The 71,788-nt window shown below is 52.5% G+C and overlaps 2 protein-coding genes across 2 annotated transcripts; one reads left to right on the forward strand and one right to left on the reverse strand.

The window, feature by feature from the left end:
* Window positions 1-4,952: 4,952 nt before the first annotated feature.
* Window positions 4,953-9,566, forward strand: LOC131207284 (GATA zinc finger domain-containing protein 10-like; the record flags this gene model as incomplete). Its single annotated transcript, XM_058199896.1, is given in 2 exon segments — window positions 4,953-5,540; window positions 9,531-9,566. Coding segments are annotated over 2 exon segments (624 nt in total), but the record flags the coding sequence as incomplete, so codon positions are not given.
* A 34,039-nt stretch (window positions 9,567-43,605) lies between these two features.
* On the reverse strand, window positions 43,606-55,933 carry LOC131211100 (apolipophorins). Its single transcript, XM_058204454.1, has 8 exons — window positions 55,852-55,933; window positions 54,283-54,309; window positions 50,232-54,213; window positions 50,041-50,170; window positions 44,584-49,896; window positions 44,380-44,512; window positions 43,991-44,313; window positions 43,606-43,908 (listed from the first exon to the last, which is right to left on the reverse strand). Exons 1-8 carry the CDS (start codon window positions 55,931-55,933, stop codon window positions 43,882-43,884), a joined length of 10,017 nt encoding a protein of 3,338 aa, XP_058060437.1. The 3' UTR covers window positions 43,606-43,881.
* Window positions 55,934-71,788: the final 15,855 nt, after the last annotated feature.

Genomic DNA, 71,788 nt, shown 5'->3' on the forward strand with positions numbered 1-71,788 from the left:
ACCCCGAAGGACCCTCGGTGAGTCCCCGGACCCAGCAAAAGGCGGCGGACAAAAGTGAAGTCATCTTATGATGCATGTTTCCCTCAACAGGACCCTTCTCACAGCCGGGAGAACGTGTGGCACGTTCACCCCGGGCCTGCGATAATAAGCCTCATCTACAATCGAGGGCCGCTTAATTGAAAGCTTCCATTTTGCCTCGTGTGTTCGCCTGTAACGCGCACGGGCTGCAGCGTGCACACGCCCACCGTGGCGTCGTGTTGTTGTCGGAGGGTAATAAAGTGACACTGAACCCCTAAGTGCATGACTTGTACTTTCCTGCGGTGGCATTTGACTAAACGGGCCTAACGTGTGGAAGCGGCTTTTTGTTACGTTTTCGGAGAGAGAAAGCGAGAGAAAGAAACGGAATAAAACGCTGTGTCGTGGACTTCCCCAGGACTTCCCGGGATGGCCGTTTGGTGAGTTTCCTTGTGCGACGGACCATAAACCCGGCGGTGCCAACGTTAAGTAGTGCGGTCAACCGTCGTCGTCGTCGTCGTCGAGTCCTTGATTTCCGCAGCCACAGAAGGCTCGCGCGCCAGCAACCGACGGTGCCATCCTGCAACTCCAGGCGTGAAAGTGAATCTCCTGTCGGTTGACGCCGGAGTGGACCATAAAAAATCAAATCCGAGCCACTTGTAAGTGAGTTTTTCGCATCGTGTAAGTGAAAAGCGACGTTCACGTACTCGTCCTGCACGTCCAAACTGCAGCTTACCGGCGCTTAGAACCGCTCTACGCTTCCATTCTGCTGCTCGTTCCGCACACAGCACGGCGATTGTCGTTGGGAGCCACGCGTGACATGCAGATAGCGAACTGGATGGATGGTTCGTTGCAAAAGGTGGAGACACCATACCACACCGTTCGAGGGAACGGACGTCAGGACGATGCCGTCTACAGTCAGCCGCAAGCAGGTTGTTGGTTTATTAACCCCAATCGTTCGCTCGTGTTTAACTCACTCACCGGGATTCGGGTTCCAGCAGTTTGCGGTACAGGTATTCGATTTTCTTCGAAATGTTTGGGTCGGTGGACCGTGGGAGACCGTGTCGTTCACAAGAACACGGCCCCGTTTGATCTCGGCCCCGAGACCAAGATGGTTCCGTGGTGTGAGACTTCTGGGAAACATCGGCGCCCTTAGCCACCGATGGTAGAGTAAACATCACTTGGCGCTGCTCAAACACATCGCTCTCGAAGCCATCAAATCATCGATCCAACAAGAACTCCGACCCCGAAAACGGAGGGCGGATGGAACAATGCACTCGATGGCAGACGATCGTGCTGTTTGCTGAGCAGTACACGGTGATGCTTTGGAGTCGTTTGGAACAAAACTCTCCTAGTCGAACTTTTGCAAATCAGAATTTCTTCCTTCTGGCTATGAATGTGTCCCTGTCCCGTTTTCATTTATCGTACAACTTTCACAGTACGAGAAGATTAGTTAAATTTGTTCAATTAATTTTGATTAGCATTTTACGCATTGAATGTAACTTCCATGAAACGGACCATGCGCCTCCATTGCCGATAAAGAACCGGGCGTCTCCATCGATACGGAAATGTGATGTTTTACTGTCGATAAAATGTTATCGAGCTTATAAAACGCCAAAAGCCGTTCAATGTTTCTATTTAGGCAAATGAATTCCGTGCCCCAAAAAAGAGACCACGAAGGCCGTGAACAATTCGGTCGCTCGGTGGATTTGCGTAAAGGTTTCCACTGCCATGTTCGGTCCCCGCCGGAATGTTGCCACAAACGTCATCATCGTCGTCAACGTCGTCAATCCAATTTCGATGCCCGGCACGGCTACCACGCCCGCCCGCGCGAATGTCAACATCGGGGCGAAGAAAAATATCAATTTCGCTTATCGAAATCAATTATCGACCCGCAGCCTACTGGCAAATCCAGCCCCTGCCAGAGGGGGTCTAGACAGTTTCCCGACCCGGCTGTGCCCGGCACCCGGTGGAGGGTCGGAAAATCGAAAGAGCAAAAGTTTTGTTTATCAAAGACGAAATTTGTTTGCATTGTACCATTCCACCGCCAGCCACACGACGCTGCCACGGCGGGGCCGTCGGTGGCCGTGCTTGTGCCGCGCAAAGGGATGGATTTGGAATTTGGAAAAACTCACACCGAAAAGAATAGAAGAAAAGAGTGGCACCAAGGCCCCGAAGTCCAAACGAAGGCGCCGGCTTTTCAAAGGAATTTTTCGCCCAACTGCGATTGGAAAAGTGTGATGGCGGCAAATGGGAAAATCAAACCCGGGACGGCCCGGCGAGTCGGCCGACGGACGGCCGCCTTCGTATAGAAGGAAATATATTCAATTCCAAACTGTCCGCGAAATCGGAAATCCTGAAAAAGATTTGTCATTTTTTATCCACCCCGACCAGGGCTACCACCGGTCAAACTTTCTTGACATGGGACAGTTTTCTGGGACCGTTGGCCGAACCGGAAGGTCTCTGGTTCGTGTTATTTTTTTGTGCCCTCCGCCTCGATCGTGTTGCGTGCCTCTGTTCTGGCTTCCGTTTGCCGCCATGGCGGCGATCCGATTTCGGAGTATTTTAATATTCATAACAGCTTTATTACAGAACCCCGAGAACCGATTCCCAGAAAGCGGAGGGCCTCCAGCCAGCCGTCCGGAGCGGATGTTGTCCGACGGGAGCAAAGCGCGGACGCAGGGGGAACAATCGTGACCGATAAATGTCATCGATAAAAAGACATTCGAAGAAGCAAAAACGACCGACACAACAACAACCACACGGGGACGGGTTTCCGTGGCCGGATTTCGATATTTTTTTGTTGGCATTTCGTTTTTTTTTTGGCCGCTGGGCAATCCATCACACCACGCAAGGCTCTCACACCAGCAGCAGCGCCAGCTGGTGAGGAAAAATGGGATCAACTTATGGTCTGAACTGACTCTCGTCCGCGATCGGATTTCGGCGACTGCGGCCACTGACTTTCCGCGAGTCCGTTCCGAGACCGACGGGCGAAAAATGACTAGCAAACGACTGCCCATTAGGCAAACTGGTGAGTCTGGTTGCAAATTTGCTGCGATTTGCCGCAACGGATGGTGGACTGAAATATTCATGGTTTTCCACCGACCAGACCGTCCGTGGTCGAGCTGAGCGGATGAAGTGCAACTTTGAGGCACATTTATAAATTACCAACACCATTGCCGCGATCGAAGTGCACCGGAAAGGCGGGTCTATAATAAATTCCACCAGTTCCGCACGACTATTTGCTATTACTTATTGATAGCACACGTTGTTGATTCGTTCAAAATGAATTACTTCCATGTTCCTGCGAGCAGTCTGTTCCTGTCCACAACTGGCAGGTTCTTTTAATTCGGTGTCATTTGTCCAAAATTTACCGATCAGACGACAAGCCTCTAACCAAAACTGGACTCTTTAAAATAAGTGACAGCTAAAGTTCGCGTTCGTCCTTTGGGAGAAGCTGGGGCCGTATGGCCAGAAGGCTGCATCAACTCTCATTCACTATGCAACGGATAGACCATCTCACATCGCAAAGAACATAATAAAATTCCGCCATTGGCCTGTTTCTTTCACCGATACCCTATTTTGTGTGTGCTCGCCCACTGACATAGCTGTCGGTTCTTTGTCCCAACTCAAGAGACGGATCAACGGCGCCGCTTACCTGGTTTGAAGCTTGTTTCACTTCTCACGTGCAGCCATCTGCCACCGACGAGCAGCAACAGTAGCACGGCCGTCACGAAGCTTTTCCGCAATTCCATCTTGAAGCACGTTTTTCGTGATCGTCGCCGGTCGGAACCGACCAGCCGCGGCACTAGCGGGGCTGATTGTAGCACACGAAGCACACGCAAATCAATTCGCTCACTCCTCAAATCACTTCGCGCGCACTTCCGCCGGCGGCGCTCCAGCGCGCATGGAGGCCACGGTTTTCCACTCGTCTCGGTGGTGGTTTTAACGCCGATTTCCACTTTCTTTTCACCAGCACTGAACGGTAGGAATTTTCCGCACGAAACTATTCACACCACCGGCTGGCACCACGCAGGCATATTTGCACCACAATCGCGATTGGACACCTTCACTTGCGCGCACCATCTGGCACCGGGCACCGGCGGAACGCACTATTCGTTGCAAATCACTCGTTGCTACAAAAAGAGAGGCAGACGCGCCTAATACCCCCGGAGGTTTCCGTCGTTCGTCCACGCTTTCCCGGTTCTTCAAAGGCTGTGGAAAACAAAACTTTGTGGGTGTGAAAGTGAGATCAAATCAACTGTGGCCCACACAAGAAAGAAATAGTTCCCAAACGGCACGCGCTATTGATGCTATTGATAAAAGGGCAAGTGGTTCAAACGATTTCTTCGTTCCAGTTGCTCTCCGCCGGGAACTAGTCCCCACAACCATGGGGTACCCTTCTCACAATTGGGGCAAAAAAATGGAAGCAGAATCGTCCTTCGAACGGCTTGCATAAGGTTGCTGTGTTGGTAGTGAAGCACACCAGACGTGTTTGTTGAATCACAGAGAATTTTGTACTTTGCGTCGAGTGAAAGTGGATCGTTGAACGACCTTGACCGACGCTAAGTGTGGTAAAAGCGGTGAGGCACAGACTCGAATGTAAAAACAGTGCGGGAAGAGCTCCTGTCGATTATTATCGACGTTAAACGGCCGCTTTGGCTTTGGTTTGGGCAACCGAGCCAAGCGAAGCGAGCCGGTGGCGGGTGTGCGTGTGCTGATGGATGTACGCACCCGTCTAGTGTTAGTTAGTTCTAGTACAGGAGCAAGCGATATCAAGTGATATCCAGTGAGTGTGGGTACGGCGGACCGGACTAGCGGTAGGAGTCGTGAGAGTGAGTGAGGGATTCATGGCTCCTCCGAAAGTCAGAAGAGAAGCAACGGAAGAGAGTTCGCCACCGCCGAGCAGATGGCTTCGGTCGGCGGTGAACCTCATGATGGGAACGCCGGCGAATGAACCGGCAAACGAAATAGCGAATGAACCGGCCAATGAACGCGATGACACCATTGCGGTAACTGCCGAAGAACCGGGACCCGAAACAGAAGATATGAATGGGGATGGGGACGCTGAACGGCAAACTGCCCAGCACGCCCAAACTCAAGCAAGCTGCACAGGATGCGAGCTAAACGCAAGGGAGATAGAGTCCCTGAAAGTGATGATCAGGGATCTCTTGAAGGCGCTTGCGGCAACGCAAAACGTCAATCCCCAGCAGCAGCCAAAACAACAACAACAACAGGAGCATCAGCAGCTGCAGCAGCACCAAGAACAACAGCAGCAGCAGCAGCAACATCCGCAACAACGCAAGTCGCGGAACCGGAGGGAGCGGCGGCGGCTGCACCAGCAGCAGCAGCAGCAGCAGCAGCAGCAAGTGCAACAACAGCCACAACGACAGCAACCGCACCAATCGGGGCAGCAGCAGCAGGGGCCAGTCCCCCGGCAACCGCGGCAAACGCAACAGCAGCGGCAAGAACAGGGACAAGGGCAGCAGCAGCAGCACGGGCAAGAGCAACAGCCGCAGGAGCCAGTACAGCTACCGGACATTCCCTGGAGTGTGCAGCTCTCCAGAGCGCAACTGAGGAGGTTGCGAGATGAGTGGAGAACGGCAAGGCTGGGTGCCGCACCCCAGCCGGTGCCTCCAGTTGTGTCTCCAGTGGAGCCGAAGCGCCGAGTAAACCGACGCCCGAGGATGGAGCGCGTCCGGGTGGCCCCGGCAGAAGGTCGCACACATCTAGATGTGCACAAACTTGTCCGGATAAAGCCGGGCACGGCGAGCGAAGAGGTCAGCGAGATAGCCGCTAAGGTGAACGAGTCCATCGCCAGGGCGACCCACATCAATGGCGAACTGGTATTGGACCTCCGTCGAAGCGCTGACGGGGCGGAGGTGCGTCAAAACGTCGAGAGGCTGGCCGGCGACGCTGCAGCCGCGGTGAGGCTGAGTGTGCAGAAGGCTGAACTAGTCTTCTTTGGGGTGGACATGGCTGCCACCGTGGAGGATGTCTGTGAGGGCATGGAAAAGGCTGGCGCCACGGTGCTTCAGAACGACGTGTGGATGCGGCAGCGACCGAACGGTCTCCAGCATGTCCGTGTCCGGTTGCCGATCAAACAGGCCAAGGCACTGGTCGGCCGACGAATAATCCTTGGATTCACGTCTTGCTTGGCACATCTGGCTGACCCAGTACCGCTGGCGAAGCAGAGGTGCTTCCGCTGCCTGCTGCGGGGCCATTTGGCCGGGCAGTGTAAGGGAGCGGACAGGCGGCGATGCTGCTACCGCTGCGGAGTCGAAGGACACAAGGGGGCAGGCTGTACTGCAGCGGCCAAGTGCTTGGCTTGTGGGGGCGCGCACCTCACGGGATCAAGCCAATGCGATGGACCCCGGAACCTATGATGCGAATAATGCAGCTCAACCTCAACAGGAGTCGGGCTGCGCTCGATGTGCTGCATCAGAGCGTAGCGCAGTGGTCTATGCAAGTGGCTCTCCTGTCCGAGGTCCCCTCTGCATACGCGCCGCTGAGTTCGCGAAGATGGGTGGTGGGCCGGGACAACTCCTGCGCGATCTATGCCTGCGGTGCATCTCCCGTCCAGCGGATATGGGCTGCCCACGAGGGACTGGTAGTGGCGGAAATTGGGGGCATCACGTTCGCCAGCGCCTACGCGCCACCAAGGCTTACGATGGCTGAGTTCCGCACCCTGTTGGCGGTAATAGTGACGGCGTTGCGTGGTCACAACCGTATTGTGTTGGGAGGCGATTTCAACGCGCACATGGAAGAGTGGGGTAGCGCAAGGCCTGACGCGCGTGGTCGGGAACTGATGGCGATGTCGGAGGACCTCGGCCTCGTCCTCCTTAATCAACGCGGCCAGGATGGGCAATTTGCGCACACCTTCCTGGGCAGTGGTGCAGCGGCCGCGTCATGTGTGGACGTCACGTTCGTCTCCACCAGCGTAGCGGCTGGTCAGGATTGGCAGGTCCTGGAGGAGGACTGTGAGTCGGACCACGCGGCGGTGTGCTACAGCGTGGGAGTGCCTACACCACAACGGTCGGCAAGTGAAGAAATGACTGCTTCTGGACACGGGATGCGCAGATGGAAGATCCGGTGCTTCGATCAGGATGCGTTCCTAGGAGCGCTGCACTGGAACCACTTCGCCGACGTTGACGCGAATGCGGAGGCCGTTACCAGAGTCATCACTAGATGCTGTGATGAGACGCTCCCCAGATGCAGCTTGCGCCCGGCCCCACGGCGTAAGTCCGTATACTGGTGGAATGACGATCTCACGGCATTACGTGCGGAGTGCACAAGAGCGCGCCGCCTGCTGCATCGGCCTGGTACTAGCCCTGAAGAACGAGCCGCCAGGGTCGCCGACCTCAGGCGAATCAGAGGCCTGTACCGGCAGGAACGAAAGCGCAGCAGGAGGCAGTGCGAAGCCGAACTCGTACGACAGGTTGAGGACAATCCGTTCGGAAGGCCGTATCAAATTGTGATGAAAGCCGTACACGGTCCCTGGGCCCCCCCGGAAATGGACCCAGAGGTATTGGACAGCCATGTTAACGAGCTATTCCCGCAGCACCCGCCCGCGGAGTGGCCGGACCCACCTCCGGAAGAACATGGCGACGATTCAGTTCGACCGATAACGCACGCAGAAATACAGGTTATCGCTACCCAACTGGCCCCCAAGAAGGCGCCTGGGCCGGATGGGATACCGAACGCAGCCATCGCTGCGGCGATGAAGGAATACCCGGAGGCGTTCCGCCGGCTGTACCAAAGATACCTGGATGAGAGGCGCTTCCCGGAGCAGTGGAAGGTCCAGCGGCTAGTCCTGCTGCCGAAGCCAGGCAAGCCCCCCGGCGAGGCCTCGTCCAACAGGCCACTATGCATGCTGAACACTCTCGGCAAAGTGTTCGAGCGTTTGTTGTTGAACCGGCTGAACGAACACCTGGAAGATGACCCAGTGGGATCGCACCTCTCCCCAAACCAGTATGGTTTCCGCCGCGGTAGGTCGACGGTGGATGCAATCGAGCAAGTCATAGCGGCCGGGCGCTTGGCTATGCGATATAACCGCTACAACAAGAAGCACAATCGGTGCTGCATGATGGTGGCCCTGGACGTGAGGAACGCCTTTAACTCAGTGAGTTGGACGGCGATCGGGCAGGCACTACTAGCTAAGCGTACCCCGCTGGGCCTCCGGGCGATCCTGGGGAATTACCTTAGCGACCGCACGCTGCTTTACCAAACAAGCGCGGGGCTAAGAAGTCGGTCCGTGACAGCTGGGGTGCCACAGGGGTCGATCCTTGGGCCGACACTGTGGAACGCTATGTATGACGGGGTATTCTCTGTGGATCTCGAGCCGGGAGTCCGCATCGTAGGATACGCCGATGACCTAGCGCTACTGGTCCCGGCAACTACCCCGCGACGCGCAGCCGCGAGAGCGGAGAGTGCGATAACTGCCGTCCAGACATGGTTGGGCAGACAGTCCTTAGAGCTGGCCTGCAACAAGACCGAAGCCCTAGTCTTCAGCAGCCTGAGGAGGGGCAGGCAGCTTGTGCCCTACCGTGCAGGAGACGCGAGGCTAATGGCGAAGCGCACGGTACGGTATCTTGGAGTCGAACTTCAGGACCACCTGAACTTCAAGCCGCACGTGCTTGCAACAGCGGCTCGAGCGGAAAGAGTGACGCAAGCTGTCGGTCGACTGATGCCGAAACATGGAGGACCCTCTGTAGGCAAACGGAAGCTGCTGGCCGCAGTTTCCACGTCCCTGCTGCGGTACGCGGCGCCTGTGTGGTCTGGAGCCTTGCGATTCCAGTATTGCCAGCGGAGACTGAACGCCGTACAGGCCCGTGCCGCTAAACGGGTTCTGAGGTCGTTCCGGACAGTCTCGCACAGCACAGCCTTCGTGCTGGCAGGGATGCTACCCCCCTGCCTCATGCTGGACGAAGATGTGCGTTGCCGCGACCGAGCAGCTGCCGACGGAGCCGAACGGGTAACCAGACGGCAGATCCGGGCACAAGAGCGTGAGGTTTCGCTGCGACGGTGGCAGCAACAGTGGGACCATCAAGCGGGTAGACCCAGCGCAAGTCGCTACGCGCGATGGGCGCACCGCGTTATCCCAAGGGTGGAGCCATGGGTGAATCGGAAACATGGGGACGTGAGCTTCCATTTGACGCAGGTTCTCTCCGGTCACGGCGTCTTCCGGGAGTACTTGTACGTCAAGAAGATCGCGCTTTCCCCCGATTGCACCTTCTGCCCTGGGACGGTGGAAACACCGCAGCATGCCGCCTTCGAGTGTCCGCGGTTCCACGCTGTGCGTGTTAGGCTGCTGGGGTATGGGACTGCCCACCCCATCACTGCGGATAACTTGCAGGAGCGGCTGCTCGCCAACAACCACACGTGGACGATGGTCAGCGAGGCTTTTGCTGAGATAATCGGCACTTTGGAGCGCGAGTGGCGCCACGAGCAAGAGAGGACGGCTACTAGCGCGAGGGATACGATGACCCGGGCGGAGCAGCCACCACCGAGGGAAGACGATGCGGAAGTAGCAGCGGCAGCAGAAACAGCAGCAGCAGCAGCAGCTGCAGCGGCAGTGGCACCAGTAGCAGAGTAATCTTGCGCTTGAGGCCATGAGCAGTGCGATCACAGAAAATCTGTGAACGATACCCGTTCCTCCCTCCGGATTGCCCCTTGGAGTAAATACAGGGGAGGAGCAATGTGGGCTGGGGTGGACCCTTTGTTTGTATTGTTCTAGTCAAGACATGGAATAAAACAACGTCCTAATATAAAAAAAAAAAAAAAAAACGGCTTGCATAAAGGTGTTTTTTCCCCATTTGTCAACCTCGATCGATGTCAACAGTCAATTCGAATGGACGTGGCCAAAAAATCGCGAATCCTTTCGCGGAACTAGAATAAACAGGGAAAACGGGAGTGAAAATCCACAGGCCAGGCCATCAGCCATGGAGAAACTGCCAAACGAACTGCCAAACAAAACCCCTTTCAGTGGCTGTTTTTTGTCTATGTGTTTTCGTGATTTTTCCAGAGAAAAAGAGGGGCCGGCCGGGAAGTGCCCGATTCCCGGGGCCTCTCCCGGTTTGGTAAACTGGCGCCCAATTAGTGCGTTCCCGCGGCCCCCATTGACAGACCGCTGATGGGGTCCGCGGCCACGTATCGGCAGTGTCCTTTTGAATAGCTTCACTCACGCCTCACTTTTCCGGCGAATAAAGGATGGCCGTTTTCGTGGGAAAAAAGGGGGTTCACGGTACCGGTTGCGGTTGTTCGGCGGGTTAAATTTTGGGCACGCTCGATACCGACGTAGTCGTCGTCGTCCTCGATTCGGATCACGTTGGATTATTGCTGCGCACTTAACCGGCTCCGGCCAGTATTTGTGTCCTTTTTGGGGGTTGTGTTTTTTTTTTCGTGGCGCTCCCAAAACACATTTCAACCCGTCGCTGCGTCGGTTGGAAAATCGATTCCTGACTCCATCGACACGCGTCGTTATGTAGCTGTGAACGAAACACATCGAAACGAGTCGTTAGATTCATAATTAAATGAAAGTTTTGTGGGCAGATGAAAGTGAGTCGACTGAGGTCCCGCGATGAGGTGACAGAGGGGAAAGGGCGTAGCAGTGCCGTACGTGCCGAACCGTTGAGTTATGTAACCTGCTTCCGTTTCTCGGATGGGCGTGAAGCAAACATTCGAATCACGTTCCCGATCGGTTGTAATGAATTTTGCTCTTTTCGTTTTTGCTGCCCGAACGCGATACGAGATTTATGCTGCTGAGCCGCTGCGGTCAACGTCAGGATTTACCGAACATACCGAAAGGATCATCGTTTGAGCAAGTGGAGCTCCGAGAATACCGAATGGGGCTGACAAGATTATGGCTTGCGTATCCTAGCATATTGATCCTCATCCTTCACACAGTGAAATGTTTGAAGGTAGTGATTTTTCGAAAACACAATCCCGTTTGGACCTCTGCTTTATTTGTGCAAGGACACCGCTGTGCTGCGGACACCAATGCGGGGTTCCGAGAATGTTCCGGTGGTCTTCATCGCACCCAAAGTGCGCGGGTCGTGTTCCACGGTCGGACCTGCGGCCTTCGACTAGATGAAGTAATTGAATGCAGAGAACAAGAAACGGTTTTTTCCACAAAACATGTCCTCACCCAAAGCATCGAGTTCCGAGCAATGGAGAACAAAGCACAAAAAATGTGGCAAAATTCTGCAAGATTGGTAGCGTGCATGGTACGTGGCACGGACCTCTACTTCTCGTTCCGTTCCGAGTCGCCTAAGACGCGGCTAGAGGCCCACTACGGCAAAAGGCAAATCTAATTACCAGCCAGGATACAATCTTGACCGCTCATAAATAATCATGAACGCTTTATTAAATGTACAAAATAGCGTCGTACGCGGCGGGACCACGAGAAACTGGCACTCGTGGCGAAATAAGGTGGCACCGACAATGTTGGTGGGAAAGGTGTTGCCATTTTTCTACGGAATCCTTGGGCTTTCTTTTGGGCGGTTGATGCCGCTGACAGGGGCGGCCCCGGATCGAAAATGCGAGGACGTCCTCGGCCAAAGTCAATTAAGAGCACGTCAGTGGTGGCGTGTGGTGAACGATCACGGGTCATTATTATCCGTGCTGTGGCGTACAGCACGACAACATCGTGTACTACAACTAAATGATTCTTCGGGCCGGCGTAGGTTTGGTACTTCGTGTGCTGCAGAGATGTAACCTCGGTTCCCCCGGATCTGCTTATTAGCACGAGTTGAAACATCGTTTGGTTGAAGTTGCTTTCGGGTTCCTTTCGCGTGTAGGCTTATCTTTCATACGCATTTCGATCCACACCCTGTCGTTTGGTGGGCGAAACCGTAATCAGCCTACGTGTGTTGACATTGAAAGTACTTAACTGGCCACACGTGCCACAGTTTTTCGGCGGAATGTTTGATCCAAATTTGCCACTACCGATAAGGGCTCAGGGTCACCTCGTCTCACTCGCCAAAAAGCCACCGCCACCGGGGGCCGGAAAGCCGGACGGAGCGAAATGACAAATCTCCAAGCGACCTGACCGAACCGCTAATTGACGCGCGACGGGCTTAGAGTAGTTCACGGAATTTTACGTGACCGGCATTGGCCGATGGCGACGCACTTAAGTTCAGGGTCGCCGCGTTCCGTCCCTCGGAACCTGGAGCCGGTCTTCCCGGGAAGCATAAATTAAAGCCACCCGGAGACCACGGTTCCAGCAATTTACAGGCAAATGAGCTAGTAATGGTTCCGTAGGCCTGGGTGTAGGCACGAAACGCGCGATAACGGGGCGTAGGGCGAAAAAGAAGAGCATTGCCGTGAAATATCATTATTATTATTACGCCTCGTGGAGTCGCCATTTCTCGGGGAGTGATTTCTTCCCGGAGCCCACACCCGGAGGGGTGCCCAGCGGCCGAGAAAATGGAACAGATTTTCCACTTTCAAGCCACTTTCCGATCGCGTCAGCAGTTTCCGCACACTGACACAAAGCGCGCGGGCAGCGCGAGTAAAGTTTATCCCGGGCCGGGCCTTTTTGCCGAATTCGCTGAATCCCGCCTTGCTGTACGCGGAACTAATTTGCTTAATTTATTAGATTTTTGTATAAGAAAAAAATTAGTCACAAAGAGACCGCCGGCTTGCGGCCGGTTGCGTGAACCACAAAAACCGGGATTTAAAACGTAAACTCCAAATCAGCTTTCTAGCTGCGGCCACTTGCTCCGGTCAGCAAAACAGAAGCAAAAAAAACCGGCAAATCAAATGCGTTTTATTCATATTTAATTTCTACCTTTATCTTTCATCTGCCCAATTTCTTGTCCTTTTCGCTGGACCGTCTGGTCTAGCGGTCCAAAGCGGAAACAATCGGCGAACCCGGTTCGGCTGGTTCGTCCTTCTCGCTGGCGACCGTGACACTCTCACTTTCGGTGCCTTTCGCGAACCGTGGCGAGGCGGAGAATCGCCTTGAACCTTGCCATTTTTATTCCACGCGCGCCATCTTGACCACCCCCCATTAGAGGTGTGGGCAACCTTGCTGGCCGCCGGCGTGAATGTGTTTGTTTCACGCAATGACCTGCGGCACGATTTTTGCCCACAACGCCTCCAAGGCGAGCGAAGGATTTGCGAGCGACGCCGCCCGGGAAGGAAGTGTGCAATTTTTCTTTCCCCATCTCTCCCGTCGGGCCCCCGTTGTGTTTCTTTTCCCGCTTCGACCCTGGTCCGCCGGGTGTTTCTCTGTTTTGCTTCACATTGACATTGTTCCGGTTTTAAGCTGTACCCGCGCCCACTCGCGCTCCACGTTATCTTGCGCAGCAAAGCCCAATGCCCAAACAGATGTGGCCCTTTTGGGGCGGGCTTCCGCGCCCGCCGTCGGACGGCATAAATCAGGGGAAAATTAATGATTCCAGCTACTCTTCGGGCCGGGGTCTCGTGAAGAACGAAATAAATTTTGCGTTCCCCAGATGAAAGTGCTATTTTTCAAGCTCAGCCCTCGGGACCGGAACCGGCGCACGGACCAAGTCGGGCGGCCCCTAAACCGACAACAATGTTCTCCGGCGGGCGTGGAATGAAGATGGAACAACATGTTTATTCAAATATGTTACCCACCAAACCCGGACCCGGACCCGCGCGCGGTGGCGGCAGAAGTGCTCCGTGTTTTCTTATCACAGCACCGACATCGCCCTGGAAGCAACGCTCCCAGCCCAGCCCAGCCCAGGCTGGCAAACAACAGCTCCGGAAAATGGATGAAAAGTTGGAAACGGAAAGGCAAAGCTGGCCACGCTCTTTCTCTCGAAAGGGCCACTGCGACCGTTTGCGCTTGTAAGACAGTCCGCGAATCTTCGTCGGGCCGAAACTGTGAACGAATGCCGAGCAAATCTGTTGCACTTAATAGCTTTTTATTGCCGGCCGGCCCCGGTGGCACTCTGTTGTTTGTGGGCTTTTGGCCGGCAAATCGATCCGAATTATTTGCAATAAGGCTGAACGAAATCGCTAGAGGAGTTAACAGATCGGTTAAGCTCGCATTTTATCGTTTCGAAATATATGCCAAAATATTCCAGAATTTTCCAAGGGCCATTAGAAGTCGTAAGCCTTAAATTGTTGATGTGAAACTCTTGTCAAAGCTTGTAGAACGGTTGAGTTAATAAAAAAATAATGCCCAATCCACCTCATTTCGCATGGAACATCGAAATATCACCGTTTGGATTATTATGATGGGAAGCAACACTTGCGCTCCTAATAGTTTTGCCACTTAACGATCGGTGGTTACCAATTCACGATTGATGTGCCTCAAAGTGAATCCCAGCTGGTTCGTTCAGTTGGTGGCGAAACTAAACAGCCATTAGAATGTCGTCGAATAATTCTGATTGACATCTATACGCCTTCCACGTTGAAACGTTCACATTCCAGTTCGCTTGTTTTACAACACGATCGCGCCTGGGGTGGTGTGGTTATCGGCACTTGCTCCTACCCGATGGCACTTGACGATGAAGGTGGAATTAATTCAAGTGATCCGCGCACTCCAGCGCCCGGTGGGAGTAGAAACTTCAAAAGCATTCCCGCGCGTTTTCCGGGAATGTGTAATCAGATCTTAATATTCGACCCGCGACCCACCGATGGGCGCAAGGGCGGCATCCGTTGACACGCCAACATCAAACGCGAACAACGCGGAGCTCGAGTTCGAGCCGTTGCCGGAATGAGTTGGAACGAACCGTTCCGAAGATTTCTCGAAGTGTTCCTTAGCAGAATGATCGAATCATTTCCGCAAACATAATTGGGGAGCCGCGTCGGAAGATATCCTTCATCCGCCCGGCAGCGATTTAAATTGCGTTCGTTTATGAGGCAACAATTTTTCCCGCCCAAAAGGAACTCCTTCAAATTCGACGTTAATTGGTACAACTGGAAACTGGTTCAAGATTTACGCCGGTTTTTTTCCTCAATTTTTTGAGCAAAGATTGCTCAAGCCTTTGGGTAGACAACTCTTGTAGTTGTGAAATACTGAAAACTCAGCGAAAGTCGGTTGAAGTCACGAACGTCACGAAGAAACGTCTCAGATGGCAGAATGGCAGAAGCTGTGGGCAAGGTAGTTTCAGTTCGCAGGACTCGATCTCACCGGTCTCAGAAACCACCCTTTCAGCAGCATCATTTAACGGTTATCTGCATTCCTGGCCACCAGTTAGCGATACCGAAGCGAAACAGCCCGTCCGTCTGTGGAACCGTCACTTGAAGTTCACTTTAATTGGTCACTTGCGAAGCGATAAATTAATTTTGCTCCGCCAAGCGTGGGGAGCGCCGGAAACGGTGTCAGAAAGTGGTAACAAGTCCGGAGCCTGTAAGTTAGATAACTCATGGTGCTGCAACTTTGTTCGTAACCCTCCAGCGTTGGTCGAGGTTAAAACAGTGAACCCGCTCCGCCCAGAAAACATCGCTGCATTCCTTGCTAACGGGCAGCTACTGACAGGACCGGGGTCTTTATTCAGTTAAGGAATTTTCTACCCTCCATGCGGTGGGGGCATGCGAAACCAGTCGTCAGTCCACCCAACCCGGTGTAGAACCAGAACATCGCTTCACTGTCGTCGCCGCTGCAGGAAAGCATGACAATAATTGACATGCAGGAGTTGATTGTGGCAGGAAGATAAGGAAACTTTCGATGAGAGCTCCGGTTGGCTGGCTGGCTGCTGTGGGGAAAGGGTTCCTAATCAGGGGCTTTCGGCCCTGCCCGAAAACAGGTCGAAATTAATTCAAACTACCAATTAAGATGAAAACTTTCTTCACTCAACGGTCTTATTTTTACCGTTACCGCAAGACCCTTTTGCGAAGGACCCTTTTCGGATCGGTGGGCTCGACGCGATTGCCGACGCCAGCAAGCAACTTCGAAACGGAGCGGCTGGGCTCATCTGAAGAGCTGCGTACGCCATTCCCTGCGGCATTGCGGTTTGTTGTTGTCGGTCGTGCAATGGTGCGCTCCATTGGAGGTCCTTTGCACACTATGTCCTCTGTATCGTCTCACTCCGAACTACAGCCACAATAATAATTAGTGAAAGTGGATTTTTGAATATTTCTCCCTCTAAATGCTCGCCGGCACCGAATGGTTTATAAACTCCCAGCCGGAATGGGTGGCTCCATTGGCTGCACTTCACAGTTTTCCACCTTCAACACACTCAGTGACCGAGTGAAGCCGGCAAATTACTTCGAAAAAACCTCTCAAACTTTCCGATTTCATCACCGCAGCGGGCTTAGAAGGGCCTGCTCGAGATAAGACCCGACGACGATCGGCGAGTACTACGAGTCAAGTGGCGGAAAGCAATTTGGAAGCAATATTCAGCCAACAAAACGACGGGAAGCAGCAAACAATTCGTGCCCTTCGCACACGGACTGTGACCCACATTTTTGGCCCCAAACACATACGCATCTCGGGCGGGATTCGTACAGCGAAGAAAAGGACCGCCGGGCTCCGTATCAGAGTAAGAAATAAGCCACCATACACGCGGCACCGTAAGGCGACACGTGCACACGAAGAATGATTTTCTGGTAGTGAAATTTAAATTTTCATAAACATTTTCCAGCGTTCGGTGTTTCGGTGCGTCCGTATCCTTGAAAATTCAGTAACGCGCTGTCGGAAAAATCGCTCCCACGCCGGGTTTTGGGGCTGCTTTGCTTTTGCGGATGGGACGAGAACGTTAAGAAGAAACCCTCGAGCGGACGGCCTTGAAGGTGGGTTTAGCAATGTACGAAACACGTACCACCCGGGGAATTCTGCTCGGCGGGCGAAAACTCTCCGTGCTTAACCTCGTTAAGATATTTATTCCACTCACACGTCACTCAACACGGTGAGGGGTAATTTTTACCCAGGACCCAGGAAACCTACTTACCGAGGCGCGCGCGGCTCAGTGCATTTCGAACGTAACCAACACCGACTGGCACTTCCGTCCATTGTATTATCGCTCCGAATTTTCCACTCACTTGAAGCGAGCTTCCGCGGCGAGACGCAGCACCCCGGCCCAGGCCAGTAGCAGATAACAGAATTAGCTAAATATGTAACAAAATTAGCACGATGCACGGCAGCCCGTGCGGGTGTCGGAGCCGTTCATGCTTCAAATGGGTAAGCAAATAAATTATTCAAAGTTCACATTTAATACACGGCGCAGAGCACCGACCGGCCGGGCGTCGGTTTCCTAATTTTCCGAGCGATTTTTCCACGCTTGAAACCCGGCGCGGTAGCGGCTCCCGGCGACCCGGGACATGATTTGGATATAATCCAATTACGGTTGCGGTTGGTACACACTCCGATCTACATCCGCATTGCCACCCGGGGCCGGAAACGGCGGAACACACACGGGAGCACCGAGCCCGTAAGACACGCTGGCACGTTTTGCGCGGCACAATCCGGCGACACGAGGTCTGAGGTGCGGCACAGTGCGGTGCAATTATGGAATGGTCGAAAGATAGCATCTCAAATTGGCGCCCAAGTGCTCAAGGCTGAGAGTGAAATGAGCAGAAAGTTTGCCAGCCAGAATGTTTGTTCGCACCGTTTCGCACACAGCACAGCGATTAGGTGAATAAAAATTACTACAAAGTGCGTTTCTGAGTGACTGTCCGGTTGTTCTTCGTTTCGCTTTGGACCCACGACAACTTATGGCATATTTGCTGAAAGTATCACATAAGATAGTGGACCGTATTGAGCACTGAATTGTGATTTTGCATTGTCTGGGTGCGAACTGGCATATTTTGTATGGATGCAGCACAAACGGATGATGAGCTGCGAGTATTACATCTTACTAAATTGACGGTGCAGTACTTTTTGTAAATTAAATTAATTCAGTTTCAAACAAGCTGAACGTGATTTTTACAGTAGATAGGCATCGAAAACTGGGTTTGAAAGCCATAGAAGTTAAGTTGTACCAATGTAACTCATATTTAAATATTGTACGATATAAAAATATTTACATTGTTTGGTTAATCTCTTTTACCAAAAGTAGATAAAGTTGGCGCAAAAATCAAACACTAACTTTTAACGATCCCTATTTATCTATCTCTAATTATTTCATCAGTGGAATATAAAATTCCAACTCCTTAGACGGAACCAGCTCAAGATGTGACGCTTGGTCTTAATCCGGAGGAATGCTCGTCCTTCGTCTGCATTCTTGTGCAGATAATTCTCAAATATTTGGGTTCGCTTACGTCACATCCGAAGGCACCCAGGCATCGCTAATCTCCGTGCACTTGACCCGTCCTTGTGTGACGGAAACGACCCTTCATCACACGACGACGCTCCACGGCAGGCAAACGATGCTTCATCTTCAGCCCACGACGTGAAGACGACGCGCTAGCTCCAGGCTCCAGTAATCTGCGAACGTTGGAGGCCAGCTCCGGCTGCGGTGAAATGCCGGCATCAGGCGACCGACGCCACCAGCATAAATATAAATCTTTTTTTGAATCCCTTAATGAATTAAACAACGATTGTCGCTGTAAACTGGGTGCAAATAACAGGAGTGGTTTGGTTGTTTCCTTTTCCTTCTTCTGCTGCCACCATGCTGTGGCACCGTGCGGAGTCTTTCATCTCACGCCGTGCCCGGGCATCCTACGCCGCATCGTAACGGCTGAGGGCTCAAGCGTGAAGCAAAGAAAAACAACGGCACCCACCGGGCCGAGGGCTTTCCGAGAAAAGCGGTTTTCCCGATGCGTGAAAATAATTCCGAGACCAAGACCGGCGGAAGGACAAGTGAGCGCAGCCGGTGGACCCGGTGACGACGACATTTAGATTCCACCCCACTCTGGGGTGTTTCCTTGCCGTTGTTTGAGCACGTGTAAGAATGTGTTCCGAGGCAGTACGAGGTACAGTGGTGCCGTGTGCTAATTGATTTCTTTTTGATGGTAACCGTTTCTACGCATCATTAGAAATGTAAATAGCATTAAGCTTAAGAATGCCACGGGAGTCCTCGTTGGCAGCGACTCGTCGACGCAAATCGCTGCAAGTGAGTTGGAATAACGGAGTATGCTCTACTAAATGCTTAACCCTATTAAAATTATCATAATGAATGCATTTGAAACCCTATTTTTTTATACTTTGGTCACTTTCGGAGGATGATCAGTTTCGAGTTCTATCAATACGATAAATACTAACTTCTCACACGCAATGCTGCGATGAGCTATATCGATGAACTGTGGTGGATCAAAGTAGCCTGTTGGCAGCACAAAACGTGTTTCAGGCAAAGGGGCCATAAATCAATAAAATGAATTTAAAATTCAAGAGAAATTATACCTTTCCCGAAACAAACAAAAAAGGACATTCTCCGGCACGTGTGCCAGTGCCGCAGGTATCCGCCTTTTTTCCGGTCGTTGTGAGTAGTATTTTAGTAAAGCGGACCGCGAGGTGCCTCAGGCGGATGATAAAATATGCGAAATTGATTGAGCTCCGGTGTTGTACGGGAAATGGGCGTAAGTACCTGCGGAGGTGTTACCGGTCCTGGCCAGCGTTGGTCTTTTTTCCCGTACGCCGCTTGATGTTTTCGCCATTTCGGGTGCCCAAAGTACGAATCGATTGGGTTCGCGCACGTGAAGCATTAATTTTTTTGCCACTAAATGAAGTAAGCTTTCCTCCAGGCAGGCTGGCTTTCACGCACGGCACACACATCGGCACATACACATGCACACAAGTTACGTCTCGTTACCCCAGTGCGACGGATTCGATCCTTTAAAACCACAGCACTGAAAGCCATCACTCCGAAGGACATAGACACACACTCACGCACACTCCGTTGTGGTCTAAACAGTAACAGCTCCGAAATTCAGTAACCGGAACCACTGGAAACCGAATGTCGGCGGTTGGATGACGCACCTAACCGCAGCATGCGGCCCAAATCCTGCTGCTGGAGCATAATTCGATTCGATTCGGCACTCCACCTGCCGTTGCGTCACCAGGCTTATCTGTGATCCACTCAGCCACCGATTCCGATCGGTTTCACGATGGAAATTCTACGCCCCCCCTACCGGCAGCTGTTTTCCCGGCACTCGCGAGGTACTCGATTGAAAAAGCGGAATCAAATATGCACTCATCATCTCAACTCAGCTGTCAAAAGCGATGGGCTACGATTCACCAGTGGCTACTTGGATACTTCTTCACTCCAACCCAACAGTTTCAGGTCGCCATCCCGGCCCGTGGAGCCTTCCCTAATAAGGTCGATTCCGCGGGTCTTAACACGGGTCACTTCGGGCTGGTTCGGGATCACCGCTGACGGGCGAGTTCTTCGGACCACCTTCCGCCACAGTAGCCACAGAGGCTTCTGGACACCCGCGGGCAGGTGGTGGAGGCGCCCCCTCCGTGAGTGAGGGGCGGGACGTTCGGGGTCCCGCAAAAGGGTAAGAATGCGCCCAGCACTCTGGGCGCCCCTGCCTGTACCGCGACATACCGCAATGCTCACATTGTTTCCACGACGGTTTTCGAAACACTACTGACGGCCGTCAACACACTGACAGTTGCATCACATCGACGCCCGAATCCGTGCTCGGGTGCCCACGGGTGGCCGCAGGATTCCGACCAGGCGCCCGGACCCGGACCCCATCGGGCGCGCCAGGTTCGGCCACCGACCCGTTCGGGTTCGGCCACTTCGGGTGGTTCGGCCGCAAAACCGAACTGTCACACAGCAGCGGCAGGGTTGCTTCGCTTGAACCGGTTCCGCAATCGGTTCTGCCAACCGATACAAAGCTTGCACTAAGCACCGTTGGGCGCATGCTCGGGCAACATAATAAGGGGGGGAAAATCCGTTCCAACCGTCAAAGGGATATAGGGACATTGGCCGGCGTTATACGCGTTCAAATAGCCATGCCCTCGGCCATTCTGATCCCGTGTCTGCTCTCGAATGGTCACTCGTCCCATGCGATCCTAGCGATCGCGAGAAAGTTGAGACAGATTAATGTTATGCGAAAGTATGGAAATTGTGATACAATTAACTCTGCTCAGCAGCTAGTCCAAACGGAAATTATAGCTTAGCTTAGCTTCAATGATGTAAGACCACGCACCGAGTTCACGACGTAACTAATTTTCTTCTTCAAAAGACTCATAGTCACTTTCGATTTACATGCACCACTCCGAGGGGTACATCTTCGCAGTTAATCAACCAGAACGTCAAATAAGATTGAAGATTGTACCGTGGTGAAATTGCTGCAATGCCATAGCCTAACCACAGCTCGTTTGATGTTCACGACGACGCTAAATCAACCCACGGCGTGGCCGCGAGTCTCACGACTCCACGCTTGATGACACCGGAGGTCACCAGCGATGGCATTTCCACGGTCACGCCCCGTCCTCGGAGTTCGAGTTTTTCGGTATAGATTCCGGCTCAAATAACCACCGTCAACCAGCGTGACGCTTCCAATGAGTGCGCCCAATCACGTTGATGCTAATGTTACATGTCGCCACCAAAATTACCACCAGCCGCAGCTTAGAAAAAAGGACAGCCCGTGTTGAAGGGATTGCATTTTCGCTATTTTTATTTGCTTCGTCCCGGGCGCGCACCGCTGCGGGTACATAGATTAAAGAGCTTGTTCATTACCGTGCGACCCTCATTACATATGCATGTGGCGCGATTTTTTTTGTTGCGTTTTGTTTTCGGAACGAAACTTTCCTTTGCGCGTGCGCTCGCGGTTGGCCCTTAGGAGAGATCTCGGCGCACGCCGACCGCACGTCACAATAAAAACCACTTGCCAAAGTTAATCTTCATTAACCCCGGATTCTGGAGGAATGATAAATGAATTAAATTAAAAAGTTACCCCTTAGCATCCGGGGCTGGCTGCGTACTGTTAAGCGGCTGTCACGGTAACCGGATGCTGTGTGCGGCTCACCACCACCCAGCTCGGTGACAGTGATGTGTGCGTTAAAGGGACACGAAGCCGGCGCGCTAATTGTGGGCTGCGAATGTGGCTACAATGTTGTCTCTCTCTCTCTCGCTCTGAAGACGGCAGAAAAGAAGCGCCGAAGCGTAGAAAATAGATGGGGCCAAAAACAGTCCCTTCAAAGATGGGGCCACGTGGCCCACGTGATCCGGTGCCCCCGTCCGGATCCCGTATGTTAAAAGTTATAAACTGCACTGGTACTTGGCTCCCCCGGGGAGGACCTTAGTGTGTGTGTGCAGCACGCCCCACCCTTTTGGGGGGGCGGCGTGAACAATGAACGATAAAGCAGAAAACCGTCAACCAGCATCGCTGTAAAATTCCATTAATTCCTTCGTCCTACACACGGGGGCCACGCATACGCCCGTCGGGCTTTGCATGTTTGCTGCCACCCCTTTGAAGGTCCCGTGCTTTGAGGCCTGCGATGATGTTTTGTGCCCAAGATTTTTCCTCAGTATTTGGGTAATAAATTACGGGCCAAATGACGGGCGGCAGAGAGTGAGAGATGATTGGCGAATTATTGTGCCGCCAAAAGTTGTACCGGCAACAATCTGTACAGTAAACATCGGCCGCTAATCGCAGCTTCCAGCGTTGCCTGAAATGTCGTGGCTCCGGGTGAAATGTGAATTAAAATACTTTATTCTCCGCATGTCATAAAACGTTGTGTCTCTCGCATCTACATCTCGGTTCGGCGCCAAGAAAAATATCGGAAAAGAAAAGAAATCGCCCGGAAAAAGGTCACCAAGGAGGTGGCCCAAGGTCCGAAGGAACGTAAATTGTGCCGCTTGACCCGACACCGTTCCGACTCGAGGTTTGTAAATAATTAATTTAATTGATAGTTTGATAACTTCGGCTTACGGTTGTCTCCCAGTTCCGTTCCGTGGCCGACGGCCGGGGCGACTGAAAAGCTCACGCAGCAAAAGTTTCCGATTCTGAAAGTTAAATCCGATACTCAAACAACCCTTCTCGGCCGTGGCTGGGCCGGTCGGGCGACGAGAATTGATTTCCACCTTCGCCATGGCAGACCGTGAGCGCCATGGCATTAATTATGAAGCATTTCGAATCGAATAACTTTGACGTGTATTTACATTCCGACCAGCACGGAGCGGGTGACGGCGTTACAGGTTGAGGACCACGCTGAGCAGAGCGCCGAAGTCAGCAAATAACCGGGCCAGGCCGTGGGCCAGAAAGTGAAGAAAAGAGAAGTGATTGAAGGAAGACGCAGAGCTATGGGTCCGTTCGTTGTGTGTGCCGAGCGAAGCCGAGACGACCCTTTGGCAGGGTGAACCGGAGAAAGGTGGCCGCGACTAACGAGCGTTCGGTGAGCGGCCCAGGACCGCCGATGACAAGTGACAGTGAGTTTTCGGGCGAAACATGCCAACCCCTGGGTTCGTGGCTCGCTCCCCGGCGCCGAGCCGAGAGCCGGATCCGGGCCGGAAGCATCGGCGAGCATCGGCATCGGCAAGATTATTTATTATTCATTTCAATGATCAAGCCAATTTGAAGCGACGGAAATCATCCCCGGCCGTGGCCGCCCATCGTCCCAGGGCATGCCCCGTCGGAAGAAGAAGGTCCCCATACCGTCTAGGCTGGATGTTTAAAGATGATATGAAACTTTCAGATGGGGTTACTTCAAATTGTGGCTCATCTTTAATGTATGGTCCATCTCCCGGAGCCGTTAAGCATTTTTCACCGAAGTCGTTAGGGCACCCGGAAGTACGGCAGACTTTTGCGCTTGACGAATGTGTGTCAAACCGACTCGAAATGCACCGAATACCTTGGCGCCCCGGGCTCAGTACCGGCGGTACGTCGGGACCGCCACGGGACCGGCCATGGACACGATGAAGTGTCAAACGACTCCTAAAATCCTTCGTCATTGGTACGAAATTTGGTGGGTTTCTTTTTGCGTTCTCTTCGCGCACCACACATCCTTCGGCTGGCCGGGTTTGGTGTTTCAAGACTGGATGAAGAGAAGAAAAAAAAAAGCTGCTAAGAAATGACACACCACTTCTCGTGCGTCTGCTGGGCGAGTCCGCAATATTGCCCGTGCAGAGCGGAGCAGAAAGAAACGGTTGGCACACGGTTCCGACCCACCGACCATCGTCAACACTCGTCGGCACCTGAGCGGAATGCCAAATCAACTTTGTCGAAGTGCTCCACCGGCCCAATAGCACGGGAAGTGCTATGTTGGCGATGGCGCTGGCGCAGGGTCCTGGAACGGGTGGCCCTACTACGGCGTCCTGCGCTGGAGGTGTAATGTTTTCGAGCAAATACTTAATGCTTGCGTCCGGGTGTGCAGCAGACGGCGATCTGATGGCGGTTCGAGGAGCTCGCGCGCGAGCGCGTACCACATCAATATTCGCCAGTTATTCGTCCGCTTCGGGGTTGATTTGACTAACCATTGTCGGATCGGTGGGATGGATGCTTCGAAGTGAGACTAAATAAACGGTACCGATATTCTTTGGTACTCTTTCCGATGTGACAGCACAACTCCTTGTTACAGTCAACCAAGTCAGGGAACGACCCGCTAAGATGGCATATTATTTATTCATTTCTTTTGGCTACGATACTGTTGATTCGAGTACTCGTCTCGATACTGAATTTTCTCTCTTTCAATTTGTACGCCCAAAACATGATCTGACATGATCGGCACCGGAGCTACCAAATGACTTCAGTGAATTTTCTTGAAGCAATAATACGTAACAATGATCGCTGAAGGAGCTTTTGCTTCTTGCGTGTACCAATCATCGGCCAAATGTCCCAAACTTCGGAACCAGCACTTTGTTTTCACGCTCCCGGAAGTATCGCATTCCCCACGACTTAATCTGCCCCGCAGACTGGACAACTGTAAGTGGTCCCTTGTAAGCCCTCGGCACCGCTGAAGCACTCGCGTTTGTATCGTCTTACAAATGAACGGTTCAGTAATCCGATGCCCCGACGAGTGACGGTTGACCGGGAGCCTGGTCCCGTGGTCCCAGGCGGAAGACCTATAAATTATTCCGACGACGCAACACACGCAATTAGGGTAATGTTTGAGTTTCGGTACGCTCGGTGCGATTTGCAGGTAATTAATTTATGCAACTTGTGGCCCGTGAGTGAGCATGGCGAATGCACTGTCGTTAGCCTTGCGGCCATTTGTGCACCTTCTAAATGGGCCCTGAAGCGCTTTTCTGCCGTTAGCCGAGTGAAGCCATTTTTGATTACGGCATAAATAGCGACACAAATACTTTGCAGGCGTCTCAAGCGTTTCATTCGCAGAAATCCAATCGAAATGCGGCACGCGGTACTTGAGCCCATTTTTTATGGTTTTGGAACAGACTTTACTTAAATGAGAACTACTTTTGCTAACAATAAAATTGGGAAATGTCTTAGAAAGCCCTTCTTGGGTTACGGTTCCTCTCCCGTCAATCGATTGCAAGATGCCTTTGCAGCTAGCCGGCCGCCGACAGAAACTTTCCCGTAGATAACGAAATCATACATGTAAAACAATCCCACCCACCGCCACCCACATTGCCGCGTAACAAATTTTGCATGGCCCCAAAATTTGTTCCGGAAACTGCTGTCTGTTAAACATTTAAAAAGAGCCATAAAATTATGATAACGATTGCAAGTTGCTCGACCCATCGACCCGGCGTAGTGCATGCATACGTACGGAGTGGCACACGCCCACACATACACCGGAATTGCCCCGAAACAAACTGATGGAGCCGATGGAGGCGCCTGGTGGCCCGTGTACGGGATGCCGCTTATCGCCGTCAGCCATCGATTCTGGAGCCAGGACCATATGCAGTGTCCTTTTGCACACGCATTTTACGCATGTTTTCTGTCCGCTTTTGCCAACCGGGGACAACCAGTAATCCACTCACTCACTCTGCCGACATCCCGTTGTGTGAGAAGATTTTGCTTCGCCCGGTTTTCCGTCATCTTCCATCCGACGACCAACGTAGCAACGTGACTACAATTTGACCGTTCGTGCGGAGAACTTGCGAACAGCAACACACACCAAAAACAAAACAAAAAACAAATCGCTTCACCGCTCCACGTGGCGTGGAAAAACTTGGATGGAAAGAAAAATAAAACGCCTCCCTGCCGGGGCCGCCAGGGCTTCCTCCTCGGGCGTGCTGGGGGGGGCCGTTCCGGCAAACGGAAGCCCAAAAGGCCACTTCAACTGATGGGCCACTGACGCTGCGGTACGGTTTTCCAGCTCACTGACGCTCACCGCCACTGACTTTGGTTGGCCACTTTCGGCCGGAAGTGCTCGCGAGAGCTCTCTTTCCGTCGTCGTTCGTCGCCGTCACCGTTCACTGTTATCAATAAAAGTGATACACATAAAATTTGCATAATTGATCAATAAATTTTATGTAAATTTGGAACGGTGCGGCCCACGCACCCCACTGACCACGCGGGAGCCGAAAGATTGGCGCTCCTGGGCCACGGCACTGCACTCGGTCTCGCGGTCGCGCTTTACCTTCCCGGCCGGAAGGTGTCAGGCTCGATGCTTGACATCGTCGGAAGTTGTAGCCGGGCCGGGACGGGAATCGTCACCGAGAGTGAGAGAGAGCGAACGCTCTCTGTGGGGATTTCCGAGAAGGCGCAGATGAATGATGCAAAGTAAAACGGTCGGAAAACGCACCCCGCGCACCGGTGTGCGGTGGCCGCGAACGATTGGAAAAGTTTTCCACCGGCGGCTTCCATCTTAATATTCCTGCCGGCCGTCCAGGCACTGACTGCCGCCCGTTTGGTGCGATAGCAAAGTTGTTTGCGGTGACAAATGCCCGAGCCAAGACGCGCCAGGAGCTGCCGGTCAGTGATACGCGCGGCCGTGTCCTCCGCGTTTCGGTCTCCGAAGACACACTCCGAGCGGCCCACGCACCGGCGATAGGAGGTAATTGTTTTGGGAATTGTTTTACATTTCTCTGTCCGCGCCGGGGGCCCGTGAACGAACCGCGAGAAACTGCGCGGGGAAAATGGGGCTGTAAAAAGTTTGGCCACCGTCGGGAATTTGCCGGCCGGAGTAACGGTAATTTGTAAATAATCTGGACCGAGACGACCGATCCCATTACGGGATGCTATCACCCGAACGGCACAATTGGAATAAATTATTCGATAGTTTGCCACCCGTGGCCGTGTTACGTTTCTAAGCACACGTTTCTTTTCAAGACACCCTTAATGCAACAATTCCTTACTCGAACCCTGCACGGACGGATCCAATTTTAGCTCCCGCCGTTCCACTTTTCTACATTAAATTCCACACAATCGCAATGTTTTCCGAGCGGACGAGGCACGCAAAACACGGAACATTCCTATCCGTTTCGCTCGTCGTAGACGGGTTCGATCGGCTTCCGGACCGGACCGGAAAACGGGAGAGAATTATTTCTTGCATTCCACCGCATACGACGTGGCGCGGCATTTGATGAAGGATGGTGCCGCTCTCGTTAGGGTCCGTGTTTTGCTCCTTTACAATTGAGAATTCCTCCCTTTTATGAACCATCTGAGACGGAGTCGTTCGAACGTTTGCCTCACGACGAGGTAAACAATTAAGTGGCCCGTCGCTCTGGCGGGTTTCGGTAATTTATAGAGCCCTGTCAATGACTTGCCAAACTCTTTCGAACGTTTCTTTTCGAAATATTTTAAACGTGTCGATTAATGTATTTAAAGTTTCCAACTAGCTCCAACATTTCACCAACGTTCAGTGCTGCTCCGCTGACGCGCAGAACCGGAAACTTAGCCCTAAGGCCCTAAGTTGCGTGGCCTTCACGATGACGGTGGTGACCAAACTTTTAACAAGAATCAGCCAAGCTCCGGTCTGTGTTTTCGCAACGAAACCGAAAGAAACAAAAACAACGTCCAACACCAAATGTTATAAAACATTAACGAAGCAGCGCTCCGCCCGGTCACTTAGTTTGTTGATGAATTTTCCAACCGATCCGTGTGCCGTGAGACAAGAGCGTCCAGGCCCCAGGTCCTAGTCGTTAGCGCTCGAATCTAGAGCGCCGGAACTCGGCAACCCAACATTCCAGCGACAGCCCTCCATAGCCCTCACCGTCGTGTGGCGGTGTTTATATAGGTTTTAAATGATTGATTGAACGTTATGACATTTTTGAACACATTCAATAGAGAGACGGTAAATAAATCATCAATTATTGTGTTGTGTTGCACACTTTGCGAAGGGCACGCTTCTGCGCACATCCAACTCCCGTCCCTTCCGCCGTCCGGCAGGAAGCGATTGCCTCGCTTGTTTCAGCGCCAGAACCCAGCGCCCGGGTCCAGGGTGTTGATGTCCTGTCCGTCGACAGCTTCGCCACGGGCTCAAGGCCCGGGCCCGGCTGATAGGAATCGCTATTAATGAATTTATGTTACTCTTGTGGCAGTTTGCTGCCCAGGACTTTGCACCGGAGTTGCTCCCCGGGGGGGAGGCCCGTTGGAATTTTTCCGACGCCCGGCGGCAGTTTTATGCAGTCCCCCCCCCCCCCCCTCAGGGGGGGGGGGGTGACTGGGGGGGGGGAACCGCTAATAAACCTTTGACATGGTGTCGCCTTCCCTACGGAGGTGATGATGGCCACCGATGACGGGTGGGGTGCGCACTGATCGTGATGGTACTGGTGGTGATGATGATTGCGGGATGGCAATGTTGGCACGCTTCCATCGACGGGCCGTACACCTGCGTGGTGTGTCCTTGGGTCGATTGGGCAGCAATGAATCATTTAGATTTGCTGTCACGTGCAGTGTGCTGTGGTGCAACCAGAGAATGGCCACTTGGCGTAGGATTCGGGATAGGTTTGATCATAGGCAGCCTTCATCATTGCACTTTCGGAGCAGTTGATGGGCAACTGGGAAAATTGTCTGCAATGAAAGAAGATTTTTTTGTTGAGTTTTCCAATATTTTTATCCTTTTTTCCAATATTATTTTAACCGACAAAACCATATTAAGCATCATCTTACGAGTTTGCACTCAACTTGATGATTTACGGACACGAGAAATATGATCGATCGTGAATCCTACGAAGAGTCCAAACTGGAGTCTTGTTATCCGTAGTCAGATCCGTGTTAGCGACGCTCGCTGAGTAAACCACCGGGTACACCAGATAACGACGACACGCATGGACTTGCACCGGCATCCAGCAGAGCGTCAGCTACCAGGTACAGCAGGACAACAAACAGGTCAGGTATCTACGTGCTGCAAACAGAAAAGGCAGGACATAGTTTAGGTAGCTGAGAGTAAGGCAAGATAAGATAATCGAAAGGTAATACCGAAATTATGTAAGATAAGGGACAGAAAACTTTAACTCGGATTTCGAAATGAATACTTGTAAGAAAAGGGGGGAAGGGTTTTTTTTTTAGATTATACTTTATTACCCATCCACCATGTTCGGTTGTTCGATCACTACTGCCGATCGCTCTCTCCGCTCGCGATCAGCAGTCCCTGCTTCGTACTCGCGCTTTCCCTCGCGCTCTCCCTCGCGCTCTCTCGTGCTCGTCTCTCTCATTCCTACATACTGATTAACTGACCGTTGATTTGAACCCAGAAGTCCCAAAGAAAATTGTCCTTTAAACAATACAAGTTACGGCTACTTCTACAAGTTACCGTTTGGAATGATACCTAAAGCAACGATGAAGAACATTTGCAGGTAGCGACAACAGGATCATACAAGAGTAAATCGGCTTCCCTGAGTCAACACGAACGTGTATAATAATTCGCCATCCAGCATAACATCAACCATCACCAAACACGGGTATATAAGGCGATAATAATCGGCTCCTGACAAATGGACACCATCTCCGGTTGGAGCGAAAACACCATGAGTAGATAGAAATATGAAAATTAGGGTTGAGGTAGAAAAATATATAAGAACAAAACATAAGAAAATAAACCAGTCTTGTCCGAATAGCCGAACCGTGCGGATTTCTTCTACGTTTCGAAAGAAAGAAACATAACTTACATCATGAAGGAAACAAAAAAATAATAATATTACAACATAATAAACAGCCAATTGAACGCATGCATTGAACACATCACCGATCATCGATTTCTTTTGGCACCTTCAATATTCGTGACAATGATGCTAAGGATCTTCCTACGAGTGCTTCGGAACGCTAGTTCGGAACCTTCACAGCTATCAATCCCGATTTCCGAAACGATTCTTCAGCTCACCTGCATTCCTGTTACACTCAAACATGCCCCAGAAAGCGTACGACCGTCAAATCCATCTCCGAAAAACTATGTTCCCATCGTACCTCGAGCCCGACTCGAACGGAACGCGTTCATTCCACCGCACGCCGGGGCTGAGGTCAAAATTATGAGTTGCCTATTAAGAAACCGCATCGGTTTGCCCGTATGTCCCCTAATTGGCCCGGAATCATGCTCGTTAAACAACCGCAATCCACCGGCGACCGGCCGGCATAGTTTACTCCCGGTCTGTGGTGAGGCCAAATCTTGCGACAATCCACCGTTGCCGCCGCCACCACCGTCAAAAAGCAGCTGTCTTTAAATTGTCATTTATTCTTCCCGCGGCCTCGTGGCTCGGGGCCGGAAAACCGAAAGTCATTCGTCGTCCTCGGTCGGTGGTAGCGGCGGCGGCGGCGGTGGCGGAAGCCACATGAAACGGCTAATGGGCGGTAAATTTATTTTAATTTAATTTTATTACGTCCCCCGATCCGTGCTTTTTTCTCCTTCCCATGCTCCCCTCACCGTCACGGGGCGGCCATCGGGGTTGCCATCGGGGTTGCCGAAAACATCGGGTCGGCCTTTGGACGTCGGCGAGGAATCGCTTGGCGAAACCGGAACCGGAATCGAAGGCATTGCGCGCGCGGCGTTCACGGGAGGTGGAAAGCCATCGCACCGGAAACTTCCCCGTCGCACGTAGAACAATAAATTTCCCGACCGACCCGCGGGTCCCGGGACCCGGGAGCCGATAAAGTGGAATTTTCCCACAAACGTATGTGACGTCGGGCCTGCCGGTGAAAAGTGATCCATCCTTTTTCGACCTCGTAGAAGTCGCACGGAGTCGGGAAATTAATGAACATGACATTTCCTTTTTTCATTCGCTGAAAAGGGGGTCCCATTTGGCGCTCAACAGCGATTTGGAATTGATTGTTTATGGACTGCGCAGCACGAGCGCCGCTCCATCGACGCCGAGCGCACGTTGCCCACTGCCACATAACTCACTCGCCAAGCGCAATGGAATGTTTTGTAAACAGAAACGAAGATAATTATTAGAACATTATTGGAACTTTGCAAATGCACAACGCACACTTTAAGACGGTGCCCCCGCCCGGGAAGGGGTGGCAAACAGATGGCCCCCACCGGGGGGAAGGCAAATTTATGTTGCCCGGCCTCGAGAACCATTTTTGAATTACTTGACGGAAAGTTGCATGCGCCACGGCCACGGGGCACGTTCCGCGGCTGGTAATTAATTAACTCGGGTTTAATTAATTCGTCTCCGATTTATTTATTCGCGCCGCGTACCCGGGCGACGACCCGCGACCGACCCGAGCCCGGGGGCCTAAAATATCTCAATCTCGCTGTCACAAAGCTTACGAAGATCCGTGGCGTGGCGCGTGGTGAAGGAATGATTTTTATCGACCGAAAAAAAGGGCGGCGAAAAGGAGACAATTTTTAAGGCGAACAAAACGATGGCACGGCGCACGAAGCGAATGGAACTAGTAAAGTTGCCCAGCTCGAATGATTTGCATCCGCCGTCGGGGGCAGCCCAGCCAAGTAACGGCGGTTCGTCCTCGCGTCACGTCATTATTAATGGATCGGTGAAGCTGGCCGAATCGTGCACGACCGCTCGGGCCCCGGGTATGTCCGAATTCTCGGCTGGATGGAAAGTGAGCTGTCATCCCGCCGTTGTTTGTATAATTCCTTATCGATTGTAGGCTATTTTCGTGGCTCGTCCGTAGATCACTGGCGTTGGCGCTGCACCGATTAACCTATGCGAAATACGTCAGTTCAAACTCGGACAGTTCCGGTTCAGACGTCAGTTCAAACCATCAACTAGAGTGCAAAACGTTAAGTCTGTCCGTTCTAATAATAATAAATAATAAATAATCATAAGTGGAGTATCTTCGTTGTATGGGCTTAGAAAAAGTTCTCATTGTAAGCAACAATGGAAGCAAATTGTCGAAATTTACCTCCAAACCCTACCGAGGCCTTACTTCTAATCATTTGGTCATGGAAAGCATAAGTTGATGGGTGTATAGTCATTAGATAAAGACTCTCTAACCGGTTAAAGTACTTAAACAGTTTATTTAAAATCATTAAAACTAACCACTATGCGCCAGATCCTTTATTACAGAGGTTCATAAGGACCCTTACCATCATCGACTTAGACTCTGGACCTTAGGAACCATCACCATCATTGAGGTTCAACCAGATCCTGGCATATGCTGAAGTCATGGACTTTATCGGCCGAAGGCTCTTCGAAGGACCCATTTGAGGCTTTGGCTCATGCTTTCATGGGGATAATAATAATTCCAGTACTCACATACGCCTCTGAGACACAGACCGTATCCAAAACTGTCGAAAACTTCTTTGCTGCGTCCGAAAAGAAGATATCCTGATTGATTTTTGGGACAGATTGTGTGGAAGGACAATGGAGAAGCCGCTACAACAACGAGCTATACGCACTATAAAATAACCTCTCTTTGGTGCAGCGTATACGCATCGCCAAGCTCCTGGTGGGTTGGTCATGTCGTGGGAATGGCGGACGACGAATCAGTCCACAAAGTCTCCTTAGGCCGTCCGGATGGCCAGAGGAGCATCGACTCTGGGGGTTGTGCTTCCGGATAAGAACTATTAGTCATACAAAATTCCATCAAATGAGAAGACGACGATAAAAGCTTTTCCGCAGCCAATCAACCTTGCTCTGGACTCGTTTAACACTCCAATGGATCAATAAAACGCTCATGAGTGCGGGCCGTAGCGACAGTATTTGGTTTGGGCGGGCATCGTTTTACCTACACCATCGGCGAAGAAATGGGTCACGGCGAGCGCGAGCCATTAGGTGCTGCGAAAGAAACTAATTCCTCCATCAAACTCTAAAACCATAATCCGACAGCGGCCAATCGCCAATCTCCGATGCCCGATGCATCATCGTCAGCGAGCCAAAGAAATACCCGGTTGCGAAGTAGTTTAAAACCTAGCCCTAAGCCCTTTGGGGGGGTTGCCGTGGGTTCGGCCGGACAATGAGGCGCCAGGAAGTCCGCGAAGCACGAACCCGAGCGAGCCACGGCCACTTAAACTGGAACCAAAAGACAGACACGGACGTTACGGATTAGTTTGATGAATGGTTTCGCTCCCTTCTCTCGCCCGCCGACTTCTGCGGAGCGGAGCGTATGATACGTGTTTATCGACGGAAGCATCCTCCCTTCACGGGTGGATTCAATTCTTGAAATCCACCAGCTCCTCGACTCCATCCGAGCAAAGGCCAGGATAATGGGGAGTACAAAAAACTAGAAGCGCCAGTTCAATCCAATCTTGGCAGCGAGGGCGCCGCGGCACCGCGCGATCAGGAAATCGGAAGCACCCAATCCATCTCGGAGTTGGGCCAGCCAGGACCCACTACTTGGAACTGGAACGCGGCACAACCCCGAGCCCAGCTAATAACTGGTGATGGATTATGGATAATCTTCGCCGGCATCGAGCTCACGTTTTCTATTTTCCTTTAAAAACTGCTGTGCGAGGATCGACGGGTCCGAAACAATCGATCGGCCTTCGGAGAGTGCTGGCACACAACCACAGGCGTACCGCAGGACCGGGAGAGTGAAATAAGAGATGGCGAAACCGAACCTGGCCCGGCGGCTGGAACAAATAAAACCCAAACGGCAACCGCTCACACTTGCCGGAAAGATTTTTCACCGAAGATCCGACAATCCTTCTTCCCCGGTACGCGGTATCGGATTGCGGGGCGAAACCTGCTAGGGCGGGACGGACGGGACACAGAAAATGGAATCGAAACACGAAACATTCATGCGAACGGGCAAGAAGCGAGAAGATAAATGGTAGCGGCAGACGCGCTTCAGTAGATAAAGAGATAGATTACAAGTCACCACAGGTACTGCCGGTTCCGGCTCGGCCTAGTGGGCCAGACCGGCTCGGCGCATTTCCTCGAGCCCCACTCCGATGGCTGCCGATGGCCATTTTTCTCGCGCAGCCCTCAAAACCCGGCCCAGTTTGGTGCGAAAGCAAAATTTAACGCGCGCCAAGCAAATCGTGTCGTCCGTGCGGCTCCATCGATCGATTCCGTGGCCGAATCCGTGTGGCCACCAGCGAAGGCTTGAGAAGGCTTCTCTTTGGTTTAGGAGTATTTTTTTTAGTACCCGTGGTGGAGTGATTCTACCCAAGGCCACATCACTCTTCTGGGTCCGGTCCACAGTCCGGAAGCAGGAAAACTGTCTAACCAGCGCTCGGAACGGACGTTCGGAATGTTGCCGCGGTTTCGGCTAAGATGACACCGGGCTCCAGCTCGACCACACGAGACTCAGGAAGAGAGAGAGAGATAGAGTCTCCTGCCAGCCCGGCGAGAGGTTGTGCGAAATTCAATTACCAACCGCAACCGACGGGCGAAGAAATATTCGAACCATTCCGGCGGACCCGGAGCACCGGAGTGCTCTTCAGTGCGAGCCTTCTTGCGGTCAGCAACTGGCCGGTCAGCGACTTCCGACTGCGGAGGTATCAATTTCAATCATTACGCTCGACCGAAACCGCACCGACCGGCTGCCGGAGCTTCCCTTGGTGACACACGCCCCGTCGTTTGGAGCTGGCCATGAACTGCCCGGGAAATGTGATTCCACTTTTCGAAACCCCCACTGGCCGGGCGAGGTGGTTGAAAATCTAAATCGATCGGAATCATGTCGACCCATCCCGGTGGCCGAGGTCAGCGATCGATGCTGCATCGAGTTTGATCTTTAATTTCATTACACTGGCCGGCGTGTAAACGACGGGTGCCGATAAATTTGCATCTCGCTGGCCGGCCGCACGGCTGCACATCGCTCACTGTGCTGTCACTTTCGTTGTGATGCAAAACAAACATAATTAATGGCGGAAAAACAGCAGACATGGTGGCAAAAAAAGCGCGCACGCCGCCCCAGGCAAACACATGGTCTGTTGGTGCAGCATTTGCTAAACCATGTTTACCGAAGCTCAATGGATCAAAGGGCAGTGTAACTAGGGGGGGCGCTAGGTTTTTCCAGGATTCCACGGTGGCCGAGTGTTGTGCGGAAAGCTGCTGGTATAGTTCAAAGGGTCTAATGGGGAGATTATTTTTGACTTTGCTGTGAACATTATTTTAATGTGTTTTAATGAAATTCATCCAACATGAACTATAAAATGTACGTACACATGTACGAACAAACATGTTAGAAGGTCTATCAAGATCATTTATTCCAATTCCATATCGGTGAATGAATCACGGGCTTCCGGTGTAGCGTGTTTCGGAGGAGAAAAAGGCCCGAAAGCGAATGGATGCTGTCGTTTCTATCTGTTTCGTTGACAAGGATGGAGAACCGAATTGTAACAGAATAGTGATGAAATTCAGTCAAAATTTGAATAAAGAAGCTTTTGCAAGCTGTTAAAAAGGTTGTGGTTCACTGACACTGATATTGCCTTTTCAATGGCATCTGATCGGAGCTGTTGCTTTCATAAACTTGAGTTCATGTTAATCTTAAAACACTGATCTTCACGATTCCAGTCAGCATTCTGACTGCGCATGGAATGGTTTTTTTATTCATTTTTTTAATTTAAGAAAAACGGACCGTGCTCTATTTATTAAATTTACTCAATATTCAACTTAACGAGATTAACTTAAGAAACATGGGGCATTTCCTCGACCATAGGATAGCCTAGTGCCGGGCTAGCTCGGCTGATGGAATTGTCATCTATTTTCGATAAGGTTCTTTCACGTTTTATGATTCTTTTTCACCGGTATCGAAATAATAGAGCTTACGAATTAAAACTGATAAAATAGAATAAAAGAAGCTTTTAATTACAATGAGCACGAAAGCAAAATACTGTTTTTATTTCAAGCGGAGCTTTATTCTCTTATTAAGTTATTCCGATATTCGAAAGATGAATGCACTTCTATTGCTTTCGAAGCGACAACAATTATTCCCACCGATTCCCTTTTCAATACGCCTATAAATACAGCGGCACTGGCGCTTCACGTAAGCTAACCGATCAGCGTCCCATTGACAACAGTTTGCACGTCGGCAGTCGCCAGGAGCGACTCCGGCCGAGCATCGCTGCGGTGTGCTTAGTTCCCACGGTAATGCTCCACCATCGATGCCGATGTCCCGAGTCTTCCCGAGGCGCTGCCGAGCATAAAAATTAATTAAGTGTGTAATACCCCGAAAGCCACAATTGCATGTCGGCAGTGGCATGAATATTTATAAAATTTAATTTTTGATTGGCACCGCACTCGCAGCCGCCCGCCACTCAATCCCGGGCCACGTGTCCTCGGTGCGAGCCGCGCAGGGTGAAAGGGCCCACAACGGAGGCGGTGTAACTAGAAACGGGTAATAAACCGAGGCCGCGACGGGGATGGGGTCGCCCGTCTGCAGTACGTAGACGTACGGACACACCGACTGCCCGAGAGATTTTATAATCGATTTTTGCTACGTGCTCATATCACACGGTCGTTCTCGGTGGCCCTTCCGCCGGTGCAGACGGTAGACTCCTCCGTAGTTAACCCCCGGGGGAGGTTTGTTTTTACCTCCGTGTCCATTCAGTAACGACGGTCGTCTTTCCACCGAAGCTAGGTGTGTGCAGTGCTCTATGTGTGAATGTCTCTCTCTCTCGCGCGCGCGCTGCAAGTCGCACGAAGGGTGTCGCCATATCCTGGCACGTCCTAGCGGCCGGCGGACGGAACAGCGAAGCCTGCAACAATCCTGCAAATAAAACCTCGGGAAGCTAAATGAATGAAGGAGAGTGAAATGGTACTAATTGAAGTACAGGATACACCAGCGTCTGGCAATCGCGGGAACGATCGTCCAGCGAAAGGAGCCACCGGTGGCCTACGAAGTGAACGAATAAACTGACTGCGAAAATAACATTTACAACTACACAATCAAGTCACTTGATTAGTCATTTCGGCTCGGGGTGGCCACACCGGAAGCGTTGACTTTGCGAATGAAAAGTGGATTTACAGCGCAAAGGTGCGGTGAGAACGGCGCACCATTCCCACTGGCGGTCGCCGAAAGCAACATAAACAAATTGCAAAACTTGAATTATTCACGATTCAGGTGAGCATTCTGACCTCACCGAAAATCGTTTAAGCGTCGCTCCACGAGATCGATTCCTTTCATTTGCCGACGGAGTGACAGCATTAATTTATAGGCACATTATACTGCCGTGGAGCCTTCCGTTTGTGGTGTGTCGAGTTGGGGAATTTTAATCGCTCCCCGACTCGCCACTAACCAGAGTTCGACGACATAATCTCATCTCAGCTGTTGAACCGATCTCAACCAACTCTCGACTCCTCGGGTTCACGGAACATGCCACTCAATTTGGCGGGCCGTGCGGATCAGAACGGACCCTCCGCCCGGCCCGGCCTAATGCGCGCCCCGATAAATGGGAACAACAGCGAAGGAAATCGATAATTAAGAACGTTAATTATGCTCCATTAACGCAACCGTTACCGTTCGCGGAATGTGTATTGCGTCCTGACCCGGCCCGGTCCTGCTACCAACCCCTGCTTGGCTCGGGCAAAAAGTGGCGGCCCCCCACTAACGGGTGCGGCGATCGACGACGGGCCATTTAAAAGGCTACCGTAATGCTGCCCTAATACATTACACACTCCGCCAAACGCTCGGCGCAAAATATGGGCCAGTAAACGATGCACAAATTAGTGAGCTAATTGTGTGTAACGGGTGGACCCTCCCCCGACACGGCGCCGTGGTGTTGTGTTGTTTCTAGCTAATGGAAGAGGTATAATTTCTAATACCGGGGCCGGGCGGGCGGCGGGCGTACGCAGTAATAGCACGGGGCTCCGTGGTAATTGATGCGACCGGAGATGCATTGCAGTGTTGAAGCATCGCTCGAATGTGTCCTGAAAAACGAGGCGCGATTGAAGTGGGCCACCTACTAACAAGAGTTCCTTCGATCAGTCCTGCCAGTCAAGGATTGAAATGCAGTTGGTCGACAGAATCATCATTAAATGGATCATCGAAATTGAAAGTGTCAACTGAATGAATCGGTGACACTGAATCAACTGGAGTGTAAAACTCTACCCGTTCTAATAACAAAACAGCCTCATAGTAGAACTATACAATACTTTAAACGGGATATTTGGTATATTTTTCGCCAATTGTCTGTCAAAACTTTATTTTTTCATGTGGATAAAAAAGATCAGCTTCATATTTTTCGATGCTTGAACATTTATTTGAAAGGTTGATTCTTCAACTTGTCTTTATGAAAAACAATTTTGGTCAAATGTCCGCCACGGCTGGCTACCATTCGGTCCAATCGGTCAACCTGTTTTTGAGTACATTTGCGATTGTATCTGGTCCTATTTCGGCAACAGCAACTTGAATGTGGGTCTTGACGTTGTCAATAGTTGCCGGTCTGTTCGCATAACATAAATAACGATTGTGACCGTAACTGTATGGCACGTAACGCCGTCCTGTTGAAACCAAAAGCGGTAAAAATTCTCAGCTTCAATTTCGCCGAAGAACCAATCAGCCAAAATCCGCACCAAACAATCACTTGTTTTGAGTGAATTGGCTTCTCTTGCACGATATGTGGGTTTTCCGAACCACAATACTGCTTATCAACATGAGTGAAATGAGCTTCAATGAAATGTGCTTTTAACGAATGAGATGAAATGTTCAAAAAAATGTTCAAGCATCGAAAAATGTAAACCCGTTTTTGTTTTATAACCAGACTAGCAGACCCGGCAAACTTTGTTCCGCCCCAGGGGCAATGAGTAAACAGATTTTGGATTTTATCCAGTTCGTGTTTTTATTACATTAAATTTAAAAAAATCTAATATATTAACAATTTCTTAATAGGTTTTTAAGGCTTTCTCTATTTCTTCAGTTGAGCACCTTGTGATAGACTACATTTTTTGTCTTACTATTAGGCGTAAGAACAATTTGATAAATTAAACAAACAACCTGAAATCTAAGATCTCAGATCTCACGATCGCATCTGTAACTTCTGATCTCAAATCTAAGATTCTCAAATTCACTGATTCGCAGATTCTGAGATTATCAGATTATCAGATTCTCAGATACTGAGATTCTGAGATTCTGTTATTCTGCGATTCTGACATTCTCAGATTTCCTCAGATTCCATTTACAAGTAGAATCCGCGAAATACCTGAAAGGTGGGAGAAACGACGAACAATACTTTCATGACGGACAATACGATTTGCACGAAGTCCTGAATGAAAAATTGACCTCAATTGACTCAATTCGAATTTCGATTCAGGGCAACCAACAACTTTCCAGTTAAAAGAAGTTATCAGTTCCATTGCACCGCCCATTTGAGTGGATATTGGAACAGATCATTGCTTGATAAGCAATGAACAAACTTCAAGTCAGCCACCAGTACAGACACCACGTTTCACAATTTACGCAACGCGTCAACGAGACGAGAATTTTTACGCAACCTCGCTCGCTGGACGATAAAAATGACTTCCGACGTTTTATGCACTTTTAATCCAGCGAACAGGTTCATTAAAACGTCTTCAGGCGTTCGTTTAAGCGTTCGATCTGGTTGCCGCCGTTTTACCGCCAACTCCACGTTTATGCTCCCGCTCGGTGCTCGCATTATAGACAAGTTGATGCATCTTTAGTGCCAGCACGCCACGGTTACAGGGCCGCCCCCCGAGTGTCGGTGGGTAGTTAAATTTATTGTCACTTATTCGCAATCGAGCTTCTCGTCCGTTGCTACTTCGAGCAAGTGGCGCGGTGGCACCATTTTGTTTTACGCTTTGTTGCGATGGATTTTTTTTATTAACATCGTTGCCCGCCACTTGTTAGGCGCAACAAATTCACACCCGCGTGCGCTGCACGTTTAAATTAGCTTCTTTCGGCCCAATTTGATGGCCAAATCGTAAACGGTTGACGGAGCTGGAGCAGGCGCCAAGCTTAGCGTAGCCAACGGCCAAAAACCGGTGGCCGGCTTTCAATTATCAAACGGCGCTGGGCGAGCATATTTCATCTTTTACGACCCCTAGGAGGTGGATCGGATTTTATGAATGCTCGTATGTGGTGCCCGGGAGTGCCCTTCGCGCCCTCAAGGGGCGCGACATGATGCGGTTTATCAGTCAATTGATACGATACAACGCAACACCGGTACACCGGTCCAGCTCGGGGATCATCCCGGTCCCGGTCGTTGGTCCGTTACAGCCACCGAGCAGGTCCAGGCTAATACCCAATTATGTTTGATTAGAGCAAGAGAGAGAGAGAGAGAGAGAGAGAGGCAGGCATCGCAAGCAGCCAGCAGGTCATTCGCGGTGCCGTTTTAGGAGCCGAAGGAGTCGCCCGGTGCCTCATTTGTTGTTACCGACACGACATGTCGTCCGTTCCGCTGCTCCCGATTTTGATCGGCGTTCGGATTCAATTTGTGTGCATCCGTCCGTAACCGAGAGCCGGGGTGTCCACCGTCCAGTGGAAGCTGCAGCTCAAAATTTCAATTATCCAACTCGGGCGAGCTGAGCTCGTTGTCGTTGCCCCGGGACGAGGGTTCTTTTTCGAGCAGTTCGGTCAGACGTTCGAGTAGGAGATTTATGAAAATTAATTTAAAACTGTGTACGTAGTGCCCGCCAAGTGCGCCCGCCCCGAATCCGATGGACCGATAAAACCACACACTCATCAGGCTCACCCGTTCGTTTCGTTGGCCGTCCCGAGAAAGCGTCTTGTGCGCCGGAGTTGTCGCCGGTCACCATTGACACGGCACGGCAAGTGCTCGAAGTGGCCCATTGTCGGTGTTGGACGATTATGTTCAATCTTCGGCCTGAACTATTGCCCCCGCTACAAACCCCGGTACCGACGGGCCCCGTTCGAATCGATGCCATTACATGTCCACTTTGGCGTTTTCGAACAGGTCGTGGCCGGGATGCAAGTTGAGCTCGCCATCCTTTCGCTAGGATTATCCATCCGGCCGGGCATTTGCTTTTTACGAGCGACTCCTACCGTTCTTTGGGTTGGCCGCAAATCCTTAATCCTTCTGGTTGCGGGCGTGAGAGTGCACGGGCACGGTACGAGCACGAACTTGGGCGCTTGCCGTTGGCCGAAGCGAGCTCTCCCGGACTCCGGGCGAGCAAACGGACAAACAATTGACTCGATTAGATGCATGCCGCTATTTAGTGGCGCTCGCGCGCCCGTATAGCGAAACCGTTTATCGGATGGTCCGGAGGGCTCCGGGAGCATAATCTGGGATTTGGGCGGATTTTTATACCCAGCGATGCCGGCGTCCCAAGGATCCAATCAAAGCACCAACGCGACACGCATGCACACGTTCCGCTTGGAATGGTTCCATCGGTACGCACGTAACCGATTTAATGTTATCAATAATGCATCAAACCATCGCAATCTGGTTAATTATGCAACTGCAAACAAAGTGTGGGGCGGGCACGCATAAAATCGCATAAGCTTGTTTGGGCGGTCACGGCCCACCACTTTAGACGGTGAAGGTATGGCAAATTTAATGAACGATCAAATCTAAACGACCGACTCCGCGCATTAAAGTACTCTTTCTCTCTCCCGCCCTACCGGAAGTGCAAAAGGATTGGCTCTCTTTGGCGTTTTTCTCGTGATGGCTGCTCGTTAAATCGTGTCGAGCGTGGCTTTAAAACGTTCTCAAAATCAAAATCACATCCATTAACATCGTGTTAAATGAGTGCAAAATACAATCGTTGCCACTTGAAAATGTATTGATCATAATCCTCTCATGTCAATCAGCGTTCCGTGGGCCGATCATTAATTGGCCCCGCTTTCCGATGGCAACCATTACAACCAAACGGTCGATAAATAATGCGATTGCGATTGGATTAAAAATTCCCATTTCTCACTCGGTCAGCGGTTACCGCTGCCGTTGTCCAAAAGGAGCCCCCGTGGCGCCTGGACGTGGCAGGACAGCCTCCAAAAATCAAACATTAAAACACGGGCACGCACAGCTCATCGGCGGGCGTGCCGACGACACCAGCGCAAATAATCATTAAAATGTGTATTAAATAAATTAACAGATTCAACATTAATTATTAATTTGCGTCAACAACAATGACCATGAATTCTGATTCGATTCCACGAAACGGAAGGGCACACCGAATGGGGAAAAAAAAACCCAGCGCCGAGCACACAGGAAACGGAAAAGCCGGCAATGCCCCCCACCGGCTCGGGTGCACTGACCCGTTGCCCGGAGCAACGATGGAAGATAAATATGCGAACCGCACTTTCAGCTCACGGGCACAACGCAGCAACATCGGTGACAGAGTGGGTTGCTTGGATGGGGCCCTCGCGTAACTCATCAACCGATATCAGTCAATATCAGTAAGCAAACGCGGTTCCCAATAACGTCGAACAAGGATCTAGCGCAATGACTCATGGCCAGGCCACAGACAAGGCCCATCTTTCAGCCCAGAGGAGTGTGTGTGTCCATGGAAATGGAACCTTTTTTTGCATCAAGTGATTATCACCTTTCTCACGCATTGCAAAACTTTCTAACTAATAGGAAATTGCGAGCATCGGAAATATCTTTAAAAAAGTTTGGAAATTCACGTAAAAATAATGGATTTCTTTCTAGCCAACCTAATCGTATCGTAAACCAACCTTGCGTTTACCTTTTCCGAGCACTTGCAATATGTTATTGCGAACTTCTAAAGCTATTCTTTAAAAAGTTTAAAGCCTCCTCGTGCAAATTTGAGTCCTCCTCAGAACTATCGCATGTTAGTGTTGATAACCACATATGCAACAAAGTCAGGCAAAAACCCAGAATGATTGTTTGATTAAAACGGTCAACTAACATGTATCGCTAGTAAAATTTATCTTTCTTTTAAATGGGCATCTAATCTTCCAATACACACGTCTCCAATATTACGAACCAAATCAGTTAAGCAGCACAAGCGGACCAACGTTGTCCCGGCCGTTGGCAGTCGGGCCCCGTTAATACCCTTAACGCAAATTGACCTAAGCGAACGGATAAACACAATTTTCAGCATTGTCGTGGTAGGGCCACAGATACGTGCAAAATATTCAATTAACGAACGGAGCGAAATCAAACGGCAGCCGACCGCCGCCGTGGCCCGAACGCCCGGGACCGGAAGGGAACCGGGGAGGGCTCGGCGAACGATCCACGATCGCCCATATTTAAAGCTATTTTATTTGTATGTGGATTAGATTACGCTTACGGGGGCCCCATCGGCCATCGGAGTTCATTGGATTTCGATTGAAACGGCGATTCGATTCAATCAGCACCACCCGGAACGCGGGCGGAGAATTGCGTTTCCGGAATGGTAAATGATCCTGTTTGATTGGAAATGAGGCAGTCGCCGAGGGCCCGGATGTGGTGTGTTTAATTGGACAGAGTAAAATGGCCGGATGTTGCCACCAACGGTTCGGGTGTTACTTACCACCTCCCCATTGCCCTCTGGTTGGCGTTCGGACAATGTTGATGACGCTTTACAGGACAACTTTAAGAAGGTCCAACTCCAACGGACAACGCCGAGCGCTTAAAGTAGGAGACTTCCGAGTGTTTTTTTCCGGTAACGTCACAATATTTATTTCAACCAAGCATGTAAATGATGTTTAAATGTTGTCCATGAAGAAGAGGTGCTGAAATCGTAGATTCCATTCTCTTCGCTCTAGAGCGCCGTTCATGCCGTTCCCGTTGTGACTCTCGTGGTGGCCGCCGCTCCGACGGGTCCTAGACACCTTGCGGCGGGTATCGATGATGATGTCCGCCCAAGCCCCAGCGCTCCGCTTCCGCTTACAATAAATACAACTGCTACAGTGATTTGGTTCAGAGACATTCAGCACCGCCTATCCCTTAGCTCCGCCAGCTTTCTTCTGCAATGGAATGGAGAGAAGCAGGTCACGGTTAAGGAACTCCCGCGAAAGGATCCCGATTTAGTGGAGTGCAGATTCTTACCGATGGCGGCAGCATCTGAACGTCGGTGGCGGAGCAGACCGCCTCCGGGTGGAGACCACCGCGCAGGTAGCACAGGCAGTCGTTGGTCGTTTCCGTTCGCGACAGCTGATCGGCCAGCACGGCGGCAACGATCGAAATGAACTGCTTCTTGTCCTTGGGGGTCTTCTGCTGGGAGAAGTTCTGCAGCACGAAGAAGTTACCGCCCGATCGCTCGACCGCGACCACACCGGGCACGTCGTCGTACTTCAGGGCCTTCCGCTGGTCGGCCGAACCCACGACACGCTTCTTGTCGTTGATCGGGAACACCACCTTCTCGTTGAAGCCTGGAACCGGGAATCGGACCTGAGTTAGTACCCCGTCGGGCACTCGCGAGCTAGCCACACACTTACCAACAATCGATTTGACCTTCGACTGGTCCTTGGTGTTCGCGAGTCCGAGGTTCTTCAGTGGGGCGATCATGTTGAGCGAAACGCCTCGCAGCCTCACGTTGGCCACTCCAAGCGCTGCGCTGAGAGCGCGGCCCTGCAAAAATCAGCCGTATGGTTAGACTCCTGTCACTGGCAACTAGAAACCCCACGCCCATCAGGACTTACCGGGTGAGCGATTTCGAACGAGTCCGAGCGAACGATCAGCACCGACTTGCTGGCGGTGGCCCGGAACGGATAAGAGAACGCTTGGCTCACGGCTTGCACCTCGGTGGTGGCTCCCAGGTCTTCGCGGACCTGCTCGCCGGCGTCGTGGAGCGTCTGCAGTACCTTGTCGACCGGCTCGTAGCCCGTCGTCAGTCCCTTGCACTGCTGCGGCCCACTCAGGTCCGCCTGGCCCAGCTTGCCGGTGTAGTCCAGTTTGCCACCGGCCGAGAAGAGGCTCGTGTACTTGCTGGTCTTGCTGTACCCGATCACGGCCACGTGCACATCGCTGATGCCCGTTGCCTTCAGCTCCTTGCGCAGATCGTTAATCGTGGCCTGCACCAGCTCGCCGAGCAGCGGTCCCAGCGTCGTATCGACCACCACCACAACGTCGGCCTTCTTCTGCGGTGCCTTCACCGAGAACCAGTCACCGACGTCCACCGAGCGGCCCTCGTCCGTCGAGCACTTGTGGCACTGGCTTGGCGCAGCGGTCGGGATACCGTACAACCGGCAGGTCGAGGCGTAGAGCTGGGCAATCTCACAAGCCGCCTCGTCGGCACCCTTCTCGCCAGCTTCGTGGGCCGCGTGGTTACACGCTTCCTTGTAGCCGGTCGGGTCGCGCAGATACGAGCAGAGCTTCAGCGGTGAGTCAGAACCGAAGAACTTGGCGCAAGTTGGGTTCGCGTGCTCGTGCGAATCGTGTCCATGGTCCGAGATGGCACCACATGCCGCGCTCGTTTTGTAGCGGTTCGCAAAGTCGGTGGATCCGTCTGCGATCTTACCGTCCGGCAGGGCCAGATCATCGTACGGCTCGTGGTTTCCGTTTCCGAGCAGACCGCGCAGCCGACCGAGGTAGAAACCGGACACGAAGAAGTGACAGATCTTCAGGTCGGTCGTGCACATCACCTGCGCACCATACCGGGTACCCACCGTGACGGTGTAGTACTTGCGGAACGCGTACACGTCGCCCTTATGAATCGGCAGATCGGTTTCCTTTCCGTTGAACTTCACAGCACCGCTGCTGGTCAGCTCCACCGACGAGTCCCGATCGAGCAGCGTCACCGACTTCAGATGACCGGCGTCCATATCCGCCACGAGACTGAAGTTGCCATCGACAAAGTCGGAGGCCAGCAGGTACGAGCAGCTTCCCGGGAACGTAAAGTGTTTGTCGTCGAACGTGAAGAAGTGTCCTCCGTCGGCCAGCTGACCGTGCATGCTGAACAGTGGCACGCGGGCGAACGGATTGAACGCGTACAGACGCAGCTGATGGACCAGGTCCCGGAGCGAGTACAGCTTCTCGTTGCGGACAAAGTTCCACGGACTGAACTGGACGCTCGATACGTACGGCACGAGCTTGAAGGTGACAAACGACGTCAGACTATCGCTACCGAAGGTCGGCTCGGACAGATGCAGATTCGCGCTCGAGATGAGCCGTTCCACGATCAGGTTGATGGCCTTCACGAAGCTCACGGCAATCGCCTTCAGTTCCTCAACGTCGTTGACCGGCTTGCCGTCCAGCTTGCTGCTAACGTACCGGTTGATGGCACCGGTGAACTCCTTGATCTCCGGCACCGGGTATAGGTCCTCGACCAGAACCAGCACCTCCCGCAGCAACTGGTACGCGTACCGATCGAGCCCATCGAAGTACTGCTGCAGCGTTTCCTTCACCGCCTTGAACTCATCGAACGACTCGACGTAGTCCTGGGCCAGTTTGTACAGATCCTTGAACTCCTTCTCCAGCGCCTGGACGGCCCGGGTAAGCGTTTGGGCGAACGTCTTGAACAGCTCCGACACGTTGCCGGCGATCTTGTTGAAGTCCTCCTCGAACACCTTCAGCGCCTTGACGGTGCGCTCGAACATGGCCATCACCAGTTTGACCGTTTCTTCGTAGACGTTGAAGAGGAGCGCCTCCACCTTGGCGGAGAGTTCCTTCAGCGCCGGCAGCACCTTCGTGTTGAACGTTTCCACCAGCTTCGCCGTGACGTCGTTCACGATGGTGGAAATCTTGCGGAAGGCCTCGACGTACACCTGCGACAGATTGCCGAACACCTCGGCCACGGCCTCGAACACCTTCGAAGCTGCCCGCACGAACTCGGCGATGGTCGGATCGCTCATCACGTCCTCCTGCAGCTTCTGCAGCTGCTTCCGGTAGCTCTCCTGGAACTTGCCAAAGTCCGGCAGCGCGTTCACCACGTTCGTCGACAGCGTGGACACTTCCTGCGTCAGCTTGCCGTACCGCTGCGTAATGTCATCCTTCACGACCCCGAAGTCACCCTGCAGCTGTTTGTTGAGCGCCACCAGGAATGTCTTCGCGTTCGCCTCGTCCACCTTGTACTCGGTCGATAGGAAGTGCGTCGCATCCAGCGTTACCTTGGCGGTCAGCAACTGCTTTCCTTCGCCGATCACATTCAGGAGGATCGCCTTATCGACGCCGAACGAACCGTCCGCGCTGAAGAACGGATCCTGCTTGAAGGCGAACGATGCCGACGTGAGCCCACTCAGCTGCGACTCGAACACCACCGGACGGTTCGGCACGAACCGGACGGTGGATGTGAAATCGGCCCGGTACTTCTTGAAATCGAACGTTCCGTGCGCCCGCACAAAGTCCTCGCCGAAGCGCGTGAGCAGGAAGTCGAACTGTTCCGGGCTACCGAAGAAGTAACTGCCGAAGGTGTAGCCCTCGAAGGGTAGCGTCAGTGAACCGGCCGCACTGGCCTGGCGGTTCGCGAACGATAGCGCCGAATGGCCGGAGAAACCACAGTTCAGTCCCAGTCCCTTGCTGCTTACGCTCGCCTCCGTCGTGATGTTGAAGCCCCGGTACGACTGGTCACCGTTGACGTAGCGCACCTTGGCGACGATCTTGTCGCTGGCCTTCTTGAAGATATCGAACTCGACCGATCCGTCCGCAGCGTGGTTGTCCCCATCGAGGCTACCCTTGGCGCGGACCGCCAGCGCCTTGATGGTTGGGTGCGAGAACGTCAACGCTCCACTCGCACTGACCCCGGCCGAGCCGAGGGCCTTCGTTTCGGCGCGCACCCCAAACGTGGCCTTGTTGTCCGGGTCGTTCTTTCGGTCGAGGTAGAACGAAACGCTACCATCGAACAGACCGAACTTGTCCTTCGGCACGTTGAACACCCCTTCGACGGCGACGGTGCGCGTCGGCAGGATCAGGCTGGCGCCGGCCGACGACGGATGGATGTACAGCAGGTACTGGTACTTCGGTTGCTTCCGCTCCTTCAGCTGCACGTCGGTCGTGTGGTCAAGCTGCAGCCCGTTGGCGCTCGTCTTGGCCGACAGTCCAAACTCGTGGTCGTACCCGAGCTGCTGCAGTTCCACCGAGACGAGGGCCTCGTGCTTGAACGAGTTCGTATCGGCACGCTCCAACTTCGACGCCAGCTCCACGTTCGTGCACTTCTTCGCCTCGTCACACAGAGCCATCTTCAGCCGGAAGTTGTTCGGGTGGACGTGAGCATCGTACAGGAGGTTGTTTTTACCGATCGCGGCCGTCAGCTTCACGGAGGCCCCCGATTCGGAGAGCCGTTCGCGCACCACCTTAAACGTGGCGCTCTGCTGCTTATCGTACAACTTCACACTGCCCTGGCCCTCGATGACGCTTCCCGAGCCGTGCTCCTTGACCGAGTAATCGGCGTAACCGCTCAGAATGTCCTTTCCGCCTTCGGAGGCCCGGAAGCTGAGTCCCTTGCCGTTGGCGCCCGGTTTCGCGTTCACCTCGACCGTGAACTGGTTCGCGTTCAGCTTCGGTGCATCGCCGTACAGCTTGAAGTAGAACGTCTGGTAGCTGTCAAAGTTGCCCTCTACGTTCGCCTCCAGGTCGAAGTCGGCCAAGTTTTGCACCTTCGCCTCCGCCTTGAAGGCACTGTGGCCGAGCGCCTTGTAGCTACCGTACACCTTCACCGTCTTGCCCGGGTAGCCCAGCGTGAAGTCGACCGACGGGTTCGAGTCCGTCAGGACGACCGCATTCTCGACGCTGTACTTCTTGCCGTCGGCCGTCACCAGCGCCTTCGTGTTGTACGCACTGCCGCCCGTTTTGGCGTGCTTGAACGTCACGTCCACGCTGCGCACGTTCTCAAACTCCGACTTGAGCGTCAGGTGGACCTGCACATCGTCCGCCGACGGGACCTTGGCCGAGCCCGAGAAGTCAAAGTTCTTGCCCTGTCCGTACGACACCTTCAGCGCTCCGTTCGTCGCCAGTGATCCACCATCCTTGGCGTCGTACGTGTACGAGCCTTCCGCAGCGATCGGATCCACGTTGGGCAGGGCCAGTTTCAGGTTGCCGTTGCCCCGGGCCAGATTTCCCTTGGCGTGCGTCGTTACGGATGCAACCTGACCGTTGTAGTCCACCGAACCGCTGTAGTCGAGCTCGTGCACCCCATCGTCGGTTTCGGGCTGCAGATACTTGCCATTCGAAGCGACCGCCAGCTTGAAGGAGGCGACCGTGAGTGCTACCTTCAGATCGTGGTTGGCCGGCTTGCCGTGGCCACCGACGTGGTAGTACCCATCGACCTGGGCCCCAAACTCGGCTCCGTACTTGCCCCCAACACGGTACTTGGCGTGATGCTCACAGTACTCGTCCACATCGAACGTCAGTTCGGCCGCCTGCGGAAGCAGCTCTCCGGACAGCTTCAGGCTACCGGATGCCGCCCGGTAGTTACCGGCCGGGACGTGCTTCACTCCGACGTCGACCTTCACCGTCTTCGAGTCCAGATCGCTGTACAGGACCGTGTGGGCAGACTGGAACAGCCTTGCCTTCAGGTCGGCATCCTTCAGCTCGCCGGTCCACTGCACCGAGCGCTGCTTGCCACCCGGCAGCCGATCGTACAGGTTGGTCACCATCTTGGCGAACTTTTTCTCGTCCTTCGTCGAAACGTCCCGCTTGAAGTCACCGCCCAGCTGGCGTCCGGTCGGCAGCACCAGGCTGAACTTGCTGCTGAACGTACCGTCCACCGGTTTCGGGTTGCCCTGGCCCTGCACGCTCAGCTCGTACCGCTCCGAGAACACCTCCACCACGTTCTTGCTGTCGAAGCTCGTCTGCGTGACCTTGTTCTTCGTCTCGAAGTGCACCAGCTTGCTGTTGTCCTTCTCGAAGTCGTAGTAAAAGTCCACCGCCACATCGTAGACCGGGGCGCTCACCTTGAACTTGCTGTCCAGCTTCACCTTGCGGTCCTGCTTCAGGAAGCTGACCACGGCGAACAGGTCGCCCTGTCCCTTGGCCGACTTCAGCTCACCGTTACCGTCGAACAGGTCCTTCACCGTAAACTGCACGCGGAGAAGAGAAAGTTAGAAAGTTGTTAGAATATCGCCATTGGTGTGCCGAGCGGTGACGGTTCGTTCTGGTTGACATTGCAGTCGACTGACAGGCAGCACAGGCAGCTGTCAAACTGTTGTCAACAATCCACTTACCGTGAATTTGCCGTTGGGGTCCTCGCCGCGTTCCAGCTTGAAGTCGTACGTAGCGAATTCTTCCTTGTCGACCAATACCTTCGCGTTGGACAGAACGTTCGCCGCGTTGAACACTACCGTCAGAGCAAGCCTGAAAAGGAACCAGACTTTAGTCACTGGAAGGTACACCCGTCACCTACTACGGAACCTACTTGTACGGAGCAGCTTTGTCGGCGGCAACCAGGGCTCCCTCCAGGTTCAGTTCACCCTCCTGGCTGGTGAACCGGTTCGTGACCGCGCCGTTCAGCTCGACCTTGGTGCCGGTGCTGGCCGTAAGCCGGTTGCTGAAGCGACTCTTGCTCTGTTCCACGATGCGCTTCGCGAAGAACTTGAAGAAGTGCTTGTTGAGTGACCCACCCACCTGCACGTCGTAATCGCCGGCCGTCTTCTCGTTGTACTTCGCGTCGACGCTGGCCGCCACCTTGTACTTCTCGTACGCGTACTCGCCGTCCAGCAGGAACTGGTTCCGGTTCGTGGCAAAGTCCAGCCGGAGCGTCTGCTTCGGCACCTGCAGTTTGTTGGTCAGCTTCAGCGACTCCAGTCCCTTGGCGTCCGGTTTCAGCGTAAACTCGGCCAGCTGGCTTAGCTCGTACTTGCTGGTCGGATTGCCCAGGTCCTTGCCGGTCGCGAACGAGAGCAGGTTCTTGAACGAGTTCTCCGTGTACGCCACCTCCAGGTGCGCTTTGAAGTTCTTGGCCGGGTCGCTCGGTGTACGCTTCTCCAGCTGCAGATTCACGTGCCGCAGGTCAAAGTCCAGGTGTCCCACCACGTTGCTCACCACCTGATCGACGGTGACGTCGACGGCGGCATCGAAGCTTCCCTCACTGTTCGACACCACGTGCCCGTTCACGGTGGTCTTCGGGGCGTACGGGCTCGTCCACTCAATGTTCTCGAGGTGGTACTTGCGCTTTCCCCCTTCCATCTGCTCGACCACAATCTTGCCCGTGGTCTGGACGATCTTCGACACCTGAGCATCACCCTTCGGCGAGCGGATCGTGAAGATCGGAACGTACTCGTCGCGACCACCCGAAGCACCCTTCTCGAACCCGATCTTGGCCAGGTATTCTTCCGCTCCGTTGTGGGCCAGTGCGTACAGCGCCACCTCTTTATCGTTGTTGTTCACCCCCAGCTGGAAGTCCACGTTGCGGATCGGTGACTCCAGAGTGGCCTTCACGTACAGCTCGGCACCGGTCACACCTTCCAGACGTAGGTTCGTCAAGCGTTTCGTCTGGGAACCGGGCGTGTCGAAGCTCAGCAGCAGCGACACGTGCTTCGGGTTGCTGTTATCGAGCTGTCCGGAGAAGTGGAACTGCGGCTCGACCTCCAGGTACACCTCGAACACCTCCTCCGTGCGCTGGTGGTCTCGGTTGGCCACACAAACCGTCACTCCGATGAAGGGGTTCAGATTGTCGAAACAGGCCGTATACTTGTTGCCCAGATCGTGGCGCTTGGCCGGCAGGGTGATCAGCTGATTGCCACGTTCCCTCGTCACGAACACCTCGCGGAAGCTGACGGACACCAGTTCCTGCTTGTTCCGGAGCGTGTCCACGGTTAGCTCGTAGGCGGATGCGTCCCGAAGCGCAAACTTGACGGCCGCTCCGGTCGACGAGTGGCCAGAAACGGCCACCTGCAGACCGGTCATCACGTTGAACGCATCGACGCTGAGCGTGCCGGTCACCTCGAAGCTAGCGCTCGGTGCCAGCTTTACGTTAAACTTGGCGTTGCTGTAGTCCTTCACCAGTGCCTTCAGGTCCACGTCGACGGCCGCGTCCAGCCGAGCCACTCCGGCACCGTGCGCCGACAGCTTCAACGGTAGTCCGAGCGCGGTGCTATACACGAGATCCGTGTCCAGGAACAGGGCGTGATGTTCGAACGTGCGCTCGAACTTCTTGGCACCCTCGACCAGCTTATCGAAGCACTCGAGCGCCTTATCGAGGAACTCGTCCGGGCTTGTGGGTACGTTATCGCCCGTACTGAGGAAGAACAGCTCCGAACCGAACACCTTCAGCGTCAGATCGAGGTTAAAGTCCTGCAGTGCGTCATTGTGGAGGTCCACCGTTTTGGCCAGCGCACGGATGTCCTCGCGGATACCGCGACGGAACCGTTCCTTCGCCTTATCCGACAGCTTCTGGTACTGCTGTACCACGCGATCGTACGCGCTCTGCAGGTCCAGGCCGGAGAAGAAACCCTTCGGACCGAAGTAGTGCTCCACCAGACGCTCCAGATTATCCTGGCGGCCCTCCAGCTCGAACACGTTCACCGCATTACCGAACAGTTCCGCGGTGAAGTTCACCCCAACCGATTTCGGCAGGAAACTCTTCTGCGAGTAGATGACGCTGGCTTCCGCACTGGCCCCGACTCCGAGGGATTCGACGGCGTACGAGAACTCGCGGTTAAACGAGTAGCGCCGTACGTCGAACGGGAACTTGTTCGAGGTGCGCAGCTTACCGAAGTGTTGCCGGGCGGCCTCACGCGTCGGATCGACCGAGGCGCGCAGGCTGGCCAGGTGGGACGTGATGAACGAACCGACCTGGTACACCTTCTCCTGATCCAGCAGTGCCTTCAGCTCGTTCGCCACATTGGCCGACGGACACTCGACCAGCGACAGGTACGCGTGAATCCGAATCTCCGAGTCTTCGCTCGCATCCTTCAGCGTGTTGAGGGCAGCGGCCACCACCTTCTTGTTACAGGACGCCGCCGGCAATGCCTGCAGGGCGGCTACGCGGACCCGCGAAGAGGCGCCCGGTCCGGTGCAGGTCAGCACCTTGTCGAGCAGCGGGGCAACCAGATTGTCCGAGTTGCGGACTCCCTTCAGGACGGCCACGATCGTGTCCTCGTCGGCGCGCGTGCTGCTCTGGCACTTGCCCAGCTTGGTACCGAACTTGTTCGAGATTTCCTTCACGTCCGCCGACTGGCAGCCGTGCTTCTGGCAGTACTTGCTGACGAGCGACCCGACACTCAGGTACGCCTCGCGCGGCGGGTTCCCATCGAGCAGCTTGTTGACCGCCTTCAGCGCTTCCTTCGTCATCGAGTTGACCAGGTTGAGCGACACGAACGCCAGCTTCTGCTCCTGGGTGTCGGTGATTTCCTTGTTCTTGTACAGCTGCGTGATGGCCTCGACGGCATCGCCCGTTCCGACGCGGAACAGGGCGTCCAGGTAGACCTTGCGCGATAGCGACTTGTTCGGGGCAACGCTTCCGGCCTTCACCTGGTTGTAGAGCGTCAGGAAGTCTTCCTTCGTGGAGAAGCGCATCAGCTGGATCAGCTCCAGGAACAGACTGGAAGTCTTCTTGCCCACCGCTCCGTTGACGTACGAGTCGATGGTGGCCCGCAGTTCCTGCTTGACGACGGGTAAGTTTCCGGCCGACCGTTGCTCGGGGTTTTCGAAAATAACCGAACGGGATTCCGCATTGCCAGCCAGGGTCGGAGCGGCTCCGCCCTGCTGCCCGGTTAGCGTCAGCTTCGTCGTCACCTTGGCCGTCACGCCGACCTTCTCTTTCAGGTACGGCATGTAGTGGTATTCCTCGCCCAGCTTGACCGATTCCAGCAGCCCATCCTTGAACGTTTGCTGGCTGTTGTAGTAGCTCTCCAGCAGCGGCGTCGACTTGATGCCGGCCTTGCTGTTGACGATGCGGGTCACGAAGCTGTTCGACAGGGACTCCCGGTAGGCGCAGTTGCTCAGGTCACGCGACTTGCTCACGACGGTCGCCCCGCCGGACGTGTGGCTCGAGAAGTCGGTCCGGCAGACGCCGAACACGTCCGTCTCGACGCTCTTGTCCTGGGCCGACTGGAACAGCGACACCAGACCGCGCTTCACGTTCACCGAGAAGTCGCTATCGTCGGCCTCGGCACAGAGCTGCGGCGCGAGCTCATCGTTCGAGAGCGCAAACTGGACCGGCTTGCCGATCTCGTTCCCGAACGCTGTCTTCTTGCCGTCCGGCGCGTACGACGTCAGCGACACCACCTTCAGCGTGTACTGGCAGTTGTCGCCGGCGTACAGCTGCACCTTGCCCTCGACCTTCAGGGTCGTTTCCTTGTTGGCCGCCGCATCCGACTGCTGGATCTGCACGTAGCTGTCCACATCGTAGCTGTAGACCGTGCCGGGCTTGAAGTTGTACTTGCTAGACTTGTCCGCTGCGAAACCGAAAGGGTCAGTTAGACTCAAAGTGGCTCCACTCGGGACTCACTCACCCAGATACTTACGTGTTGGGCACCCAGTTTTGCAGGAGGCTATCGGGATGAAACGTCAGAAAAAAAAGAAAGCAAAACATCGATTAGCACGAGTAGCTGCGAACCATCTCGACGGGGCCGCGCGGCGCTTGCATAACGCCTGGGATGCCCCGGGATGGCGAGTGTGTTGACCCGTTGCGTGATAGTACGCCTCGGTGTCAGAGGTTTATCTGTTATTTGAAAAATCCGCTCTGACCCCAACGATCGAAAGGCCATCGGACCGACGAGGCAGGAACGGTCGTCTAGGTCCACGGCGCTGATAAGCCCGCGGCCCGCCTATGATTCGCCTACTTTGGCTCGCTTTCGCTGTCGATCCTGAACTTGACATTGGACTCCCGGATCATCGCTGCCACTGACCGTTATCAGTCATTCACCACACAAATCGCCGGCCCAGGCAACGGCCCAGCTAAAGTTGCAGCTAACTGCAATCAGGTCGTATGAGCCTAATTTCTTTCCAGCTTATTCAGGTGACGTCAGCAAAGTATACTTCCAACTGTTGACTCATTTCGCTGGAAACTTCTGGAAGCTGCCGCAACGGCATGGCTTGCTGAGAAAAGTATCCCATGTCAACAGTTGCCTGTTTTTGCCAAATCAAAGAATTTGACGTCTAGAAGGGGGATGATGACAGTTGAGGTAATTGACGTGGGTTCATTTTTAACGATTAATTCAACAAAACGGGCCGTTGTTTAGCAAACTTGTCACCAAATGCTCCAATCTAAATCCGTTGGAATGTGCTCTGTTTACGTGGCGATTCCACTCCCGTAGCGGCTTTTCAACATGTCCATCATCACCGGAGCTAGTAAACAGCCCCGCTTCTAGCCCCGGGCAACCTTTCTGTTCGTTGTGGCGCTCATGTTTTCGATTTTGAACATCGAAACAATCCATCAATCCAGCGAATTGAAGAAGTTGCGGTTGCGGTACTTTCTAGAGCGTTCCGGCCGCGAGCTACTATCGAGTTATTCAATTGACGCCCGGCAGCGGAGAAGCTTAGCCGGCGGTCGGTCAGTTAGTTAATTCAATTCATTGAAAAGTATGAAAACAAAACTCAACTCCCCGGTGCTGTCAATCTTGATTTAGGGCGTTGGAACGCTTCACCAACAGCACGGTCGATCAAATCTTCCCCGGGTTCCCCCAGTTCCGGTCGGTCTTGGGTGGTTTCTAGAGAAACTGTTTGGACTTTAGGGCCCCCCAAACGCTCCCAAGAATGGTGGGGTTCACTGGAAACTTTGGTCCCTACGACACTGCGCCACTAAACTGGCGGTTCTAGGGTGCCTAAACGCAACTAGCCACGTTCAGTTGACCGTTTACGCGTCACCGACGCCATTACAATTCATTGTCTCAATTATTTCAAATTGTCCTCACACTCTCGCTCGCGGTTCCGTGTCGGTTCCGGGCATACTGCCGCGCATGCACTCCCGACACCGGACCCTGATTTCCCCGTTTCTACGGGCTACTCGTTGGAACTACGTTTCAACACAAAACTCCGTCCAGAACTGACGGTGTTTGGGACGTTATTCTACGCAGAGAAGAGGGTTCACGTACCTGCGAAAGCACTTTCGAACAGCACTAGCGTCACCAGGAAGGCCCCGAGCAGGGTCCTCCTGCTGCCGCCAAGGATCCACATCCTTGTTCCGTGCCTCGACGCACGCACCGTGTCACTCACTCACGGTTCAATCAGGATTAACCAGGGGGACAACCACCAGTTCGCCGCACATGAAATAGGGTACCACTCGGGAAGGGAGAATATCCGTCCGTACTTGCACTACCGATCGCTGTCGCCGGCGATCCCGGGTGGGTCTCAGGTCGGTCGGGAATAACGGACTCCGACCACGATGGCGTACTTTTATAGAATTTCCCCCCACACACACTGCTGGCCAGCGGTTGCGCTTGCACTGATAAGCGAGCCGCAATCTCAGCCAATCCGCCAGCCAGCCAGCCAGCCAGAACTTTCCTAACAAACGGTCACACAACCACACAAACACTTACACCGAGAAGGAATGCTGTTTGTCTCTCGCTTCTATGCTCGATCGTGTGGTAGGTAATTCAATTCGGACGATCGGTATGCTGACCGTCCCTAGTGTTGGTGCCTAGTGGGGTGCACACGGTGGTGATACACAATCCCACGATAAGAGCGGAGAGCGATCGAGCCGAGGACCCGCACCGCGCCAAAAGGCAAACAAGGTGAAGCTGGCCAGATAAGGCGGGCCGCCGGCAAGGAAGTTTCCGTAAGCAACCCGGACACGGATATAACGGCCGTCGGCGAGAGCGAGAGAGCGAAAGGGTGCGGACCGATCCGATCGGACGACAAGGCTGAGTCAATCCGAATCACCCTCTCGGGCGCGCTCAGCCGGAGGCAAATTAGAGTTTAGAGTCGGGGTCCAAAGTACCTGCCCGCGAGGAAGAACAAAGCCAATGCTGCGGACACCCTCGCGGGCCGCGTCAGAGCTGAGGACGCTGAACACTTTGACGATCGCGACGATACGATCGCGCAGTACGATGCTTAGCGATGCTGTTTTGGTAGCTTCGTCCTCGGTGGGCATCAAAATGTTGTGCCTTTGTCGACTGCCAATTGAACGACGGTGTTATTTGTTGTTCATTGTTCCAGCCGAAGATGATAGCTACTGGGTTGTTCCATAAGTTTTGCGCCTCGTTGAGAGAAGAGCACAAATTTATGGTTTGAAATACACTTTATTATTTAGTATGGTCTCCATGAACATCAATACACTTGAACCAAAGGGATTCCAATTTTTGAATTCCATTCCTGACGCGAGAATCTGACGTTTTAAAGTTCTGGAAACAGAAGCAAATCGCTAGGGGGCAAATCTTGTGATGGACCAACAATTCGAACGTTAATTAATGGATTTTTGGCATTCTCAAAATGCTCGTGTGACACAGTGCATTGTCCTGCAGAAAAAAGATTTTGTTCTTCTGTAAACCGAGTCCTTTTTCACGAACTTCTTCCTTTAACAAATCAAAACAGTTCTAATAATAATCGGAATTTATTGTTTTACCAGTTTGCAAATAATCCACAAACAAAATTTCTTTCGCATTCCAAAATTTGATGCCAACACCTTTTTGGGCGATTTCTGGACACGAACTCGAAGAAGTCGTTCGGATGTTCACACCACTCTTAAGCGTCTTGTTTGGATTCAGGATCATGGTGATAGACCCAAGTCTCATCCATAGTGATGAATCGTCGCATAAAATTTTCCTCTCGAAAAAGCTCTAAATGTTGTCGAGAAAGTTGCATTGAAATGTATTTTTGTTCCATTTTTTGCGAGTCCGGCACCCATTGTACACACAGCTTTCTGAAACCCAATATTTCAGTCCAAATATTGCTTGAACTACTCAATGACGATTTTCCAATACGACATACTTTATTTTTTATAATTTCAGGTGTTGTTACTAATTTTAGAAGTACTTGGCATAGATCATCTTCAAGGCTCGTACGACCACGTTTAAATCCGGCAACTCATATTTTTACTGTACTAATTGAATGCGAAAAGTCCTAATATACTTACAACATTCGTAAAAAAAATTCCTTCGCTTTTAAACCTTCCAAAAACAAAAATTGAATCTCTGAACGATACTTGATTTTCTCCATTGTCAAAAATACTATGAGACGTCGACACAAAATGGCTTGTGTTGAAGTGACAGATTGAAATGAAATTTCACATTCTCGGTCATATGAAAAGTCTACCATCATAACACAATAAATTAAGTAGAAGCGCCCTATGTTATTGAAGGTCAAAACTTATTGATCAACCCAGTAGCGTCAGGGTAGGTTCAAAGAAAACCAACTTGGGAACCCATAATTGAACCCCAAACGACGAAGTATCGAACGATCGTCGGTGGCAGTCCAATACCGAGGAAGAGGATTACTTAATTTTTTGGCCTTGAATCATCCACTCCGCAACTCACGTTAGATTGAGTACACAACTTTGTTCTTGAAGTACTAAACGACGCCCTAACAGCAATTGGCTCGCGGTCCCGCATTCTGCAACCAATGAGCTAGAAATCGATCCTTATAGGTTTTCGATGGAAAAACGGAGACCATGGCTCACCAGATCACACTCCACCGAAAGATTGATGAGCCCAGCACTGGCCCTGGCTGGCTTGACTGGAGTGCTGAGCCCTTGGTACCGAGGCTACTGCGAACTCATTACTTAACGCACCCGGCGAATGTGTTGCCCAGGGAGTGCACTTTTATCATTTGATTATAAATTCTCGCTCCGGCGAAGCTAGTTTTCTTAAATTAATTAATTTCCCACTCGGGGAAAGCAGTACCCTAGGCTGCATCTTCGAACGTGTGCTCTATCTCTCTCGCTCTCTCTCTACATAGCCCGCCGACAAGTTCACCAAGTTCACAGTGTTTCAGTGCGCCGGATTACAGGGATTGGCTGGCGGGACGATTCCTTCCGGAATCGGCCCGTGGATTGAGTGATTGAAATTAAATCCCGTATTAAATTACAAACGATTCATTAATCAATCGCTCGGCTCGGTAGAGCGGGCGGGCCCCGGGTCGTTTTTCCCAACCGTAGAAGAAACTGGCCCCACCATCGGGAAGCACTGGCCATCACCGGTGGCCAGGGAAAAGCCGTCCGTCCGGGTTGATTGATTAAGTGGAAAATCTCTGCCGTTGAAGTTTGATTTCCATAACGAGTGAAGCTGTAATTTCGTTCGCGGCCTCGTGCTCGATGGCACGGAACCGTGGCGCTTTAATCAAACTGATCGGTCGCCATCTTAGCCGCACGAGACTATTTGCGGCAAGGCGCGATAAGCTCGCAACGGAAGTGGGGAGACCATTTTCGGCTTCTCTAAACAGTCAACAGATCGCGGGCGCACACTGTTTGACGTGATGGTGTCCGCGGTCGGATTAGGGTTGCAGGTACGCACCACGGCTGACAGCTGATAGGGCCCAATCGGAGCCGGGTTTGTTTGTATTGGGCGGCGGTCATCGCCCTCCGGCCCTGTCGGAAGCACAGCTCGGGCTCTCAAGATGGGGAAAATCGGAGCCCGGAGTGAAGGAGCCCTGGCCCAGGACGCGAAGCTCCGTGGAGTTGTGTACTGTACCAACTCAAGCCTCTTATTATCAGAATATGGGAATGTGAATAAAATCGACTCTGCAGATTAATCGTGAGACTTCTTCCGAGCGGCACAAAGAATCGTAAAACTGAGCCCCGCAGAGGTCAATCTGCTATCGGCAGGCCAGTTCTTTCGCCATTTTCGCCGTCAGCGATTCTCGCGTTTCGTTTTTTTTTTTGTTCCGCTTCCTTTCGGCTCCGATTGGCCGTGTGCACTATTTCGTCGCTTCCCGGAGTCCAATGTGTTTCCAGCCCAACGCCGGAGCCCCGAAACCGATAAGCCCTCACCGGTGCAGGGTTGATGGTCGACCATTTTTATCGGATGTTTACTTTTGCAGCCAGCGGCTGATTACGGGGCCTACGTCCGATTCCGGTGCATCGTGCAGCCGGTCGGACTGGGAAATGGAGCCTGCATCCCCGGCGAGCCGAGCGCGACGACAATCGTCAACCGGCCCCAGTTGACCCCGGGGCATTTTCGTGCGCATCTTCTGGCCGTGTGTTTTTCAGCGTCCAACATTGTTGGACCGTGTTGCTTCTTTAATGAAGCACGAGCTGCGGCACGAACGAAACGGACCATAGAATCGTTGGCAGAAGCCACTCCAGGCCAGTCCTTGCATCGCGGAATGGGTCGAATTCAAAGAATGGGTCAGCTGCTGTCGGTGCGGCGAATGTCTATCAGCGAATGTTGGCCACCGTTTTCTCGCCGGCGATAACCTATTATTCGGCCCCCCGATGGGTGGCAGCAACTTGGGTGGATCGCAGAAGGCGGCCGGTAAAGGTGGTCCCGCCGCCTTGGCTGATAGCCCGGCGGGATGTGCTTAATTCATGCACTCCATGGCCACTCGACGCCGTCGACGAGGTCCTAGAGCCGTCGCCAGGCTAGAGCCTGAAGGTCAGGTCCCGGAGGGCGATAATTATGCTGCCGATTTCGGTCCAAGATTTTCTGGCCCAGAAAGAATGGAACCAACCGGGCAAGTGATTATCAAATGTTTCCTCGTCCACTGCAACGTTCGAAAGCGTTGCCATCGCGCTGCTCGTCGACATTAATTATGCACCTCCCGGCGGACACTTCGGTAATGTAGTCTCTCACATCGCCGGTGCCGGTGCCGCTAGTTTGGAAAGTCAAATTAATTATTCAGCAGGTCCGATGAAGTGCAGCAGCAGCCGACAGCCACCAGCTGCAGAAACACTCGTCAACGGGAACACGAATCGATTTTCGGCAATCGGAACGGATTCGGATCAGTTCAGTCAGAGTTTGGCCCGTGCAACTATCCGGAAACCAGCGACACCACCGCACTGATCCGGAGCCAGTCCAGCCCAGAGTTGGTAAGGTGTTCTGGGTTTTCTTTCACCCGCCGACCACATCTAGCCGGAAGTTCAATCATACGTCGATGGGAAAAGTTTTTAACCAACGACCGATTTACAAGTTGCGCTTCCCGAGCCACCGATTGCCAATTAAACGAGCAACACGAGCCAGCCCAGAGTGTGGGCCAGAAAGTTTGGCCACAGACTTCGAAACATTTCCATCAATCTACTGTCTGTCACCGGCAGAGGGATCGGCGCAACGCGCCCGAAGATTGATTGTCAAGAGCAACGCGTCTTTTGAAATCAGTTTAGCGCCGTAATGACCACGAGCTCACGCCGGACTACCGGAGCAAGAAGTCATCAATTCGATATCGAGTGCCGTCAGTAGCTCCGCAGCTCCGGTTGATGAGGCGGATTAAATTAAGTTACCACTTCGGTGGCGGCTCCGAGAGAGATTTTCCAATTATGCTTCCAATCAATGAATGTCGTCCGCAATTTGGCTGGGCATTTGACGCTCCGAAGGCCACGCTCATCTCGCGCCCGCTGGAAGATCCGTTTTGTGAAAACCCTCCTGTGACTGGTCGAAATTTCCCTGAAGACAGACCAGAGACGAGTATCGACCAGGGCCAGGGCCAGGGCCGTGGGTTTGTGGCACAATGTAAAAGCTTAGCGTGAAAGTGTGAAAACCCTTTTTCGCCACAGACCACAGACCGCCGAGGAAACCCTGCCCCGCCTTGTTCCGTAATTACGTGAACACGGGGCAAAGTGCACGGGGCGATACAGCGACAAGGTTTCTGGCCATCAAACACATACACACGGGTGCGCTCTCATCCGGAAGCGGAAGGACCTTTTTACCTTCGATAATTGCCTCCGGGAATGGCCGTTCCGGGGGGGCGGCGAAACAATTTCTCGGTCGGAACGTCGGGTCGGGTCGGGCGCCCGGCTCCTTCGGTGAGTGGATCAGTTTTTCGGGTCGGGTAATTATGACTTTCGCTTCCAGGACCCTTTCGCACACACGTCACACTTCCGGAGGGTACTTCCAGAGCACTCCAGAGCCCACTCGATTTCCCACGGCAACCATTTGTCACCCGGCACCCCGGCTGCCCGGCTGCCCGGCCGCTGACGGGCGAAAGGAGAGCTCCGGGCGAATCGGCGATGGTTGGCCGAACTCCAAAAAGGCTGCCTCCAGTGTCCAAGTCCAGTGAAGTTGGATGGATGATAGTTTCCGAGCGCCCGAACGTAGGACGCCTGGTGGATGGTTCTCGTCTCGTTGAAATTATCTTAATTACTTGTGGACATCGTGCCCGGCACGCGAAGGGATGCCGAACTGCCGAAAAAACGTGTCGAGATAAGTGATTGTGAAATGTATTTGCATTAACACCGTGCCGTTAGTGGCGCAGCGATACGGCGGTGTGCTCACGGTGCCAATTAGGTGCCACAGTGCCACCTCGGAACGGTACGCGGATCCTGGCTCTATCGCCCAGGAAACGGTGGTCTTCTTAAAGCAACAAAGTTTCCGGAGCGAATCCGATCCGGGGCGACGGCCAAGAAAATGTGGCAAAATACACATCGCCAGGCTTGTTATCGGGACCCGATCAGGACCGCCGGTGGCCGGAGCGAATGAAAAATCTGCCAACGAAAGCCGAAAATAAGCCTGCAATTGACAGTCGCGGCCTGCTTATCGCGCCCCGGCCACGGTTGGTCCGAAGCTGATAAGGGGGACAGTTTGGCGATTGCATGCAAAGCGAGCCAATCGAAGCGAGGCCAATGTCTGGACGTGCCACTTTTGGTTTATGATTGCTTGCTTAAGTCGAAAATCCGCCAAATGTTGTAGTGTCCGCCGTAGGAAAGGCCTCCATCGCTCGGTGCCGGAGATCCAAATCTTGGCGTCAGTTTGGAGGACACTGTGTGGAATAGGAGCTGAAGGTTATCGGTCCACTTCACTTCGAATTAGTGTACAGTTTAATGGACTTAAGCGACAACCATCCCGGTGAATTGGGCCAAATTGACCCAGGCACTACTGGAACCGGACATCGGTGTTCCCGGTGCCTGTTGTTGAAAGCTAATCCTCGATACGCCAACTAATGGGGACCAACCGGAACACAATTAAATGCTAATTACTTTCCGCCATTGACGTCCGCGATGTGCTCGCGACTCCCGGGCGTTATGATGTCCTTTTCGGAGGACCCTCTCGGGTGCCACGACACGTCCGGCATGCGTAACGGGAACACATGCAGTGACATGCTGTTACGCCATGTTACAGAGCCGATGCCGTTCGGCGCGGAACGATTACGCATTCATGAGCGGCCAGTGTCCAGTGGAAGTGATGGGCCAAACTAAGCAGCAACCGCAACCGCCTGGCGTTCGAATCGCACTGCATTAAGCAACCCATCCCCGAAGTACCCTTAAGCGAGCGGATGTAAATCGCGTGTTAAAGTGCAGTGCACGGTGCGGTGCAGCGGTGCAACGTGAATGGAAAATGCATGAACATGAGCACGTTGCAGAAAAATATAATCATACCCTTTTTGGTGGGGATCATAATCAAAAAAAGGAAGGCACTTCAAAGCGCTAACATCAGAATAAACGAACGGACCGCTATGCGCGATTTAATAATGTTTTTAAATAGGGTTTAGCAAGTTGTTAAATAGTGTTCGCTCCGGTTCGCTCCGGTTCGCTTCACTACATTAATACACGCTGACCATCGGCAGTGTTTCGTTATACGGCGTGTTAGCTCGTGGTTTCGAAACTGCTGTGCAAAAATGGGTACAATGTCATTAAACATTCATCGCCGCCGCCGCCGCCCGACACTAGAGTGTGTTGCGGGTGTAATTAACATGTTGAACCGTCGTGGATCCCCCACCGGATCACAATATTGCATCCGTCGGGTGTTGGTTGGCTCAACCGAGCCACTAACACCATCATTCTTCGGGCACGTTATTGGTTCTAGTTTTGTCAGCGGATCCGTAGGCGGATCGTGGCGCGTCTTTCGATTGACTTTTCGCGATACGACCGACGGACGGTCGTAAGTCGTTGGAATGAAGATATATTGCTACGAGTTTGTCACCTCACCACGCGGTTCCGAAGGTCGTCCGCAGGTAGGTCGGATAATTTGTCTCTGCTCTGGCGTGAAGTGAGAGGGCAGCCGGTTTCCGGTTTGCTGCGGGTTCTTTTCAAGCATCAAGCTTGTCCTCGTCCGCAACGCAACGCCATTCGGATCCTGTCTGTTGAGGGCGGTTGGGACAAATTTATATTGAAACATAAATAAAAAAAAGGCGCGAACGCAAAATGCCAAACTGTTGACACAGGCCACCGGGGTTTGGCTTCGTTAGCGGGCGTGTGGAATACGTTGTCGTTTCTGGCTCTCCGGTTCATCCGGCTGTCCCGGGAACGAGATGATGGCGTCACTAGTGATGAAACGTTGGCAGCGGTCGGAAGACGACGCCCTTTGCTATGCATTTTCTTGCTGGTACGAGCTGAAGTTTTAGTTGAAGTTTAAAGGAAACTGTTGATTGGTAACATAACCTGGGCTGGTACTGACGAGTTTTATCGTTTAATGATGCGAAACACATTAATGGTGCCCAAACCCATGGAAAAAAGCTATTTATGAACTCGTATTTATTATGCAAGTGATTTAAACATTCGTTCATCTGCAAAAAAAAACATTCGTTACAATCGACAACGTCCAAATTGGTACTCCCAAGCGGCCATCATTCGCACCTGACAGCATATCAGTGTTGCAATCAATTCCTATTACTGCTACAAACAACCCAACAAGTGGCACTTCAGCTACGCGGATATGCATACCTCGCGCACGGTGTAGGTTAACGATGCACATCGTCATTTCTCCATAACTGCAACATTCGGGTGCACACAAAAATGGCTGCTACGCCATCAGGACACCTGTCAACGGGAGCGATCGGGACGTGGCGCCCCATTAATACGTTTGTGTAAATGTGTACACAAAAATTCATGGCTCGTGAGGGAGCAATTATGCGCCCGGCCAGTGTTCCCGGCACGCAGCCCGAGCCATTTTGGAATTTGTTTTCCTATCCATTCGACTGTTTTGCTGCCAACGACAACACTCGCGCCACGCTTGTTGAACACGCGGTGTAAATTTGGCCCCGGGGGTCGCTTCCGCCGCCCATCCTGCCAGGAATGTTATCTCAACCCATTCGCACCACAATGCACCATGCACAATGCGGGACAGCCGGCTGCTGCACCGAAGCAATTAAGATCTTCAGCGCGCTCCGATCTTCAAAAGCCCCAACGTTTCACGCTCATTTGCGGCGCTCAAAGGAGCCGGCAAGGAGCCTCCGGCAACCGGCATGGGAAACAAATAAACCGCCATCAGCTCGAACCGGCGCTCCTTACACGGCCACTATCGCTGACAAGTCGCCGCTCTCGAGACGCCTGGGAGCTGCGATGCCCGCCCGAGGGACGACTGACTTTGCACAAACCGCTGAGCCATTATCGAAAACGGCATCATCAACATGCTGGGTGCTGCGGCGGCCCCAAATTACATTCAACGATGACGGCGACGACAACGCCAGCGACGATCGAACGGCACCGACGGGTGGCGTATGTTTTATGCTGCGATCAAGGCTCACGGTACGGGCGACGATGCTGTTTTCGGTACCGCATGCATTAGACAGACTTGCGGCCCTCGGTGAGGCACTGGGTGAGACTCCATTTCGGGCGCGATACGGAAATTTCTTGCGAAACACCGACAACCGACGGAACAATAGCTGAACTGGGTCCTGTCTTGCCAGGCGAGAACACTTTTCTTGGCTTCGCTCGTAGACTTTATTCGGTTATAAGACCAAGCCAGGCCAGGTTTCGGTACGGCTGAAGTGTGAAGCGAGCCTTGTCATAGAAAAAGCCGCTCAAGCGTCCAACGTAGCTTCGGCATGCATTTGGAAGGATATTAAACTGTCCCTCTACTACTGTGGCCGAACAGAAACGGGAAACAATTTTCTTTGGTTATCGTTGAACTCGACTATCGAATAAATCAAATCAAGAGACCGATCCGAGGACACAAAGTCGATAGTGGAAGAAAAGAGCCGAACGAAAGAATGTTGAAGGTTATTCTAAAAAAGAACTTTTCGGTGTATTGAATAGCTTAGAGATAGCCCTAAGAATGATGACGAAGATAAGTGAAGAGTTTTGAAGTTACAATTTCCAATATTTTTTGGTTACAATAGTATTATCGAAATAAACGGAAACTCACCACTCCGGTATCAACCATTTTCAAGTCCAAGGACCTTTTGAAAAAATCAAGCAAAAGTGATTGGAACCGAAGTATGACCGTCGTATTAAGTTCGCTTCAACCAGTGTCCTCTGTGGATCATGTGCCGGTAAATTTCTGTTTGACCATTCCTAAAGGAAAACCCCCGTTCTATGGTATCCAGCAAAGCACAGAGCTCTGTTGTCGGAGTTGATAGTTTCGTCCTCGATTACGGGCCGCCGGCTCGGAATCGCCACCATAATCACTCCACTAATCCATTCATCAGCGTATGAACGTAAATTCCCACCCAAAAGCAAAGAAAAACCCCCTTCAAGTATTTTCATCACCCCGGAAAAACAAAACATGAAAATAGTCCACCCTTCCGCAGCCGGCCAAAAATTTGGTCAAGAAATCGTGCTTTTAAAACCCCCAATAAATCTCTTCAACACTCTCCGTCCGAAGCAAAAGTGTTTTGGCGGCCCAAAATGGGTTTTCCAGGCTGTGTCATTTCCCATTTTTTGTTGCCTGGGGAGGTTCTGAGCTTGGGAAAATCTTATCGTTCGGGGGCCGGGCCTTCGAGAAGGGTATAAATTAGGGAGGACGGAGGCAGAAGAACGCCCGCCGAAAGTCCGATCCGACGTCGGACAGACTGACCAGCAGCAGCGGAGTCGGAGTCTGACAAACTGCCCTGCCCTGCTTGGCACTTTGCGCTGTTCCGCACATTAACATTGGTGTTGCCCACGCCCTCCGCCTCGGCTGGGGTGGAACCAATTTTATGATCACGGAAAAATGTGTGTAACATTTAATTTCTTGCCCCACCCCGGGGCGTGAAGTGCGGAGGGTTCTCGGAGCCTGCAGCCTGCAGCGGAGTGAAAAGGTTTGAGCTGCCGAATGCCAAGAAAGCTCCCGGAACACTTGAAACCCCAAACCCCTGAACCCCAAAACAACGGCCCAAAAGACTACACCAGAAACGTTGTTTTGATTCACTTAACAAAGAGAGAGAGAGAGAGAGACTTTTACCACAACACGAAAAAGTTGGTCCCAGCGAGGTACTTACGGGTGCTTCCTGGTGCCTCGAAGACTGTGCTGGCATTGTTCTATTTGCGGCCTTCCCGTCGTGCCCAGTCCATAAAATGGCTAACGACAATTTTAAGCAAATGACACCGGCCTCCCCTCGACACAGTAATTTAGAGCGCCCCGTACACCGTCGATCCGTGCCGAGCAGCAGAGCCTTACCGTAGCACTCTCGGGGCCCGTGAGTGCGAATTCGATTGAAGTAGTTGTCGTCGGTGGCCGTGGAAAACATAAGAGCCGTTCCCACTTACACAGACCGAGATGCAAAAACGGACGGATGCCTTCAGATAGGAGCGAGGTGGCCCTGTCCCCAACTCGTGTGCCCTGCACTGCACTTCGGACCCTATCGGAATGTAGTGCCCCGGTGATAGTGGTGCATCTTCGGAACCGACGAAGACTCGTCGGTGGTTGGCGTATGTGTCTGTGTCCTCCTCCGTGAAAACTCTTTTTTGTGGTCGTATTTTATTTAACTTTTACGATCACCATCGCCCATTCAGCGTTTTGGGGATGAAAGGCGCGCAAAAGGAAAACTATTGCCACTCGGTGTGCCATAAATTGTAAGAAGTATCTTTCTCTCCCTCACCCATTTGCTATCCCTCTGTCTCTGTCTCTCTCTCTTTCCCTCCTGGTAGTGGTCCCGGTTATCCTTCCCGAGCAGAGCAGGCGATAAATTTATTTCCTTTCTATGTTAATTCATATCGCCTACTGTGCCGATCCCGGAAGTGACTCTCGAACCTCGGGGTTGAAGGGCCACACCACGGACCACGGGGGTTAGAAATTGCAAAATTATTCCAATATGGCTTCATTCATATTCCGCTGAATGTGACACTGTAGCTGGTTACGCTCTCAACGGCAGAGACCCTTTAAAGACCCAGGACCCAAATTAAACCCAACGCTGAGTGCGGTGCAACCACACCAAGCTAAAAAAAACGCAAAATACGAACCACATTACAATGTCCCCGTCATTATCCAATATCCATTAGCTGGTGCAAGTAAACAAAAATCGGAACCCCCGGCAGGGCGAACGGCTGAGCAAATTTGTTTCTCATCAACGCATTAGTGGGTTCATTTTGCGTGACAAAATACGATTACGGACCAAATTAACGTTCGTGAAACGGAAAAAGACCGAAATCACAGACGGCCCACACGGCCGTTTGCCTATTGGGCCGTGTGCCGTGGCCCAATACATGGCGTCACGGGGCGGTGCTGACATAGAAAAGTCCTTTTATGCACACCGGGACCGGGACGAAAAATACACAGCCCCGGGTCACACAAAATACTGGGGACCATCTGGGTACTGGCGATCGGATTTGGGAAAGCTTTTTCCGTGCGCATCCGGCCGCACTATTTGTATGCAAATATTTGATAACCACCGAGCGCACCAAAAAAAAGGTAATTTAAAATTTAATTTATCTAATTGATTTGCACCGACAGCGTGACCGTGCGGGGACGACGTAACGCGTACGTGGCGCACGACCGTCAAACACTGCGCATCAAACTGATGATAGTCGCGTCGGGGGGGCCCGCTGGTCGCGTGTGTGAAGCGCAGGCTGGGTGTCCTCGAAGCTGGGCTGGGTGTCCATCTATTTTCCATGAACTTCCTGTTCATGCCGTCGGTTGCATCAATCACACGTGAGCAGCGAGCGCGAGCGATTCGAGCTCGCGTTATGCTTCATTTGCGTTCCGCTTTGATTAAAGTGCATCAATTTCCATTTCGGTTTGCTTAAAATTAAACGGAACCGGAACACTAGCCGAGGCACGTGAACCGAACATGCATGGCGTACGGGAAAGACACACGCAGCACTAATTATTTTTAACATATTCTGCTGTTTTCAGTCTCTGTTTTGTGCTTTTAAATTAAAAACGCTATATTATGTTTGTAAAGCATTCCGTTATGCTCCATTTGTTTGAATTTTATTTATTGAACTTTAGAGTATCAAATCTACCGAACCTTAACGCAATTCACTCGTAGGCTGAGTTACTCAATATACAATCCTCATCAATTTTTTGTCGTTAAACTGTTTTCGGAGCATCGATAAATCGTTATGGAGTATCAAAACTTAACCATGCATCCTAATACTTAGACCGTCGGGGCTTATCAGTCGAATTTTAATACCTAAATTTACCCACGCCTCTTAGTTCGGCTGCGTAGTTTTTAAGCTGCCCCGTACGTCGTAACAGACTAATAGGCAATTTCGGCTCCGGTTGGCGGAGTTTTTATTGGCCGTTCTTTAATACCAGAGCGATAATGCACGGCGGGGTCCAAAGTTCTCCCTGTTCGGCCCCCAGTCGGCGGCCAGTTTGTGGCTAAACTTTGCCGTGGAAAATCATCACTTTCTCCGCCACATTTGCCTCTCTCGACCATCATCGATTCACATGGTTGGCAAGTGAATAAATCTCTGCGTGTGCCTGTGTGCGTCGAATGCCGAAAAAATGGCAGCTGGATATGGAAATGTATGCAAACAAATCGACTCGCCCGCTAGTCGCCGCTCGGGGGTGGATACCGGGCCACGGGAATTTCCTGAGCCGCTCGATCCCGGCCTCCCGTTGGGCTCCGTTTTTCCAGCCGGAAAACACGTACGATTTTATCCGCAAACTTGTTTTTTGCTGCATATTTCATATGCTACCGGCACTCACTCTTGCCACTCGGGGTCGGCGTAAAACTGAAATAAAAATGCCGTGTCCATGGGATCCCGGTGGCCGGTTCTATTTACGGTGGGGATTAGCACCACCCGGTTCCGGGCCGGCTATCCGGCTGGAACTTTCCGAAGCACGCGACACGGCGAAAGCTGAACAAACTTTGGCGGTGGCCTCGTCCTCGTCGTCTCGTGGTGCGTGGTGCCCGGTGACCTCGCGCCTAGAGAGCGCGAGCCCACTATTCGAATGTGGATTTGGCGATAATTCCCCAAATCGGCCACGCCATACGCTGGTACCAGCGATCCATGCCCAGGACACTCCGAGTTACGACGGATCGAGTCGGATAGAAAGCAAAAGTTTGACCACATGGCCCACCAAACGTCCTCGCCGTCTGCTGCACGAGACCAACATACCGAGATAGGGTTTATTAAATTCTGCACGTCCACCCACTGGCTGTCCCCGGGGATAGGGCTTCCCTGAAATGCACTAAAATCCCGTTCCGCAATGGCATCGGACGCTGAATGAATCGAAAAGGGTGTCAGGTTCATGGCAGTGGTAAATTAATATAGAAAACGATTTAAAATTGAAAATAACTTTCGAGCTCTCGTGTTGGAGACATTCCCCTCATACGACGACCGAGGACCGACCGGGTCGGAATGCTCGATCCCTAGTTTGCCGAAAGTGCTGCGCCTTTAATAATGTCAGCCCCGGGTTGGCCTCGGAGAACTGTCGATTCTTCCCGCTTTCGACTCCCAGGGTGACGGAATTGCATGGGCAAATGTTTAACGAGCTTCTCGGTCACATGCATGCTCACTCACCGGAACTGTGTTTGACTTCGTTCACGCTCAGCAGGTTCCTCCATCAGTTCCACAATAACTTTGTTGCGGAGAAAATTAATATAAAGGAGGGTGCAAAAACAGGTCGACCAGAGCAAGACTTAGCAAGAGGCACGGAGATGGAGGGGCAGAGAGAGAGAGAGAGAGAACGGTTGTCTGACACGTATGGTAATGAAGATGAAAAGTTATTACCCGGCACACACATCACCCGAAGCTAGTTCAGGAGTTCCGGGGGACCGACCGTAACGCAACGTAGACGACAAAGTTTTAGTCTCCGATTGGAGAAATTCTCGCGGGAAATCAGATTTGTCGAGCACCCACATCAAAAAGGACCAAAAGGACCCCGCCACGCCTTGGCAACCTTGGCTCCGCCATTAGCAGCATGACAAACGGCACGAAGATTGATTGTGAAATTAAAAATTAATAATCTCGGCACACATACCGCTCTTTCGTTTCGCTGGCTGCCGCTTTTAGCCTTGGGCCACACATCCTATCGAGGACCTGGTGGCTCGTTTTTTGGCGAGTTTGAAGCGAGATAAATTATTATCTTATCGCCCGCCAGTCGGCCAGTGTCGGGCGGTGCACAATCAAACATCAAACTGCTGGCTGCGCGATCGGCGAACGCAGAACGTAATTCTATCAACGTTCGATGGTGGATATGTGTCCTTGGTCGCCTTGGTTTTGTTTCTTATTTTCCACCTTCCGGAAGTGGAGCCGAAAGAGGGGAGAAAAAATGCGCCCCGATACCGACCGGCACCAAGGTGCGAGGAGCTATTCATTCCAACCGGCTGGCTGGCTGGCTGGTGGTAAAACAACACCGAAGATAGATGGCGTACTTTCATGATTAAATTATCACACCAACAACCACCCGGCTTCGGGTTCGCCACCAGCCACCAGTCGGCACCAGTCCATCTTCCCGGAGCTACCGGAATGTCTCCACAAATGTCACCATAAGCAGGGCTCTTACTGCTAACTGACACAGCAGCGCAGCGCAGCCAGCAGAGCACTGTGCATTTGGTGGCTGCAGAGCCACCGGCCAGGATATCTGCTCCGTTGCGGTTTGCCAAACCAGGCAACGCTCTTCCCGGAAGCACATAAGCGCACAGCGGGACAAGTGGCGTACTCAAACGACCAAAATCCCGTTCGATAAACTCGAAACAAATGGACACCGAAGTAATTGTGAATCTTAAAGCACAAAACATTTTAGGTAAATAAAAAAAAAAAATTATGATTTTTTTTTGACAAGATAGGACCTTCTGACAGCATTCGCGACCGTTGTGTTGCGACCCTCTCTGTCTAGCCGGACCGAGAGTGGCAGG

Source organism: Anopheles bellator, chromosome 2 (genome assembly GCF_943735745.2).
Source record: "Anopheles bellator chromosome 2, idAnoBellAS_SP24_06.2, whole genome shotgun sequence".
NCBI classification, from domain to species: domain Eukaryota; kingdom Metazoa; phylum Arthropoda; class Insecta; order Diptera; family Culicidae; genus Anopheles; species Anopheles bellator.

Coding starts and splice junctions, on each gene's coding strand:
- LOC131211100 (XM_058204454.1), bottom strand. CDS start 55,933: ATGTGGATCCTTGGCGGCAGCAGGAGGACCCTGCTCGGGGCCTTCCTG. Junction 54,310..55,851: donor GTTCGAAAGTGCTTTCGCAG/GTACGTGAACCC, acceptor TCATCCCGATAG/CCTCCTGCAAAACTGGGTGC. Junction 44,513..44,583: donor CGTTCGAAATCGCTCACCCG/GTAAGTCCTGAT, acceptor TGATTTTTGCAG/GGCCGCGCTCTCAGCGCAGC.